The sequence below is a fragment of the Ptychodera flava genome (genome assembly GCF_041260155.1).
Source record: "Ptychodera flava strain L36383 chromosome 23 unlocalized genomic scaffold, AS_Pfla_20210202 Scaffold_24__1_contigs__length_23054250_pilon, whole genome shotgun sequence".
Taxonomy (NCBI): Eukaryota; Metazoa; Hemichordata; class Enteropneusta; family Ptychoderidae; genus Ptychodera; species Ptychodera flava.
This window is the reverse complement of record NW_027248278.1, coordinates 2,404,009-2,455,311: the sequence shown is the minus strand read 5'-3', so window position 1 is coordinate 2,455,311 and position 51,303 is coordinate 2,404,009. Positions and strand designations below refer to the sequence as shown.

The window sequence follows — 51,303 nt, the reverse complement described above, 5'->3', positions numbered from 1 at the left end:
TCAGTTACCATTTAATTTTCGCAGATATTCATTGCTATCTATAAATTTTGCTTATGGCAGAATAGGCGAAACAAAGAAAAGATTTTTGTTAATTCTGCCATTTTCCAAAGCTTGCCATACTATTTGAAAAAAGGGTACAAATGGAGTGGATTCCTGTCCCATCCTGAAGTAGGTTGCACCATGTTGTATTTGTAAAGATGGAAAGATTGCATGTGCACCATTTTTGGTGTTTATCATAATTGAATGGCAGTACTGTGGCCATATTTGGGAAGAGAACCGGTTGCCTTACAGAAATCTATCCATGTAATTCAACTCAACGGATAATTATACTTGAATAAACATCGCAGAGTCAGAACATTTCCATGAACTAACTTTAATATAATAATAAAATCAAAAAATATTCTGAAAAGTTGTGCAAAATTTGCATCAACTTAATGAGTGTTTGATATAACCTACTAATCTATGAACTGCTAGACAAACTTTTGAACTGTTAATCAAGTGTCAAACAGAAATCGAAGCACAATCTGGAAACCTTTTTGAAAATAACACAACTTGCGAGTTTTTTCCTTAGGTAAAAAAAAAAACACAACTGAATTAACTATATTATCAAACAACATGTGCACTTATTACACGTAACTCTCTTGACAATTGGGTTTGGAAAAAATACAAGATTTATCCACTAAACGAGTGGTAACCTACACATGAATGAAACTATTGAACACGTTCATCAAACATTCATTATCTATACAAGTTGAATAGTTGTTTCAATGGAAATTGTCAGTGAAACATGGTTAATTTGCCATTCTATATGAACAATGAGAGGAAGTGAAAAACACAACATAATTGGCTCTTAAGGTTATTTTTATGACAATTAGCAAAATGTCACCACAACAGATTACACTGCATTTTTACAATTGGTAGACTTGCTTTGTTAAACACTGCAGGATTATCGATTAATATACTGTCAGGAAATGGCCGAGTTAGCACTAATTTGGTGTATCCAGACGCAGATTCTGAAGTGATTGCATGCATGCATATGCAAGCTGTTGTAAAACGAGTCATTGACAATGACATAGTCCCCACTTGTAATAGGAGTATTAGTCTTGATGGGGCAGGGAAATGTGGTCATTAAGAAGTATCACTGAAGTGTACATGTTGAGATCTATGGGCACATAGGTCTATGTTGTTGTTCCCAATTTGAAACATCAGGCATGTCTAAGTTCTGGTTCTAAATTGGGAAAAAAACATCGGACTTCTAGCTGTATTGGCCAGCCAAGAAATACATATGTGCATAATAAATGAGGTACAAGATGTGACATCTTAGGGTCTAATATCTTATCAAAATTGAAGGGTATAGAACTTGTGGTTACTGAGTTATGCATATATATGTATAATCAAGGTCAAAGGTCATCAACACTGGACAAAATGCTTGATATGCGCTTAGCATATTTACGTATATTGACGTATATGGAACACAATACTAATTGCATATGCAGCGTATATTTTTGTATATGGAACATTCCAATACGTTGATATGCGTAGCGTATTTCTATGAAGATCATGAGTATACGTAATGCAGATCTTTGAACACTAAGTGTACACTGTACTTTTGCATTTTATTAGCATACGTACTGTATACTTAATGTATTTGACACATGTACAGAATCAGTATATGTGTATATATTGTTGTATATCAAGCATTTTGCCCAGTGCAAGGTCACGTGGTATTTCGAAAAAAAACATTGTATGGCTAATTAATCCCTATATGCCAAAAATCAGACCTCTAACTCTATTGGCTCGCTCAAAATTAGATATGCGCATAATTAAAGAGGTACAATATGTTGTGTCATAAGGTGTCCCATCATACCAAATATGAAGGGTGTAGCACTTGTGGTTACTAAGTTGTGGACAAATATGTATATTTGAGGTCAAAGGTCATTGAGGTCACGTGACATTTTGTCAAAATAATTGTATTGCTAAGTTATTCCTATATACCAAAAATCAGACCTCTAGCTCTATTGGCTCGCTCAAAATTAGATATGCGCATAATTAATGAGGTACAATATGTGGCGTCATAAGGTGTCCCATCATACCAAATATGAAAGGTTTAGTACTTGTGGTTACTGAGTTATGGACAATAATGTATATTTGAGGTCAAAGGTCACCAAGGTCACATGATATTTTGTCAAAATGTCTGAGATATCTGCGTGAACCGATGGACTCACTGATGGACTCACGGACGGATATGACCCAATCTATAAGCCCCCTGGACTTTATCCGTTGGGACAAAAAACTGTGTCACTGCATCCTTTAGGCAATATGAATACGATGAGAAACTAAATTTTTATTTTTCTTGACCTTATACATGGGAGTCTATGGAGAACTGCCTTATACATGGGATTCTATGGAGGTGTAAACTAAAAAGTCCTCTAACACGGCCAAATTTGATCGCATTGTGAAACAGATCGATGTGCATCTGTATGGGGTTGAATACTATTCTTGTGCAAAGTTTGAAAAAATTGACCAGGGCATGTCTGAGATATCTGCGTGAACGGATGGACGGACAGACGGACGGACATGACCAAACCCATAACTCCCCAGGACTTCGTCTGTGGGCACCAAAAACAACGCAACAGTTACTACAGCTACACCAGCGGTAGGTTCATATCCAGAGGTCTGCAGCCGTCGCTTGAAAACAATCTCATAAACTCTGCCATATTAGCAGCTGTGTATGGGCAGCTGAGTGCTTGACTTCCCGGAGAAGGCGAGCTGTCACGTTCAAGCTCAGGATTATTTGTCGATCAAATTTCAGTAAATTTACCTTACCTAGATGAAATCTTGTCTACAGGCTGAAATTTTGCCGAAGTTTGACAAAATTACATCGATTTTCAGGTTCATATCCGACATTTTTGAGTTTTGAGTGCAGACAGAAATAAGTTTTGAGGCAACATGTCTGCGACCCCATGTTGACCCCAAGTGAAAATGTGTTCGCGATCAAATCTTCCTACATTTTTTTTCAGAATTTTCGACAAAATCATTGCTTCTTACATCTTTTGTAAAATATAAAATATTAAAATAAAAATGCGATGTGCCATGTCTCCAGATTTCTAAAATATCGTTCGTTGACCGTTCGACAGAGTACTCATTTCGCAAACTTGTGACGCAGTTGAAATTCAATACTGACCGCCAAATAATCTTAATGAGACGAGATCATTCTAGACATCCTCCAAATTATCCAACCATTCGCATTGGAGTTCAGCTCGCTTAGAGTATCATAACATTCTTCGGCCTTCTTTTAGATCGACCCTAATTCTCCCATTTAGGAATAAATACACAAGCTACCTTGACAAACTTCGTTCACCATCCAGGACCAAACGCACTACAAATCTGTCTTGACATCATCATCTCCTTACATGGTAATCGGCATACCGTATTTTTTAGCAAAGGAGAAACAGAATACGTCGGAGTATTCGGTTTCAAACGTATTACATTGTGTGATGGTGTCAAAAATAGGTAATGTTACTGCAGTGGTATAAATTACAAAACACAAAAGTTCAAATCAGTTTATTTTGGACTGGCTTTACCCAACATTTCATATTGTTTCTTATGCCAGATTTGACCACGTGCTCACTGGCGACCCCTTTACATGCAAATTTTGTGTCAAATGGTGTGTTCTCCCGGAAAAACAAACGTACGATTTCTAAATGAATGAGGCGAAATTTGCCCTCTTGACTCGAAACCACCTCAATGGGGTGTACCTAGCTATTTTGAACGAGCTTTCGAATCTGCAGCTCTATTTCGAAATGATGGTCTGGTTTTCTCAGCTCAAGGATAAGTGTTCTCCATGGCTGTGGGCATTACTATTCTCAACTGGGGGTACAGTTTCCAGTCGTAATGTTTTTCATTGTGTCCGGGATATAAAACCTTTCCTTTTCACACTTTCACTTTGATTAACACTAGTCCACATCTTGTCAGTGATTAAACATGTTTCAAGTTTAAATGTTAAATTCTGGTCTCGAGCCCTCCTGTTCGACCAAACTGAAATTACCCCTCCCACTTTGGCTCGTCCAGTGGGTGTAGCAAGGGTCGTGCCATCGCCTAGGAAACGGAGGGTGAATTAATTGTTGCATTTCGATGCACATTTTGATTATATTCAGAAGATTTTGTGGCAAAAACTCAGATAGAGAAGCATTAATATTCACATCTCACTTATTCAAGACTCGCTGAGAGCAGCACTTCCATTCAGTTAACATCGTTACGCCATTTATTATGCCAGGAAAGATGAAGCCAAGACATTTTGCCCTCCTGGTCTAAGCCAGAATGGTTATACCTTACAGAGTTTTTTCCCACGGAATGAAAACAAATGTACTTTGGCTGAGGCCCAAGTACATAATAATAATAATAATAATAATAATAATAATAATAATAATAATAATAATAATAATAATAATAATAATAATAATAATAATAATAATAATAATAATAATAATAATAATAATAATAATAATAATAATAATAATAATAATAATAATAATAATAATAATAATAATAATAATAATAATAATAATAATAATAATAATAATAATAATAATAATAAATAATAATAATAATAGTAAAGTAGTTCTATATATTCTTAATGCAATAGCCGTTTTTTTTTTAACAAACTTAAGTGTTAATGATTGCAAGGAATAATCCATAACAAAAGGCATGTTTCCAAAAATAATTTTCTTCCAAACTGGACATAAAAGTGTTTTTATACCTAAAAATAAATAATTTTTGGTAATTTTAAGAAAATGACCTTGAAATGACCTTCACAGTTGTCAGAAAAAATGCCAACAATGTTTTTTGAAAATCTTGGCCATTAAGTAAATCAATGAGCTAGGTTGGCAAAAATCTCCACTCAAAACACAAGTAATGACAATTGACCCCGCACTATATACCAAAAATCAGACCTCTAGCTCTATTGGCTGGCTCAGAATTAGATATGCGCATAATTAATGACGTACAGGATGTGGTGTCATAAGGTCTCCCATCATACCAAATATGAAGGGTGTAGCACTTGTGGTTACTTAGTTATGGACATATACGTATATTCAAGATCAAAGGTCATCGAGGTCACATGATATTTTGTAAAAAAAAGTGTATTGCTAAGTTGTCCCTATATACCAAAAATCAGACCTCTAGCTCTATTAGCTGGCTCAGAATTAGATATGCGCATAATTAATGAGGTACAGATGTGGTGTCATAAGGTCTCCCATCATGCCAAATATGAAGGGTGTAGCACTTGTGTTTACTGAGTAATGGACATATATGTATATTTGGGGTCAAAAGTCATCGAGGTCACATGACATTTTGTCAAAAAAAATTGTATCCCATAGTTATCGCTATATACCTAAAATAAGACCTCAAGCTCTGTTTGCTTGCCCAGAATGCGATATGTGCATGATTAATGAGGTACAGGATGTGGTGTCATAAGGTGTCCCATCATACCAAATATGAATGGTGTACCAGTTGTGGTTACTGAGTAATGGACATATATGTATATTTGGGGTCAAAGGTCATCGAGGTCACATAACATTTTGTCAAAAAAAATTGTATTGCTAAGTTGCCCCTATACCAAAAATCAGACCTCTAGCTCTATTGGCTGGCTCAGAATTAGATATGCGCATAATTAATAAGGTACAGGTTGTGGTGTTATATGGTCTTCCATCATATCAAATATGAAGGCTGTAGCAGTTGTGGTTACTTAGTTATGGACATATACGCATACTGGAGGTTAAAGGTCATCGAGGTCACATGACATTTTGTCAAAAAAAATTGTATCCCATAGTTATCGCTATATACCTAAAATCAGACCTCAAGCTCTGTTTGCTTGCCCAGAATGAGATATGTGCATGATTAATGGGTACAGGATGTGGCGTCATAAGGTGTCCCATCATACCAAATAAGAATGGTGTACCACTTGTGGTTACTGAGTAATGGACATATATGTATATTTGGGGTCAAAGGTCATCGAGGTCATAACATTTTGTCAAAAAAATTGTATTGCTATGTTATCCTTCTATACCAAAAAGCAGACCTCTAGCTCTTTTGGGTGGCTCAGAATTAGATATGCGCATAATTAATGAAGTACAGGATGTGGTGTCATAATTTCTCCCATCATACCCAATATGAAGGCTCTAAGGTCAAAGGTTATTGAGGTCACGTGGTATTTTGTCAAAAAATTTGCATACCATAGTTATCTCTGTATATTAAAAATCAGACCTCTGGCACCATTACTGAGCCCAAAACTAGGTATTTGCATAATTAATAAGGTACAAGAAGTGGCTTGTCATTTGACATTTTGTCAAAAACCTTTGCTTCCATAGTTATCCCTATGTACCAAATATCAGACGTCTAGCTCTGTGGCAAGCCTAATATTAGATATACATACTATATATGAGTTGCAGGACGATGCAAAGGTCAAGGGTCAATTGGAAGTCCGAAATTGTGGAGTGCAATTTTATTCCCTGCTGGTCTTTGTCCGATAGACGCCTGCTGTCTCGGACTTTAACATAAGCCAGAATAAGCCATTGCCATAGGTATAGGGGAGGTCAAAGGTCATACAAAAATCAGAAAAATAATACTTTAAAAATCTTCTTCTCAAAATTGGCAAATCGTGCGACCTTGATATTTGGCATGAAGGAGCAACACTATAAGGTCTAAAAAGTGACTTGAGCAGAATTTTGATTTATCATTGTTTATGCAAATGAAGTCAATTTGAAACATTATTTTTAAAATGGCCAAAAGGTCACATGACCCATTGTTATGGTAATGTGATCAATGAGAGTTGTATCTATATGCCAAATTTGAAGACTCTAGGTGCATTAGTGTTCGCATGGCAAGTGCTTGTAGGAGGTGTAAGAAAAATAATAATAATAATAGAATATAGCTGCAAGCAGCGATGACCGGGTTTTGACACAAGTGGCAGCATTAGAGCAAAAGAAAAATTAGATATGCACCTACCTAATGAATCATTGGCACATTTGTTAAAATGGTACTAAAAGTAATCCTTTCAACCTGGTAGTTTTGCATAAAACTTCTATCAAATACTTATGAGAGTGTACAAAGATCAGACGTGTAGCTCTATTGGCCAGCCAAGAAATACATACGCGCATAATGAACAGGGTATAAGATGTGACATTTTTAGGTCTAACATCCTATCAATTTTGAAGAATATAGCACTTGTGGTTACTGAGTTATGCATCTATATGTATATTCAAGGTCAAAGGTCATCGATATCACATGATATTTTGTCACAAAAATTGTATTGGTAAGCTATCCCTATATACCAAAAATCAGCCCATTTAGCTGTATTGGCTGGCTCAGAATTAGATATGCGCATAATTAATGAGGTACAGGATGTGGTGTCATAAGGTCTCCCATCATACCAAATATGAAGGGTGTAGCACTTGTGGTTACTTAGTTATGGACATATACGTATATTTAAGGTCAAAGGTCATCGAGGTCACATGACATTTTGTCTAAAAAATTGTATTGCTAAGTTATCCCAGACCTCTAGCTCTATTGGCTGGCTCAGAATTAGATATGCGCATAATTAATGAGGTACAGGATGTGGTGTCATAAGGTCTCCCATCATACCAAATATGAAGGGTGTAGCACTTGTGGTTACTGAGTTATGGACATAAACGTATATTCAAGGTCAAAGGTCATCGAGGTCACATGACATTTTGTCAAAAAAATTGTATTGCTAAGTTATCCCTATATACCAAAAATCAGACTTCTAGCTCTATAGGCTGGCTCAGAATTAGATATGCGCATAATTAATGAGGTACAGGATGTGGTGTCATAAGGTCTCCCATCATACCAAATATGAAGGGTGTAGCACTTGTGGTTACTTAGTTATGGACATATACGTATATTCAAGGTCAAAGGTCATCGAGGTCACATGACATTTTGTCAAAAATAATTGTATTGGTAAGTTATCCCTATATACCAAAAATCAGACCTCTAGCTCTATTAGCTGACTCAGAATTAGATATGCGCATAATAAATGAGTTGGGGATGCCAAGGTCGCAGGTCAAGTGCAATCCCAAAATGTGGGGTGCAATTTGGTCCCCTACTGGTCATTGTCCAATAGACGCTGGCTGTCTAGGACTTTAACATAGGCCAAATAAGCCATTGCCATTGCCTAGCTGCATAGGTATGGGGCAGGTCAAAGGTCACTGGAAAATATGAAAAATAATGCTTTAAAAATCTTCTTCTCAAAATTGGCAAGGCCTCTGACCTTGAATTTGGTCATGAAGGGGCATGGCTATATGGTCTACAAAATGACCTCGCGGAATTTTGATAGATGAATATTTATGCAAATGAGAGGCATTTAAAAGTTAAAATTTAAGATTGACGGCAGGTCATGTGACCTGTTGCCATGGTAACGAAATAAAAAAATATGGTCTTCGAGTTTAGCTATGTGCCAAATTGGAAGTCATTTGGCATAATGGTGTTCGAATGGCAAGCACGTAAAGGTGGCGGAATAATAATAATAATAATAATAATAATAATAATAATAATAATAAAAAAACAACGATTACAAGAGGGTTTCGAGACGAAAGTTTCGAAACCTAATAATAGAAAACAGAACGATTGCTATAGGGTTTCGCACCTAGGGTGTCGAAACCCTAATAAAAAACATACCGATTACAAGAGAGTTTCGAGACGAAATTCTCGAAACCCTTAATAAAGCTGCAAAGCAGCAATAAAGGGTTTCGAGAAAACTTGCGCATTGTCACATAGTGATTCCAGTAAACAAAAGACAAGCAGCTTTTTTGGGTAGGTTTAGAATGGGATATGTGCATCACATGTTCAATTACAGGTATAATTGCATAATTAATAAGTTATGGACAAATATGTATATTTGAGGTCAGAGGTCATTAAGGTCGCGTGACATTTTCTGAAAAAAATTATATCCCATAGTTATCCCTATATACTAAAAATCAGACCTCTTGCTCTATTGGCAAGCCCAGAATTTGATATGTGCATAATTAATCAAGTACAGGATATGTCGTCACAAAGTGTCAAAGAAAGGAGCGCAGGGAGTGTCTTCTAAATTTTCTAAATATTGGACAAGGATTTAATTATTGTAAGATAGAGACCTAGAGGTCGAGAAAAGTATCTTATCTAATCTATAATCAATGTGAACAACAAATGGGATTCAACTGTTAATCTCTTTCACAGTCCCCTCGATCACTTCTTTCTCGGATCTTTTTTCATACGCCCTCAATGGACTTCATAGTGATCGTGCTTCAAAGAATTGAGAGTGGGATGTCAAAGATTCAAAAGTTCAAACAAAGCTTGACAACGTCGTGGATTTTAGATATCATTTCTAAATATTGAACGACAATTAAATTATTCAAAGACAAAACCCTCGTAAAACATATTACTGTCGTTAAATTCTATCGGTCAACACCTACCTGTCTAACCAACATCTACATAGTTCCTATCTACCCAACTATCCTACAAACTGTCCTACCATAACAAAAAGGCAATTTGTTGTCCTTTTGAGTGATTTATACAAAACAGAATCTAATTGAGTAGTTTGTATCAAAACATAAGCTAATTCAGCCATTGTACATTACAAAATCTAATTGAGTGATTTGTGCAAGGAAAACTCCAACTGATCGACTTGTAAAAGACAAACTCTAATTTTGATTGATTTGTGCGAGAAAAATTCCATTTGAGCGATTTGTACAAGACAAACTCCAATTGAGCAATTTATGCAAAACTAAGTCAAATTCAGCAATTTTTACAAGAAAAACTCTTATTGATTGATTTTTGCAAGAGACACTCCGATTGAGTTATTTCTTCAACACAAACTACTTTTGAATGATTGATAAAAAACATGATCTAATTGAGTGGTTTGTATCCAAACCCTAAAGCTGATTGAGCGAGTTGCATAAAACAAACTCCAATTTAGTGATTTATTCAGGAAAAAGTCCAAATTGATAGACATCTACAAGACTAACTCCAATTAAGTGATTTATGCAAGGCTAACTCAAATTCAGCAATTTTTACAAGAAAAACACTAATTGAGTGACGTGTACAAGACTAACTCTAATTGAGTGATTTGTGCAAAAGACACTCAGATAGAGTTACTTGTACAACAGAAACTCCTTTTGGGTGATTTGTAAAAACAGAATCTAATTGAGTGGTTTGTATCAAAACGAAAGCTGATCGATTTGTACAAAACAAACTCTTACTGAGGAAACTCCAATTGTGCGATTTATGCAAGAAAAACTCAAATTGAGCGATTTATACAAGACAAACTCTAATTGAGTGATTTGTGCAAGAAAAACTCCGGTTGAATGATTTGTTCAAGACAAACTCCAATTCAGTGATTTATGCACCACTTACTCAAATTCAGCAATTTTTAAAGACAAACTCCAATTGAGTGATTTGTACAAGACTAACTTCAATTGAATGATTTGTGCGGGAAAAACTCCAATTGAGCGATTTGTACAACACAAACTCCAATTGAGTGATTTATGCTACACAAATCAAATTCATCAATGTTAAGAAAAAAAACTGAGACTAACTAAATAAGACTAACTCTAATTGAGTGATTTGTGCAAGAGACACTCCGATTGAGTTATTTGTACAACAGAAACTCCTTTTCAATGATTTGTGCAAAACAGAATGTAATTGAGTGGTTTCTATCGAAAAGAAAGCTGATCGAGCGATTTGTACAAAACAAACTTTAATTTAGTGATTTGCACAAGAAAAACTCAAATTGAGCGATTTATATAAGAAAAACTCAAATTGAGTGATTTGTACAAGAAAAACTCTAATTGAGTGATTTGTACAAGACAAATTCTAATTCTTGTGATTTGTGCAAGAAAAACACAAATTTAGCGATTCGTACAGGAAAAACCTTATTGAGTGATTTATGAAAGAAAAACTCTAATTGAGTGATTTGTGCAAGACTTAGTCAAATTTAGCAATATTTACAAGACAAACTCTAATTGAGTGATTCGTACAAGACTAACTCCAATTGAATGATTTGTGCAGGAAAAACTCCAATTGAGCGATTTGTGACAAGACAAGCATCAATTCAGTGATTTATGCAAGATTTACTGAAATTCATTAATTTTTACGAAAACAACTCTAATTGAGTGAATTTTGCAAGAGACACTCTTATTTCATTATTTGTACAACAGAAAGTCCTTTGAGTGATTTGTGCAAAACAGAATCTGAATGGGTTGTATCAAAACAAAAGCTAATCGAGCGATTTGTACAAAACAAACTCTAATTGAGTGATTCATGCAAGAAAAATACAAATTTAGCGATTCGTACAGGAAAAACCCTTATTAAGTGATTTATGCAAGAAAAACTCAGATTGAGCGATTTGTACAAGAAAAACTCTAATTGAGTGATTTGTGCAAGACAAACTCAAATTCAGCAATATTTACATGACAAACTCTAATTAAGTGATTCGTACAAGACTAACTCCAATTGAATGATTTGTGCAGGGAAAACTCCAATTGAGCGATTTGTGCAAGACAGGCATCAATTCAGTGATTTATGCAAGATTTACTGAAATTCATTAATTTTTACAAAAACAACTCTAATTGAGTGAATTTTGCAAGAGACACTCTGATTTGATTATTTGTACAACAGAAAGTCCTTTCGAGTGATTTTTACAAAACAGAATCTAACAGTGGTTTGTATCAAAACAAAAGCTAATCGAGCGCTTTGTACAAAACAAAATCTAATTGAGTGATTCATGCAAGAAAAACTCCGATTGAGCGATGTGTATAATAGAAACTCTAATTGAGTGATTTGTTCAAGACTAAGTCAAATTCAGCAATATTTACAAGACAAACTCTAATTGAGTGATTCGTACAAGACTAACTCCATTGAATGATTTGTGCAGGAAAAACTCCAATTGAGCGATTTGTGCAAGACAAGCATTAATTCAGTGATTTATGCAAGATTTACTGAAATTCATTAATTTTTACAAAAACAACTCTAATTGAGTCTATTTTGCAAGAGACACTCTGATTTGATTATTTGTACAACAGAAAGTCCTTAAGAGTGATTTGTACAAAACAGAATCTAACTGAGTGGTTTAATTGAGTGATTTATCCAAGAAAAACTCCGATTTAGCGATTTGTACAAAACAAACTTGAGTGATTTGTACAAGACTAACTCCAATTGAATTATTAGTGCAGGAAAAACTCCAATTTAGCAACTTGTACAAGACAAACTACAATTGAGTGATTTATGCAAGACTAACTCAAATCAGCAATTTTTACAAGACAAACTCTAATTGAGTGATTTGTACAAGACTAACTTCAATTGAATTATTTGTGCAGGAAAAACTCCAATTGAGCGACTTGTACAAGACAAAGTACAATTGAGTGATTTATGCTCCACTAACTCAAATTCATCACAATGTTTACGAAAAAAAACGAAAATTAAGTGAGTTTTGCATGAGACATTCCGATTGAGTTATTTGTACAACAGCTACTCCTTTTTAGTGACTTGTGCAAAACAGAATCTGAGTGGGTTGTATCAAAACAAAAGCTAATCGAGCGATTTGTACAATACAAACTCTAATTGAGTGATTCATGCAAGAAAAACACAAATTAGCGATTCGTACAGGAAAAACCCTTATTGAGTGATTTATGCAAGAAAAACTCCGATTGAGCGATTTGTACAAGAAAAACTCTTATTGATTGATTTTTGCAAGAGACACTCCGATTGAGTTATTTCTTCAACACAAATACTTTTGAATGATTGATAAAAAACATGATCTAATTGAGTGGTTTGTATCCAAACCCGAAAGCTGATTGAGCGAGTTGCATAAAACAAACTCCAATTTAGTGATTTATTCAGGAAAAAGTCCAAATTGATAGACATCTACAAGACTAACTCCAATTAAGTGATTTATGCAAGGCTAACTCAAATTCAGCAATTTTTACAAGAAAAACACTAATTGAGTGACGTGTACAAGACTAACTTTAATTGAGTGATTTGTGCAAAAGACACTCAGATAGAGTTATTTGTACAACAGAAACTCCTTTTGGGTGATTTGTAAAAACAGAATCTAATTGAGTGGTTTGTATCAAAACGAAAGCTGATCGATTTGTACAAAACAAACTCTTACTGAGTGATTTGCGCAAGGAAACTGCAATTGTGTGATTTATGCAAGAAAAACTCAAATTGAGCGATTTATACAAGACAAACTCTAATTGTGTGATTTATGCAAGTAAAACTCAAATTGAGCGACTTGTACAAGACAAACTCTAATTGAGTGATTTGTGCAAGAAAAACTCCGGTTGAACGATTTGTTCAAGACAAACTCCAATTCAGTGATTTATGCACCACTTACTCAAATTCAGCAATTTTTAAAGACAAACTCCAATTGAGTGATTTGTACAACACAAACTCCAATTGAGTGATTTATGCTACACAAATCAAATTCATCAATGTTAAAGAAAAAAAACTGAGACTAACTAAATAAGATTAACTCTAATTGAGTGATTTGTGCAAGAGACACTCCGATTGAGTTATTTGTACAACAGAAACTCCTTTTCAATGATTTGTGCAAAACAGAATGTAATTGAGTGGTTTCTATCGAAAAGAAAGCTGATCGAGCGATTTGTACAAAACAAACTTTAATTTAGTGATTTGCACAAGAAAAACTCAAATTGAGCGATTTGTACAAGACAAACTCCAATTGAGCGATTTATGCATGAATAACTCCAATTGAGCGATTTGTACAAGACAAACTCTAATTGAGTGATTTGTGCAAGAAAAACTCCAATTGAGAAATTTATGCAAGACTAACTCAAATTCAGCAATATTTACGAGACAAACTCTAATTGAGTGATTCGTACAAGACTAACTCCAATTGAATGATTTGTGCAGAAAAAACTCCAATTTAGCGATTTGTACAAGACAAGCATCAATTCAGTGATTTATGCAAGATTTACTGAAATTCTTTAATTTTTACCAAAACAACTCTGAGTGAATTTTGCAAGAGACGCTCTGACTTGATTATTTGTACACACAAAGTCCTTTTGAGTGATTTGTACAAAACAGAATCTGAATGGGTTGTATCAAAACAAAAGCTAATCGAGCGATTTGTACAAAATAAACTCTAATTGAGTGATTCATGCAAGAAAAACACAAATTTAGCGATTCGTACAGGAAAAACCCTTATTGAGTGATTTATGCAAGAAAAATTCCTATTGAGCGATTTGTAAAAGAAAAACTCTAATTGAGTGATTTGTGCAAAACAGAATTTGAGTGGGTTGTATCAAAACAAAAGCTAATCGAGCGATTTGTACAAACAAACTCTAATTGAGTGATTCATGCAAGAAAAACACAAATTTAGCGATTCGTACAGGAAAAACCCTTATTGAGTGATTTATGAAAGAAAAACTCTAATTGAGTGATTTGTGCAAGACAAACTCCAATTGAGCGATTTGTACAAGACAAACTCTAATTGAGTGATTTATGCAAGAAAAACTCCAATTGAGCGATTTGTACAAGACAAACTCCAATTGAGCGATTTGTACAAGACAAGCATCAATTCAGTGATTTATGCAAGATTTACTGAAATTCATTAATTTTTACGAAAACAATTCCAATTGAGTGAATTTTGCAAGAGACACTCTGATTTGATTATTTGTACGACAGAAAGTCCTTTTGAGTGATTTGTGCAAAACAGAATCTGAGCCGGTTGTATCAAAACAAAGCTAATCGAGCGATTTGTACAAAACAAACTCTGAGTGATTCATGCAAGAAAAATACAAATTTAGCGATTCGTACAGGAAAAACCCTTATTAAGTGATTTATGCAAGAAAAACACCGATTGAGCGATTTGTACAAGCGAAACTCTAATTGAGTGATTTGTGCAAGACTAACTCAAATTCAGCAATATTTACATGACAAACTCTTATTAAGTGATTCGTACAAGACTAACTCCAATTGAATGATTTGTGCAGGAAAAACTCCAATTGAGCGATTTGTGCAAGACAAGCATCAATTCAGTGATTTATGCAAGATTTACTGAAATTCATTAATTTTTACAAAAACAACTCTAATTGAGTCTATTTTGCAAGAGACACTCTGATTTGATTATTTGTACAACAGAAAGTCCTTAAGAGTGATTTGTACAAAACAGAATCTAACTGAGTGGTTTAATTGAGTGATTTATCCAAGAAAAACTCCGATTTAGCGATTTGTACAAAACAAACTCTAATTGAGTGATTTGTACAAGACTAACTCTAATTGAATGATTTGAGCAGGAAAAACTCCAATTGAGCGATTTGTACAAGACAAACTACAATTGAGTGATTTATGCAAGACTAACTCAAATTCAGCAATTTTTACAAGACAAACTCTAATTGAGTGATTTGTACAAGACTAACTTCAATTGAATTATTTGTGCAGGGAAAACTCCAATTGAGCGACTTGTACAAGTACAATTGAGTGATTTATGCTCCACTAACTCAAATTCATCCCAATGTTTACGAAAAAAACGAAAATTAAGTGATTTTTGCATGTGACACTCCGATTGAGTTATTTGTACAACAGTTACTCCTTTTTAGTGACTTGTGCAAAACATAATCTGAGTGGGTTGTATCAAAACAAAAGCTTATCGAGCGATTTGTACAAAATAAACTCTAATTGAGTGATTCGTACAAGATTAACTCCAATTGAAGATTTGTGCAGGAAAAACTCTAATTGACTGATTTGTACCAAGACAAGCTACAATTGAGTGATTCATGCAAGAAAAACTCAAATTGAGCGATTTAAAGCCCCAGTATTTGTAACTTTTAACAATTTTTTTCATATTTTTGATTAAAAATGACATCCTCAGTATGTGAAAGTAGACTATGATTAATACTGAATTGCATGGTTTGCATGCCCAGCCCGCCTCACGATTAACAGTAAAAGGAGTGAAAAATGACTTCTTGTCCGGACCAGAAGTCAGCTTTGTTGACACACGAAACGAAACGTAATCACACCACCGCGCATGCTCAACCACATCTACGCAAGTTTTACTGTGGCATCCGTAGAAACCATCCGCTCTTCGAAAAGGTCTGGTCCATCGAAACTGGAGACGGCTAAAAAACGCGCGAAAGTTGGGTGAAATACCGGAAAGACATAAATATGTAAGTGTTTACAGATTGTTCCGACTATAATGAGCCGTGCAAACAAACGTCTTGAACAGCTAAACTAACGACGGAGGCTGTCGATTGTAAGCTTCATGCAAGGCACTGCACGTTGTGACCGATGGTACGGAGATCAAGTTTGCTGAATGAATTGAGAGAGAAAAACATATATGAATAAAAATTCAGCACTTCACCATTGTAATCATTGAACTAGTCGTTTCTTCCATTATGGAGTATAATGAAAATTTCGTTGAAAATAAATGAGGGGACTGATTCTGCTCCGTCTACTCAAACGACGTTTTGTGTGTACGGCCAGGCTACGCTGCAGGCAACACAGCCTATCAACTTCGCATATCGTTGCCGTACGGCGTAATTGAAAACGCTCAGAAAGGAAAAATTATATCTTGAACGTAGTACAAAAGTCTTACTTATTAAATTTAAAAGAATTTCAAAATAATATCGAACGAAACGGGTATCTAATCCTCACAAGGACTACAGTAGTACAACAAGTATCGGCTAGCTGCGATGCGATGGAAGTTCAAACACAAGAGAGATCCCGGCCCGGCCTCACTTAGCTCACTGCAAAGTCGTCCCCTGCGCACCAGGCCCGACAGCAAACTAACCTCTTGGTTTGATTCTGTTGTTTATATTTTTGTATAAAATTCATGATACATATCTGACTTTCACAACTGTACAATTTGCTCAGGCTGTAGTCTACAGACGATCGGAGGGAGCTAAGGCAAGCCCCAAATTTGCATTGACAATGCCCATAGACGCAGCTCGATGAGAAACTCATTCACATAAACCTAAATGAAGTGATCAATACAAAACTTTTAAACATCACTGGTTCTGAAAATTTATGATCAACGGTTCTGACCAACGGAATTTACACTGCGACGTTGTTTTTTTGTGTGTTTGGCCAGCTACTAGACCTGTAGGGCTGTATTACATGGAGGTAGTAGACTGTACAAGTGCAGCGGGGCCGGGCCGAGATTGGTGTGGGGCCTGCAGCAAGGTAAAATTGACAGCGTCCATTGCATAATGCCCGCGTGTTATCCTTTGTCGTTTGGGAGGAAATTTACCGCTGTATTCAGAATGCCTTTTTACCAGTATAAAAGCTCATTAACTGATGCATCAAGAGCCAAGAGTCTGTAAATTTCTCGGCAGTAGCTCCATTGTTTTTTTCTAAATTTTCGCTGAGATACAGCAGTGCGTATACTGTTCCCGATCGTTCTGACTCAAGCGTTCACAGCTTTTTAGGGAGTCGTCATTATGTACGACCTGGGGGTCGGAGGAATTACATTAAAAACTCCGAAATTTGACTCGCACCCCTGCCAACCATGATGACTTTGAGTAACCCCCTCTCTAACAGAAAGTTTGGCTTACTTGAGCCATGTAATAATATGTAGATATAAAAGCTCACCTAATAAGCAGTCTCCGACCATATCGTATTGTTAAATTTGGATGGGTAGCATGTCATTATGGTATGGTTAAATGTCCAAATGGTTGTTGAACTCAAGTCAAATAAAATATACATTTCTATGATAATATAAAGGATGAATTCACAACAGTCCAGTTTTGTCCTAGATCCTGTGCACTTATAGTGATATCTGTCGAGAACATTTCTCCATGACCCAGCCTCTCCTTCAAACCCTGGTAACGACTGCAGAAAACTACTGTGTGACATCATCATCACCACTGTTGATCCTCATCTTTAATGTCGCTGGTGCCATTGCGTACATGAACAACGATATCATTCTCATCGTCACTATCTTCTCTTTTAAAATAAGCTAGTAGTAGCACCTACTGGTAGTTTTTTGCCTTGCTTCATCTAGTTGATATTTATTTGTACTGTTAGAGTATTTATTTTCTTTTATTCAATATGTATCAGAGTAAAATATATATAATCAACTAATCATTATGTCGTCGAGGACAGAGTAAGACAAAGAAAAAAACATTTTGAGCACCCCTTTATAACTTTCAATTTTTGAATGACCCCCAGGTCGTAAATACTGACGGTTCCCTTACTTGGCACTTGCTGCCAAAGGCCATTCGACAGCCTACCATACATTGCCAAACTATGTTGCTTCGATTTCGCAATCACCTTGCCGCTAAAGCGACAATCAGCTGAAATTTATTACTTCAAGTTACTCAATTTTGATAGCTATTTGCCTACAGAAGTGAGCCAAGTGTATATAGTGTCGTCTTGATTTTACATCGGTACCCGGAGTTCTTAGTGACCAACTGCAGGGTGCGCATCGGTGCACTGCCGACTGCAGTTTGAATAATCCGTATAACGCACACGGTACCAGAATAGAATGTTAGCCTCCTCTGCCAAAGTTCTGTATCCTCTGAAACACAGTAGCAGTACGTATTTGAACGGAGAAGAACAAAATAAAACATTCGCATGTCATTTAGCCGGCGACCATGGGCGATTACCTGGCATGGCAAGGCCCCAGGAATGTTGCAGGCTCGATGATGTCATCAGTATCGGCGTTCTCGATCACGTGCACAGCCTACAAATTGTCAACAAACCCGCGCGGCAATCCAACTCGATCGGGCAATATTTAGCGTTTGCATGTCACTACAGGAGCACAAATTTGGCTTATTTCTTTACTGAACAACATTTCACGATGGATGTAAGAGAATAATATGTAATTTATAACAAAAAAAAGGTTAAAAGTTACAAATACTGGGGCTTTAAACAAAACAAACTCTAATTGAGTGATTTGTGCAAGACTAACTCAAATTCAGCAATACAAGACAAACTCTAATTGAGTGATTCGTACAAGACTAATTCCAATTGAATGATTTGTGCAAGAAAAACTCAAATTGAGTGATTTATACAAGACTAACTCAAATTCAGCAATATTTACAAGACAAACTCTAATTGAGTGATTCGTACAAGACTAACTCCAATTGAATGATTTGTGCAGGAAAAACTCCAATTGAGCGATTTGTGCAAGACAAGCATCAATTCAGTGATTTATGCAAGATTTACTGAAATTCATTAATTTTTACAAAAACAACTCTAATTGAGTCTAATTTGCAAGAGACACTCTGATTTGATTATTTGTACAACAGAAAGTCCTTAAGAGTGATTTGTACAAAACAGAATCTAACTGAGTGGTTTAATTGAGTGATTTATCCAAGAAAAACTCCGATTTAGCGATTTGTACAAAACAAACTCTAATTGAGTGATTTGTACAAGACTAACTCCAATTGAATTATTAGTGCAGGAAAAACTCCAATTTAGCAACTTGTACAAGACAAACTACAATTGAGTGATTTATGCAAGACTAACTCAAATTCAGCAATTTTTACAAGACAAACTCTAATTGAGTGATTTGTACAAGACTAACTTCAATTGAATTATTTGTGCAGGAAAAACTCCAATTGAGCGACTTGTACAAGACAAAGTACAATTGAGTGATTTATGCTGCACTAACTCAAATTCATCACAATGTTTACGAAAAAAAACGCTTTGGTTTGTTTGTTTTGGAGTGTCAGGCTGGACAACTTCCTGGGCTCTGATTACTAGGCCCATCTCACAAGGAACTTCTCGTCCTAGTAGATTATTAACATGATCTCCCTCAATGACGTAGACCTTGGTATGATATATTTTCCCCTTGTGCTTTATATCGGCAATGTACCATCCTTTACAGTTCAGCTTACTTCCTGGGCTGATAAGATTGGTATCTGGGGGTTTCAAAATTGCGCACTTCAGAATGCGTTTGTGTGCTTTCTCAGAGATAACCGTGATGTCGGCTCCCGTATCAATCTTGAAGTTAATTACTTTTCCGTTAATCTTCAAATTTACCTGCCAGTCACCCAGTCTTTTTCCCGCGCTGGAAACTTCTCCGAGAAAAAGTGAATGTTTTACTGACCCAAGTTCATCACTACTTTCGGTGGTAGTGACCTCTTTGACACCTTTACTTCTGCAGACAGCTGCAAAGTGTCCGGTTTTGTTGCATTTATTACACTGCTTCCCTTTGGGCGGGCAATCACCCATCTCATGTTTGCGGCCACACCTAGTGCAGGCACCTTTGGAATTTTCCTCCCTTTTACTTCTATGGGGGTTTTTACCAGACCGAAATTTACCTTTGCCTTTCTGTGCAACTTCATCTAAAGCCTGGGCTTTTCCTTGTGCTGCTACTTGATGGGTCACTGTTTAAGAATACATTGCCATGTCTACAGCTTTTTCTACCGTTATGTTGGGTTTACACTGTAATTTCCGTGACAGTTCTTTATCCTGAATGCCAAAGATTAACTGATCTCTGATGTGCTCATCCCTGTCACCGTACTCACATTTGTTGACTATGTGGTAAAGATCTCTCACATATGCCTCCATGGTTTCCCCTGCCTTTTGTACGCGACGGCGGAAACGTGCCCTTTCATGGACGACACTGTTTCTGGTAACAAAGTGCTCATCAAATTTCTTCAAGACTTTCTCATAGTCGTTTGCGTCTGCTTCTGCATCGAATTTGAATCGCGTGAGTATTTTCTCTGCCTCAGCTGCCATATGATAGATAAGAGAATTTACCTGGATTTCTCCGTCTTCTTTGTTGAGCTTTGTTATTATGAGCCGGTATCTTGAAAAGCGCTGCTTCCATTCTTGCCACTCTGGGGGCTTGAGGCTGAAGTTTTCAGGAGACTTGATGTTCAATTGTGCTGCCATCTTCGTCTTCCTTTTCTCTTGATGTTCAGTAGTTTACCGCTGCCACCATGTCATGAAATACAACGAGGCTCAATGTCGTTTTCAATACATTTATTACTAGCTCTACGAAAGCTATATACACAACTCAATTGACTGTCGACTAACTACTAACGTGTCGCTGTCTCATGAAGTCTTATGTAAAGTAATCTGACACTGATACTGATTAGCATTGTCGTCATGGTAACTCTCAGTAACTCAAGACAGAGACTGAAATGCCTGTCAACAGCATCCTTTTCTGTCTGTGTCCATGGAACCTTGCTTGTAGTCCTTCTTTGTTTTGCTGCAAAAAAGAAAAAAAAGGGAAAACCTAAATTAATTTCCTCAAAAGTTTCTGACATGTCAATGAACTGTACCAAGGTATTTTGTATACTATGTGTTATGACCGTTCACATATTTGAAAGAGTAGTGATTGTTGGAACTATACCTGACTTTCTTTTCATAAATACCACAATTCATTCACAATGTTTACATGCAAATGAGTCACAATATACACAGAATTTAAAAGTTAACAAATACATCATGACAAAATGTAACTTGCATCTCTGTATGTTTTTTTATGGTTCCTGTACAACCTTTACGCGTAGTTCAGACTACCACGACTCTTCAAAGAAGTATTGACAGAGGCAAAAATACTATGTAATTGCCTGAATATGGGGACTTTTAAGCCCCAAAAGTATAGTCATATAATCATACAAACATATGTTTTAGTGAAACAAAAATACCTTTGGATGCATCTCCTTTGACTTTCTTAACAGTTCTTTTGCACATACCACCAACTTCTGAAAAGAAGCATATAATTTTAATTGAAATGTTAAAAAATGTAGGAAGAAAGCTATTCATCATTCTTGTATTCTTGCATTCTTTGAACAACCAACAAATACAATAAAACCCTTCATTGCAAGGTGACAAAAACAATACTGATGGAGGGTGACAGGATTGCATTTGAAGAAGAAAATAACTCACATCCACTATACCAGAAAGAATACAGGAAAATAAATTTCAAATATTACCAGGTGGGGAGCAGGATGGATGACATTTGCTACGTATTCTTGGTTATAGAAATTAGTTTACCCTTGTAAACTTCAATGTTCCACCTACCAGCCGAAGGCCAGAAGCCCTGGAAAATCAGCTAAAAATATCACTTTTTACAACTCACTGTCACTTGAAATTTTAGTGATTTCAGGAGCATTGTCAGCAGTGTTCAAGGACAATTTGTGTTCATGTCATAAAAGCCATTTTCCTGGGGGATGAAATAGTTATAATTTATAATTAACAAGTCAATGACAATGACATAGTCCCCACTTGGTTTGATGGGGCAGGGAAATGTGGTCATTAAGAAGTATCACTGGAGTGTATATGTTGAGATCTATGGGCACATGGGTCTATGTCGTTGTTCCCAATTTGAAACACATGAGGCATGTCTATGTTATGGTTCTAAATCAGGAAAAAAGCTGTATTGGCCAGCCAAGAAATACATATGCGCATAATAAATGAGGTACAAGATGTGACATCTTAAGGTCAATATCCTATCAAACTTGAAGAGTATAGAACTTGTGGTTACTGAGTTATGCATACATATGTACAATCGAGGTCAAAGGTCATCGAGGTCACATGACATTTTGAAAAAAAAATTGTATTGCTAATTAATCCCTATCTGCCAGAAAATCAGATCTCTAGCTCTATTCGCATACCCAGAAAAGATATGTGCATAATTAATGAGGTGAAGCGTGCGTTGTCATAAGGTCTCCCATCCTACTAAATATAAAGGATATAGCACTTGTGGTTACCTATTTATTGACATAAACGTATGAGTTGGCTTGGAATACCAGTATCAGTCCAACCAAGGTATAGCAACACCAGCGGGTCTGGAGACTTGGACTTGAATAGGTCATAATCGAGTTTGTTAAATAAACAAGTCTCTCTCAGTCTCTGGTTGTACATTGACTCCTTTTATTTCTAAAGCCGACGTTTTGAACCCACACGGGGGTCCTTCTTCAGGGCACTAAACAAATGAAAGAAAACATATTCAAGCGTAAATGCAAAGATAACAAAGCTATTTGTGAAAGCCGTACAGAAGTGGTAAAAATGAACACACAGTATAGTTGTTGCTAAATTAATGGATACAATATGCAATATAATAGTTGCAAAAAATAAAAGAAGATGAACTGATAAGGAAATACACTATTTACAGTGGTGAAACTTACATTGTAGGAGCGTAGAGCCGGTAGTGTGTGGCTCAGACTCTAGGTGGAACAGAGTGTGAATGAGAGGGCTCCCTAGTAGCTAATACAATGGTGAAAATGGATACGGAGTTAGAGGGTCACCAGTCTTTTTTGTTAATACCATAAGGGTGGAGGGTGTTAAGTTTGGATATGATTTTTAGTTCGAGTGATTTTCTTATTTTATCTTGTTTCGAGTAAACTTTGCAAATACCGATGAAAGTGAAATGATTGATGGCTGTGATCTGGGCTATTGAAATGTTGGGCGATTAGGGTGGGTTTATTTGAACGTATGCTGTACTGGTGTTCATAGATTCTTTTCCGGAGTTCGCGTTTTGTTTCTCCAACATACAGAAGGTGACATTTGGAGCATTGCATTGTGTAGATGACATTCCGGGTGCTGCATGATAATTGGCCAGTTATTTTGTATGAGTTACCGGTGGTGTGGTTGATGATGACATCATGGTCCTGAATTAACATAAATTTGCATTAATTGCATTGTGTGCATGGCTGGCATTTTCCTGGGGTGGGGTGTTAATAGTGGTGTGCAATTTTGATCTCACAAGTGTTTTTCTGAGATTAGGCGGTTGGCCATAAGCTACAACGGGAACAGTTGGGAAGGCTTCTTTTGTTATTTTGTTTGACTGAATGATGGGCCAATGTTTTCTTATGATGTTCGATATTTTTGGTAGCGCTGGGTTGTAAGTGGTGATGAATGGTATGCGATTTGGGCCGGTTTTTGTAGGCTTGGAACATGTGATGAGATCTGGGCGTTTTATGTTTTGGTTGATTAGAGGGGCGTTGTAATTTCTGTTGAGGAGGTGTTTTTTCAGGTTTATGAGTTCGGAATCATAAAGATGATCTGTGGAACAAATTCTCCTGTATCTTAGGGCCTGGCTCCAGGAGATAGAACGAAAGATATGGTGTGGATGGCAGGAGGTAGTTAGAAGATACATATGTTTATATTTTAGGTAAAAGGTCATCGAGGTCACATGACATTTTGTGAAAAAAATTCTATCCTATAGTTTTCCCTATATACCAAAAATCAGACCTCCAGCTCTATAGGCTCGCTCAAAATTAGACATGTGCATAATTAATAAGGTACAATATGTGGGTCATAAAGTGTCCCATCATACCATAGATGAAGAGTGTAGCACTTGTGGTTACTGAGTTATGGACAAATATGTATATTTGAGGTCAAAGGTCACCAAGGTCATGTGACATTCTGTCAAAAAAATTGTCTTGCTAAGTTATCCCTGTATACCAAAAGTCAGACCTCCAGCTCTATTGGCTTGCTCAAAATTAGATATGTGCATAATTAATGAGGTACAATATGTGGCGTCATAAGGTGGTCCCATCATACCATACATGAAGGGTGTTGCACTTGTTGTTACTGAGTTATGGACAAATATGTATATTTGAGGTCAAAGGTCACCGAGGTCACGTGACATTTTGTCATGGACACACAAATGGACGAACGAACAGACATGACCCAATCTATAAGCCCCCTGGACTTCATCTGTGGGGACTAAAAACTGTGTCACTGCATCCTTTTTGCAATATGAATACGATGAGAAACTAAATTTTTATTTTTCTTGGCCTTATACATGGGAGTCTATGGAGTTGCCTTATACATGGGAGTCTATGGAGTTGCCTTATACATGGGAGTCTATGGGAGGTGTTAACTAAAAAGTCCTCTAACACGGCCAAATTTGATCGCATTGTGAAACAAATCGACGTGCACCTGTATGGGGTAGGGTACTATCCTTGTGCAAAGTTTGAAAGAAATTGACCAGGGAATGTATGAGATATCTGCGTGAACGGACGCGCGCACGCATGGACAGACGGACGGACGGATGGATGGACGGACATGACCCAATCTATAAGTCCCCACGGACGACTAAAAATCGTACCGAAATGGATGCTATGACAAAGATCTGTGCCCTTGTACCCAATTTTAAAGAACTCGGTTCAGACATGCCTAAGTTATGGCTTAAAGAGGAAAGTCCAGCGCCGTGGGCGCACAATAGGCAACGTCGTAGTGACGTCGGTTGATGGTAAACACTGGGCGGGATGGTTAAACACTTGCTTAGTCGTTGGCTTATCAGAGAAACATAAACTATCTTTTACACCAGGAACTACCGATTATCACCTCTGCCTGAATATTACGGAAGTGTGTAGGGTTCACACAATTCGAGACTACATTATAACTAGGGTGGAGTAGGCCTACTGGTCGAGGGGCTGTGGCCTGGTCGACAGCCTGAGACCTTCCTTGACTGTGATTTCTTCGCTACTAAGGTGACTGTATGCCGTACATTGTGAGTTCGAATCCAATCAAAATTTACTGAATTCAAATCACAGTCGTTTTGCGGTTCGATAGAAAGCGATGCGATGACCGCTGTGGTGTGCAATAGAAATACATGTATAGGAAGTTATGAAACAGAAGGCCGCTCATGTATCGCCGAGTTCGGAGACGAATTTCCATCATACAATTTGCTCAATAAACAGCAACGATGCATGACTTTCAATACATTTCTGAATTTCTGCTAACCTTTTTGCGTCTAAGTAGATGTGTGCATATTCCGTTGCGATTTCAAATGGGACGCGGTTTTCAACCCCCTGGTTTCAACCCCGGCTTTCATCAACACGGAACGGACACTTTCTCACAACAGCAGCGGGTGATTTGAATGTGAAGGCGCTGTGATTGAAGCCAGTAGTTGAAATGGACAGAGTATTACGAGTTTCGGAAGGAAGATAGAAAACGAAGGTCTTGACTTAGTTCAGGAGAGAATTTCCTCGGGCACTGTATTGAGTTTAAATCTAGCCCTGAACATCTCGTGTTCGGTACAAGCGCGCAAACTAGACATATAAAAAATAAGGGGAAAGTCTAGCAAATAGATGATAGTCTCTAAGGACGGTAGTAGATTGTGATCGTAAGCAATCGTAAGTTAGAACCTTCTACTGTTTGTAGCTTTATGGCTTTTTTGGTTGGCAGTGATGTAGATAATAGCCGGTCACTGGTACTTCGCACGGCCGGTTACACGCAGCTTGCAACGGGAAAAAAAACTTGTGAATTTGAAAAACAAATCTTCACCCATTCGTAAGCTTATTTTCCGTGTAATTTTGCATTTCGAACAAATCAGAGGAAAGGGTGAAGAAATTTTGAGTAAAACTGATTTAAAACGTTACGACCCCCAGTTTAGAGTTTGGTATGCATGACCCTAAGTATAGTGAGCGCAGATTGCATATCCGGTTACCTCGGATAGGTAACCTCGGAAAACATCGACGACCGTTCGTAATATGCAAATGACATGTGACTGAGACGTTGTGGAAAAGTTGCCGTAGTTCCATAGATGAGCCTGCATATTTGCATACTATACATACGCTGCTTGCTGTTCCGATATGTAAGCCAGAATCTTCAACAAAAGGAAAGTACTAGTAATCTGTGACAATGGTCAGCCAAATATTTTGAAATACATTGGTAAAGAAAGTAAATGACGCTGATGAGTCCCCCAGGACAGCTGTGCAGGGCCGTGGTCGTCGTCGATGAGTACTCGAGTATGGATGATCATGGATGATCGATCTACAACGCAATAGTGGCAACGATGTAATCGACACTGAAATTTCAATTCCACTCAGCTCAACTGAATTGAATCAACTGATATAAACATGACCAAACTTGTCACAATGCTAAAGGTACTTCCTCAAAATGTGAGCCAAAAGATTCAGTTTCGATGCCTGAAGGAAAAAATGAAATTGTGATTGCCTTCAAAACGACGTGTGAAGACTCTCAATGTTCATAACTTTTTACAGGAACACATACAAAACGTTTTTTTTCAAGACCACCAATCACTCCAAAAAGAAAATGCCGTTTCTTGCGTGTTCATTACATGTGTCGTATCGTTTACGTTGTATGTGGTTGTGTATGCGTGTGTTTAGGTACGTACATAACGGTGATTTTAGTGATAAGTCAGTACGCTTTGTTTGTTGTGCTCGGCAGGGATCAAGATCGCCTAGGCCGCAATTTGAACTTGAGTAATCATGATTGGCAGCATACATTAACATTTAGAACAGAGGTCAAATGGACATTCTGGACCCACACTTTGTGAAAATATGCGTTCTCTGTATTAAATAACAGTGTTTTTCAACGTTTTTTCGACATAAAGGCAGTCGCTATACATTCACAGGTGTCATGTATGAGATTGGACGGAAATTAACGCCGTTCACCCGTCGAATTTCTGGAAATCTCGGAGCAAATCGAGTGCGTCTTACCCGTAGCGTGGCTTTTTCACATCTGCATAGTCTTACCATAATCCCCCTTTTGTAGGGGACTTTCCTCTTTAAAACACGAAAAAATTGTAACAAAACAACTGCCTGGCGGCCATCTTGGATCATATTACAACAAAAATCAATATGCATATGTATGACATCGATCAATGCCCTTGTACCAAATTTGAAAGCAATCAGTTGAGACATGCCTCAGTTATGGCTGAAAACACAAAAAAATCGTAACAAAATGACTGTCTGGCGGCCATCTTGGATCGTATCACAAAGCCATTCGACGTGCATCTGTATGGGGTAGGGTACTATCCTTGTGCAAAGTTTGAAAGAAATTGATCGAGGCATGTCTGAGATATCTGCGTGAACGGACGGACGGACGGACGCACGCACGGACATGACCCTATCTATAAGTCCCCCCGGACTTTGTCCGAGGGGACTAAAAATGATGATGCGGTAATGTAAATCTGTAAATGAACAACTGTTATACAACTGAGGAGGTAAAAAGGGCAATTTATTTATCAATAATGATTAATAATGACAATGATGACCATATTTTACAATAGAAACAGAGACCCTCAAAGTTTTTTGACTACATGTGTATGCAAAGTAAGAACCTTGATATAGGATATGAAAATTTGTAGGTTTAGAAGCTCACATCTGGATTTAACCAGACGATTGCTTTTGGAGCAAGTTTAGAGGGCTGATCGTATTTTAAACCACTCAGGGCTACGTTCTTATTGCATGGATAGACCAAAAAGCAGTACATATCATACCTCTGGCTGCTTATGTACGTTCACATTGACGCCTACAGAAATGCAACCGTCGCATGTCGGCCTACTAAAATTTGAATTGTAACTGGGAAGTTTTTTTGTGAAAAATATCAGGCCATTGCCTTCGGAAACAACTGAAATCCACATCATTATCCTTCTCTTGATTCTTGGTGCACTTATTCAAAACCGAAGCCTGTACAGCAAAGTTTAACCTTGTGATCCCTTTTTCATTTGTTCACCGGCCATTTTGAATTGAACTGATGACGGCCGACAGGTTTAGTATGCAGGTTTTCATTGGCGAATATAAAGGTCATCTAATAGGAGTCAGCAATTCAGGTAGCCAATAGAATCGTCCGTTGCAATTCCGAATTTTATTCAGGCAGTATATCTAGACTGCGCTGCACGGCGATAGTGGTAGTCGCTCGTGTGCAAAACTTTGTTTCACATAAAAAGCCATTGAATAGTTTTACACAGCTTGTGATACATGTCCAATTCATTTTAGAAGGTAAAAAATATTTTAGTGATGAAAGAATTAAAATTTTCCAAAAAAGGAACCGGCAAAATCGTGAGAGTAACCGGTCAACTTCACCGGCTGCCGGCTCTTAATGAAACCCCTGGTTGTATCGGGCACCACAGAGCGAAAAGATACAACTGAATTGCTCAAGTACAGAGACTTGCCCAAGTTCGGAAAATTACTTTCATAGAGACCATCATATCGATACGTACTTGAAGTAGTCTGGTTCTGATTGGTGGTTGGGAAAAGGATAGTGGACAACAGCTAAAATCTGTCCACTCCATCCTGTTGAGGGCAAACTATGCCTTCGTACGTAATCAGTCTCATCCAAATAAACACCACGTCTTGGGAGGAGATGAGCCAATTATTTCTCAAGCCTCAGAATTAAACTGAGACGAAGTAGGAGTGACCAATTGAGAGAGATGTCTCTAAACAACGTCTCTGTTTCAGTTGAGCATGAGTCAAAATTTCTAGAACCGGGTGTAGTCTGACTGATTGACAATTACGAATTTAACCCACAAGCTCAGGTGCAACCCTTCTAATACTTGTATTTATGGTGCTGTGGCTAGACTGTACAGGAGAATGTTGTATTTGTAAATGTTTCCATTTACACGGAAGTAGAAGTACCAATGGTAGTCCTCGTGTTACACCATGTGGAAACAAGCCAATTACCAGGTCTAGCAAACACTAAGATCGAGCAAGTTTTTCCATTTGAATGGTTCAACTTGCAAGAACCTGTTTAGTGTTGTTAGGTTAGAACCAATACCATCCCCCATCTTTTGGAACAAACAAGCGACTGAAGAGCTCCGTTATGATATTGGCATACTGTAATACAAGGCAGCTATTAAATGGAAGGTTCACAAAGGGGGATTTTTACATATATACTAGTTTTTGGGTCGGTTATCAAAGGGAAACCATTTTCGCTATTCATAACACTCCCGATTTTGAACAAAAACGGCCAAAATAGTACCGGAAGTTGCAGTTTATGGCTTCATCAACTCCACGGCTTTTGCATCATGGGTAAAATGGCACCAAACACGGCACTTGCATCAGAGATGGACAGGTACCATTATCCGTTTGGCACTTTTTTACCCATGATGCAAAATCCATGAAGTTGATGAAGCCCAGGTACCATTTTTGGCCATTTTTTCTACACCAGGAGGGTTATGAATGGCGAAAATGGTGTCCCTTTGATAACCGACCCCAAAGTTAGCACATATGTAAAAATCACCCTTAGTGAACCTTTCCTTTAAGGATAAATTTGTACAACAAATATCAAATGATCTGACCAGTTTTTTTAACAAGAGAATTATTTTTACACTGCATTCAAATCACAAACATGCAGTTTTAATGATTTAAATAAATCTTACCAGAGTCAACCTTAGAACATAGCAAATATCAAAGGAATTGCACAGGCAATTTTGAACAAAATACGGTAACAGTGTAATTTCATTGACTTATTTAGGAAAAAACTGCCCTAAAAAATAAATTTGCAAAAATAAAACCATTCTTTTACTTGGTTTGACTCACTTCACTCATGGAGATGTCCATATTAACTTTTACAGCAGTCAAACAGGCTCTTCTTGAGACAAGACCAATTTTTGACCAATACTGGCAAAAAGTGCCCCCCAAAATACAAATATATATAAAATTTCAACACAATTTTCATAAATCTATCTAAGGACACCCCTAAGGACCTGCATATCAAATTTGAAAGCAACTGGACCAGCGGTTTCAGAGGAGAAGACTTTTTGACAAAATACAGCACAAATTACCCAAAAATACAAATTTCGATACAATTTGAACAAATCTGACTCAGGTCATCCCTAGGAACCTGCATATCGAATTTGAAAGCAATCGAACCAGCGGGTTTCAGAGAAGAAGACTTTTTGACCAAAAACAGCAAAAATTGCCCAAAAAATACAAATATGCAAATTTCGAAACAATTTGAACAAATCTGACTCAGGTCACCCCAAGGGACCTGCATACCAAATTTCAAAGCATTTGGACAAGCTGTTTCAGAGAAGAAGGCAATTGTTGACGGTCGACGGAAGACGGACAGTCAGCCTATCTCTTGAGCTCCATGTCGCTGACAGCGGAGCTAAAAATAAATAGTTGTAAAACCTGGGTCCAGATTTACAGACCTTATTACATTCTTTACAAATAATCCTTGCACAGCTTCAGCTACCATCAATGTGGGAGGGCCGTGCTTTGACTGAGCTTTAGAAGAGAGAGAGAAACGTGGTGGCATTCATGCAAACTTGGGTTTGTACCCATTTTCACTCTACTATGTGTTTGGATTCAGGAATGATCTGTCCCGCTATGTTGTGAACGCTCTATTCTCGAGCCTCCCAACAGCAGAGCTAACAGCTGGTTTCTGACCTCTGATCACGTCAACTGTCTCGTCCTGGGGGCAATGTGATTGTGGGTTAAGTTGAGCAGTCTGTGGGTAATTCCACGCCAGAGCTTAAACGTGCTCAGTTGGAACCTGGCTAGAAAATTTCCTTGTGATACGCCTGCGGTGACCTGATCGAGGAAAATTATTAAGTGGTTCACCCATTTGTTGGGTAGTAGCTGTTGTTGTGTTAGGGTATATTGCCCTGGAGCCATGGAAATTGTAAGGCTTCCTGAGGCTTGAGGTCCGTTGTCAGGAAAGTCATCACCTGGTAATGTGGTGGCGCCATTGTCCCACCGGACATACTAGTTTTTTGCGCAGGGACAGACTCGCTATTTTGTAATAATGAGTGCTGTTTGGCACAAAGCCTTTAACTTGAAGTCAAGGAAATGCACTCACATTTCCAAAATGACGACAAGTAGAGTCCGAGGACTCAAGAGGCGGAATACTTTGTGTGGGAATGGACTTGATTCTCAGTAACAATAAGGGACCGTTTGGCCGTCCTGAAGCTTTTTTGAATTGAAGTCGAGGGAGACTCAATCTGTTCATCTGCTATGGAAACAGTGTTCAAGTCAGTCGCAGCCTTGTGTGGTGGGTTCTGCACAACTTTTCGCCCACTTTGGGTTTTTAAAAAGTGGACAGACAAACTGATGATTGCATGTCAAATGATGGCGAAAAGAAAACAATGCTTATGTACATGGTATAGATAAAAATATTTCTATGTGCCAACCAAGTTTGTTATATGATAAGCTTTGCGTCAGTATCAGCTGAGCTAAAAATGGGAGACTGCCTAAACAGCAGTTATTACTAGTAAGATAAAACTTACGTACAGCAAAGTCCTCATTTACACGAAGAATCAGTTGGGGATGTCTATTATGGGGTTCACACACATACATTTAAGCCACTTCTGAACCGGCTCAGGTCTAAACAGTGGCCTAAAAAGTCATGTGTGAACGGTCTAGAGTGGTTCTAAACCAGATTAATTAACGCCGGTATTGGTGACCAAGCCTGAGCCAGATTAACTCCCGTCGACAAAGTGTGTGTGAACGCACTTGAGGCGTTTCAGAGCCGGGCTAGACGTACAGCAATAAATATCACAACTGAATGAGCCAATCATAATACTAAACAAGAAATATTTAAACAAATCAGAAAAACAAGAATTGCAAAAGCAAATAAGGTCTGCAACTTAGGTACTGGAGGTCATCTTTAGGAACATGCATATCAACTTCTATAGCAATGGGACAAGCAGATCCTACATACATAAGCAAATGTCAACAAAAAATTAGCCAGAGAAGCTTGACAAAAAGAAAAGGTGGGAGAGTGGGGAAAAATAAAGAGTGGGAAAAAATGTACAAGGGATCTTCTATCCCCTACCCCCTCCGGAATATCAAATGTTCCACCTCTTGTTTGACCATGTTTACATAAGACCAGCTGGTAGGAAATGTATTTACAACTTTGGGGATGTTTTAATTAATGCTATGAGTTCTATCATTCGAATGTAAACAGCACTTAAATCAGTTACAGATAGTGAAATACCTTCCACTGGGGGGGGGGGGGTTACAACATATGAAATTATCCTGGATCAAAATTTATCATCAGTTCTTGTGTGTCTTACATGCAAAAGTTGCAAGAATTGGTTCGCAATGAAAAAATTTACCTCAGCTTTGTTTCCTGGATCAAATTGTACTACAAATTGATATTAAACATGACAAAATTATGTTCACAGCCTTCAAAAACTCTCTCACAACATATCCTGGGTTGGTGTAGGTCATTTAAGGTCACAAAACAAAATTACCTAAAATATAAAAATTTGGGGGTTTCCCAACACTTTGAGCAGATAATTTATCTAATAACATCCCTCGGGACTTTTGTTCCAAATTCCAAAGCTATCAGACAAAAAAAATGACAAAATTGTCTTAAAAATACAAATTTGTATATTTCAGGACAATTTCCACATATCTAACTATTGTCATCCTGAGAAACATGTATACCAACTTTCAAAGCAATCAGATGAGTGATTTCAGAGAAAAACATTTTTTGACTAAAAACTGAAAAAATTACCCTAATCAAAGTGAGACTTGAGTGGACACCGTGGGTCACCAGTATGTATTAGGGAGATGGTGCAGTGGCAAAGAATGTGAAATTTTCAGAAGAGTTACTTTCAGAATGTGCTTAGGAATACAATTCAGAATAACATTCAGACACTCACTATGTGAGATAATATTCTGTATATTCCAGAAGAGTCCTTTCAGAATGTGCTTTGGAATACAATTCAGAATAATATTCAGACACTCACTATGTGAGATAATATTCTGTATAGAAGTAACAAGTCATTGACATTGACATAGTCCCAACTTGTAATAGGAGTATTAGTCTTGATGGGGCAGGGAAATGAGGTCATTAAGAAGTATCACTGGAGTGTATATGTTCAGATCTATGAAGTTATGCATATATATGCATATTCAAGGTCAAAGGTCATCAAGGTCACATGACATTTTGAAAAAAAAACCCATTGTATTGCTAATTAATCCATATATGCCAAAATTCAGACCTCTAGCTCTATTGGCTTGCCCACAATTATATATGGGCATAATTAACAAGGTAAAGCATGTGTTGTCATAAGGTCTCCCATCCTACTAAATATAAAGGACATAGCACTTGTGGTTACTTATTTATTGACATAATCGTGTATTTTACGTAAAAGGTTATCGAGGTCACATGACATTTTGTCAAAAAATTTCTATCCTATAGTCTGTCCCTATATACTAAAAATCATACATTTACCTCTATTGGCTTGCTCAAAATTAGATATGCACATAATTAATGAGGTACAATATGTGGCGTCATAAGGTGTCCCATCATACCAAATATGAAGGGTGTAGCACTTGTGGTTCCTGAGTTATGGACAAATATGTATATTTGAGGTCAAAGGTCATTGAGGTCACATTACATTTTTTCAAAATAATTGTATTGCTAAGTTATCCCTACATACCAAAAATCAGACCTCTAGCTCTATTGGCTCGCTCAAAATTAGATATGCACATAATTAATAAGGAACAATATGTGGCGTCATAAGGTGTCCCATCATACCATATATGAAGGGTGTAGCACTTGTGGTTACTGAGTTATGGACAAATATGTATATTTGAGGTCAAAGGTCACCAAGGTCACGTGACATTTTGTCAAAAAAATTGTATTGCTAAGTTATCCCTATATACCAAAAATCAGACCTCTAGCTCTATTCGCTCACTCAAAATTAGATATGTGCATAATTAATGAGGTACAATATGTGGCGTCATAAGGTGTCCCATCATACCAAATATGAAGGGTGTAGCATTTGTGGTTACTGAGTTTTGGACAAATATGTATATTTGAGGTCAAAGGTCATTGAGGTCACATTACATTTTTTCAAAATAATTGTATTGCTAAGTTATCCCTATATACCAAAAATCAGACCTCTAGCTCTTTTGGCTCGCTCAAAATTACATATGCGCATAATTAATGAGGTACAATATGTGGCGTCATAAGGTGTCCCATCATACCAAATATGAAGAGTGTAGCACTTGTGGTTACTGAATTATGCACAAATATGTATATTTGAGGTCAAAGGTCATTGAGATCACTTGACATTTTGTCAAAAAAATTGTATTGCTAAGTTATCCCCAAATACCAAAAATCAGACCTCTGGCTCTATTGGCTCGCTCAAAATTAGATATGCACATAATTAATGAGGTACAATATGTGGCGTCATAAGGTGTCCCATCATACCAAATATGAAGGGTGTAGCATTAGTGATTACTGAGTTATGGACAAATATGTATATTTGAGGTTAAAGGTCACCAAGGTCACGTGACATTTTGTCAAAAAAATTGTATTGCTAAGTTATCCATATATACCAAAAATCAGACCTCTAGCTCTATTGGCTCGCTCAAAATTAGATATGCACATAATTAATGAGGTACAATATGTGGCGTCATAGGGTGTCCCATCATACCATATATGAAAGGTTTACCACTTGTGGTTACTGAGTTATGGACAAATATGTATATTCGAGGTCAAGGGTCACCAAGGTCACATGACATTTTGTCAAAGTGTCTGAGATATCTGCGTGAACGGATGGACTCACGGACTGACATGACCCAATCTATGAGCCCCCTGGACTTTATCTGTGGGGACTAAAAACTGTGTCACTGCATCCTTTTTGCAATATGAATACGATGAGAAAACTAAATTTTTATTTATCTTGGCCTTATACATGGGAGCCTATGTACTGCCTTATACATGGGAGTCTATGGACTGCCTTATACATGGGAGTCTATGGACTTCCTTATACATGGGAGTCTATGGACTGCCTTATACATGGGAGTCTATGGACTGCCTTATACATGGGAGTCTATGGACTGCCTTATACATGGGAGTCTATGGACTGCCTTATACATGGGAGTCTATGGACTGCCTTATACATGGGAGTCTATGGTCTGCCTTAAACATGGGAGTCTATGGACTGCCTTATACATGGGAGTCTATGGTCTGCCTTATACATGGGAGTCTATGGTCTGCCTTATACATGGGAGTCTATGGAGGTGAAAACTAAAAAGTCCTCTACCACTGCCAAATTTGATTGCATTGTGAAACAAATCGACGTGCATCTGTATGAGGTATGGTACTATCCTTGTACTAAGTTTGAACGAAATCGCTCCAGGCGTCTCTGAGATATCTGCGTGAACGGACGGACGGACGGACGCACAGACGGACGCACGGACGCACAGACATGACCAAACCTATAAGTCCCCCCGGACGGTGTCCGTGGGGACTAACAAACCTCAAGTGACAGTGTGGATGTCAGAGTGTATTTCCTGCAGACTATCATGAGGCAGTTAGCTAAAAGTATACCTGTTGGTTTGTGGCGCGACCCTACACAGGTGAGGCCACCTTCATTGTATCGTATTAAAGCAAAGGCTCTAAAATCAACCAGGGATAGATATCAAAGGTCCCACTGAATGTAGTACCATTTCTCAGAGATAGAGCACAATGGTTTTTAGGAAGTTGTTATTTTTGGTAAACATGTTTCAGCTATTTGAGATCATTCATAGTCATCGCCATCAGTACCGATGTGAGACCCGGCCCTGGCTCTGCGAGTGTGTCGATCGCGTGTCAGATCTACACAATGCGCTAGATCACATGACCGGAGTTTGGTAGGTTTTAAGTAAGTTTTTTGTCAACGCAAGAACGTATCATTTTGTTCCCTTGAATAGAAGCCCGGAATAGAACATATCAGAAAATTTGTACCGACTTTATTTACAGGGTTTGAAATTGTCTCACTTTTTCGAAAATCATGACATTCATGGTATAAGCCTTGCCTGATGTCAGGATTTGAAATCCCAAGGTATGTCATTCGAATCGACAGCTCTCTGGGAATTGTCACATGACTACTGTATATGGAAGGCTAGTAATAAAAATATAAAAAAAAAACATGGAAAGCAGGAAATAGATAGAATCTGTATATTTATTGAAAATGAATATCGACCTGCAATAAAATCTGAAGTAGGCCATGAAGGTACTGGTACCTCAACAATACGATATGTGTGTCTCGTCTTGTCAATAATTAGAAACCAGCATTGCCAACACTGTTTCCGGTAAACGTACTTGTATTTCCTAGAATGATGTAAAACAAACCTGGCCTATGTGGCGCAAAGCCCGTGCCACCAGAAATACCTGCAGCAAGAAAATCATGTACGGGTGCAAGAAAAACGAATAAATTTTTCAAATTCAACCTTTGCTCTCGGTAGTTTGACATCACACTACTCTTGTCAAGTAAAAAAAATTCCAACGATTAAGTCTAATTCAAAGAGCTAGAGGGGAAAGACCACAAACTCAATATGTGACACTAAGACGCTATGGGCTAGGCAAAGTCTGTTTATTTTGACCGATTGATGACGGAGACCACGAACCCTGTCCAGGCCCAGGTACAGGATTGTATTGCAGGCCACAAGCGAGAAGAGTTGATATTACACATACATATGATGTTGGATATATACCATGAGACATATATCTCAATGAATATAGCAGTATCGTCCAGTACGTACCGTCTACGTTTTCAGAGCTAACGCTATACTATCATACCATGGATGTAAAAAATATTTTTACATCCATGATCATACTATCGACAGGCTAGTTTGATATACTGTAATTTTCCAAGCTAGATCGCATTTTTGCAAGTTGGTTCCCGAGCTTTTCGAACTGAAAGATATTTTGTGGTCGCACGCAGAGATACATCTAATCAAAATTTTCGAAATCTCTTAGTCTAGCATTATCAGACTTTTCAAGCTAGATGATAATTCATTACAAATGTCACTGCTTCCAGACAATGGCTGGTATGAAAAGATCGATACCGTCGAATAGAATCAACTGTAACGCCTAGGTTTTGAAGTTAGGCGATAAATTCACAACTTTGACTAGCTCAGTCATCTCACGATTCAAAGGTGCTTTCAGAATCGATGGAAATTTTCATGTTTGGTAAAGGTTATAGAAATCGCCATGCACAGGCCAAACATCAACTGATTGACAATGAACTTTGACATTTAAAAATCTGCCAGGGTACGCATTTTTCTGCTGCTATAATCTCTCGCTCTCATTTACACCTGTATGGATTTACGCCCTATTGTTTCTTCTCTGATGCCAATCATGTCTTGTAACTTCCTGTCTAATCGTCTGTGAGAATGTAAACATGGATTCTGTCACATAAAACGAATAAGCATCTATGACATACATATAATTGACTGGTCTCCAGCAAGAGGAAAGATTCGACGAACTCAGAAGAGATATATATAAATATATCATGACGCGCATGTTGGGGCAAACGTTAAATATGATACACTGGTTCGATCGTTGTGATGAATGCGGGGATACTAATTTGGTCTCCTGGAAATCAGACGTCGCTCAAAAATTCATTTTTGACGAGCGACACTGCCGTAATAAAATATCGTCAAACACGGTCCCTCCACAAAAGAGGGACCGTGCGTCAAACTTAAAAACTATACGTCACTAAATCATTTGTGCAACATTTTAGGTAATCTCTTTCGTGAAGTCTTCACGTCAACTGTGGTATACGATGGTCTCGGATATTATGACAGTTCATTTTGAGATATTAGACATCATGGCATCGGCTGAATTTGGTGTAACTTTGCCATGAGCAATGCTACTATCGATCTTTCATATTTTAATACCATATAATTGTATCGTTATTTTTGCTATCGACACTAAACCATATATTCTCGCTTTGTGAATGTCCCGTGTTCATGATAAATGAAATGCGTAATTAGTTTCACACTTTGAACAAGTAAGGACAAAGATGGATATAATTAAATTCTATTGCTTTTTGGCTGCGTGACAGGTACCACAATTATTTCATTTAATTTTTGTGAGTATCACTCACTATTTTGTCAAATGTCAAAACTAGTACAAGTAATTATTTAAAATTGTCAATATATAACACTATACTATAGACAGTACAGTGTGGTAACTTCTACGTCAAGCCTGACGATACTTTATTACAAGTTTTGCTGGTTGAAATTAGCTATATTATAGGGAGCACCGTCAATTCTTTTCAAACTACACAACATTTTTGTTCATAGTGGTAGTTTCCCACCGAAAAATACTCCAGTACTATCAATAACATCGTCCAGTATTGTTTGGGTTTACGAAATTAAAGTGGATGCTTTGGCTGACTCTCAACAAGATGACACGTGTATCATACTTCAGATCTCTTCTTACCTCCATTGTCCAAATTTGTCGGATGTTATCGATAGCCACAGTGGATAGAGGGACTGTGTGATAGCAGAGCTAATGTTGTCTAGCTATTCAAGCTAAAATACATTTTTATAACTTTTGGCTCACTCGGTGATTTTATGATTCAAGGGTGCTTTCAGAATCATAGCTAGAAATTTTTAAGCTTCGGAAAATATTCGTCAAGCAGAGGCCAAACAACGGCCAATTGCAAGTGAACTTTGACATTTTAAAAACCTGCCAGGGTATGTACACGGTTTTCTACAGCGGCTATAATCTCTCACTGTCATTTACACCTGTATGGATCTAATCCCTATTGTTTCTTCTCCGACACCGATCATGTCTCGTAACGGCCTGTCCGATCGTCCGTGAGAATGTAAACATGGATTTTGTCACATCACGGTTAGGAAACTCACAGGATTGCTTTCAGAGGAGAATAACTATGATACCATAAAAAGAAAAGGCATGCATGATATTTAATTTTACTCGTCCCATACAAGCTAAAAGCTGCAACGAACACCAACAACTATGATGTAGGGTCTCTCGGAAATAAGACGTCGCTCGAAAGTTATTATTTGTTGAGCGACATTGTCGGCAAAAGCTAATGTTGTCATAAAATACACTTTGACTAAATAACCTAGAAATTATCAGCTAGACGTATCGTCACACATTTCTTTCTTTTTGTCTTTGGTATCATATACATTCAACAGCATTGGATAGTTTGGATGACATTGTCAGAAATCTCGGCAAGTCAAATTGTGAACTCAACCTGACAACAAACGATATTATCAATAGTCTCTGATATTTTTCCTGTTCATATTCGAGATAAAGGACGTCGCCATGGCACCGGGTGAATTGCATGTAACTTTTGCATAGGTGTCGCTACTAGTCGATCCGTGGTAGTTTTGACTACACGATAGTGTCGTTAATTTCTATTTTCGATTCTAGACGATGTATATCTTGCATTGCATGTTTGGGTGTTGAGCTTTCATGATAACAACTATGGGTTTAATAAGAGGCGACATAAAAAGTTCAAAGTCTGATCAAAAACTGGAATCTTTAAGTTTCGCGCATCCTCCATCCACCTCCCACCCAAACCCCATGAAACATAATTGTTGTATGTTGATCACAGCTTCCTAATATTTCCTTACAGTGATACTCAGGACTGGTGATATTGCAACATTATTCAAATGAAAACATCAGTTAAGTTCGAAAAATGTCCCGGTCTGTCACTGTAAATATAACATCAATATCGAAGTATCAAAGGGTCTCTATTGACTTTGCCGCGAAAGGAGCGAAAATGTGTAATTACTCAGGGTTTTCACAAGCTGTAGAATATCTCTCAGGGGATAGTGTCAAAGTACAGGGGGAGATGTTTGGTGGAAAACGTGCAAAAGGTTTGAGGGGAGAGCAAGAGATGTCCCCTCTCCCATAGAAAATTTTGAAAAATCGCTGTCTGCACTGGTACAATCTCAGAGAAGTTTTGTTTTGCATTAAGTAAGACCGTTTGAAAATGACATTCGACAATGATATTTTATCAATGACAATGATAATCTTATTTGATTTTTTTATTTTTTCATGATCAGTGGCTGAGGCACAATTATTCAACAATGCAACAATTTACAATACATCTATACGCATTAAGGTGCGAAATTGTGTTTCTACCGTTTCTAGAAAGTTTAGCTAGAAGTTTAGAAAGCTAAATTAGAATTGTCTAAATCTAAATCTAAACTTTGAAGTCTAGCAAGAAACGATAATCATCGCTTTCTAAATAGCGTTCTAAGTTTAGAAAAAAGCTGAAGTTTGGAAAGTCGGGCCTTGAGTGGAAACATTTTTCCAAAGATAATCGGATAAAAATGATAATTATCGCTTCTAAATAGCGTTCTAAGTTTAGACAGACAAGACGTGGTTCAGATTATCTTTGTTCCACGATGATCGCGTCCATTGTAGTGCAATTTAATGCTAACAGCCTTATCAATGCCTCATTAGCATTAACTTGAATCACTACTTTATCAGCACAAATTGACGCGATCGTTATGGAACACACCTTGGTCATTAGCTGAAGCAGTATGGTTCCTTTTTTGTCTATTGGACAAGTCACATTTGAGCTTTGGATGTTAAAACTGATTCCGGGGGGAAATAGATAGTATTTTCCAGGCTCTGCAAGAAAGCTCCTACATGCTCACACTTTTTAATTTAAAACACTCCGGAATATATATACAGATGACTACAGAAACTGTGAATCAACCTTTTTTCCGACATAATCTTGAAAATGTTTGCGGGACTTCACCTCAAGCACTGCACATTTCACTGTGAGCACGCAGCTGGGAGATGGCAGCCTGGCTGGCAACACTTTTGATAAGGCCAATGCATTAATTTGCATCACTTATAGGAAGTACTATCTCGTCGGTCTATTGGACAAGTCACTTTTTTTGGCTTTTAAACTTACTTCTGGGGAAAACTGATAGTATTTTCCGGGTTCTACAAGACTGCTCCTACAAACTCACACTTTTTTCCCTCGAAACACTTGGGAATATACAGATGACAATAGAAATGGTGTACCAACGTTCTTATCCAATATATCCATGGACACTTTTTTCCACTGAAACTCCGACTTCAGCTAATTTCTAAACTTAGAACGCTATTTAGAAAGCGATAATTTTCGTTTTTATCCGATATATCCTTGGAAAAAAATTTTCAACCTAAGGCCCGACTTTCTAAACTATATAGCTATTTTCTAAATTAAGAACGCTATTTATAAAGCGATAATTATTGTTTTTATCCAATATATCCTTGGAAAACCTTTTCCGCTCCAAGCCCGACTTTCTAATCTATAGCTAACTTCTAAACTTAAAACGCTATTTAAAAAGCGATAATTATTGTTTTTATCCGATATATCCTTGGAAAAAAAATTCAACCTCAGTACCGATTTTCTAAACTACAGCTAATTTCTAAACTTAGAACGCTATTTAGAAAGCGATAATTATCGTTTTTATCCGATTATCCTTGAAAAACTTTTTCCATTCAAACTCCAACTTTCTAAACTACAGCTAATTTCTAAACTTAGAACGCTATTTAGAAAGCGATAATTATCGTTTTTATCTAATATACCGGTATCCTTGGAAAAAAATTTTTAACCCCAGACCCGACTTTCTAATCTACAGCTAATTTCTAAACTTAGAACGATATTTAGAAATCGATAATTATTGTTTTTATCCGATAAATCCTTGGAAAACTTTTTCCACTCCAAGCCCGACTTTCTAAACTACAGCTAATTTCTAAACTTAGAACGCTATTTAGAAAGCGATAATTATCGTTTTTATCTAATATACCGGTATCCTTGGAAAAAAATTTTTAACCCCAGACCCGACTTTCTAATCTACAGCTAATTTCTAAACTTAGAACGATATTTAGAAATCGATAATTATTGTTTTTATCCGATAAATCCTTGGAAAACTTTTTCCACTCCAAGCCCGACTTTCTAAACTACAGCTAATTTCTAAACTTAGAACGCTATTTAGAAAGCGATAATTATCGTTTTTATCCGATATATCCTTGGAAAAAGTTTTTCATCAGAGGCCCGACTTTCTAAACTACAGCTAATTTCTAAACTTCGAACGCTATTTAGAAAGCGATAATTATCGGGGTTTTGTGCCGTGTATATCGTTTTTAGCTAGTTTAGCCCCCATAGGGAATACACGTAGTTCAGAAATGGTTTGAGGAAAAGACAAAATTCCGTACCTAACTCACTATACGGCTGGTAAAAGAATTAGATCTCGGATATACCAAAGATTGTGACCATTAATTCATTAATTCTCCCGTTGGTTTCATATCTCGTGTCTAAAACCGGTATCGAATATATTTATGGTCACCCATTCATTCAGTATCTTTCAACATATCAAACAATATATATCGTATCTCGTATCAAACAAAATTCATGAAAAAATGGGCGACTTTGTCCCTTGATTGCTTTCTTTCCCCCCGATTTCCTTCTCATGCCAATATCGAACAATTAAAGATAGCTGGCTCATGGCTCATACAGTGCGACCGATTACTGAAAGTATGCGAACTCTACGAAAGGTCAAACCATTTTCAATGACGCAAAAAAAACCCCACTGTATATGAAACTTTAAATATTGGGATTTTTGGGTATGAGAGTCTCATTGGCAAGAGAGTATCCGACCTATACACATCATAACACAAACCGGTATATGCATGATCACTTTCTAGCAGTCTATGCGTGTATGTCCAGCGTAACGGACTTGGGTCATTTTAAAATCTTATATTACCGTAAAAGCAACAAACCGTCAACATTTTTCCCTTTCAATCATTATTTGTTTGCAACTTTGAAATTTTACAGCCAGAGAAACGACCTCGCCAGCTTTGCAATTTCTCTGGCCAACACCTGATTATTATTAGGCAATGTATTATTATAGGACACTTACTTTTAACCAAACCAAAGTAGGATATCTTGATATCCTTTTCTGTCGGATAGAAAAGTTTTTTTTAGTTGGGTTACCCCAAAAACAAAAAAAAAACAAACAAAACAAAACAAACAAAACTTAAAGCATCCGACATCGAGCTTTTGACGTTGTTTCCTAGTTCCGCACTTTGAATTTTGCTTTGGTGGATGTAAAACTTTACTGTACTGCAATAATTGAAAGTATATTGATGGTATCATTCGTTTTTATGTGTTTAAATATGGCTTTCTAAATAGAAGCTTACAGTTTGTGTAATATAAATAATGAATACACGACTATACAATATAACAATGTCATACAGTCTCAAATAGTGTCCGATATTTTTATTAGGCGACATAGACATACCATGTCATAGGTGACATGAGTCTGTAATGACATACCGGTAAACTTATCGATACTTTATATCGTACCCGTATCGACATTATCGGTAGCATCGTATGTTTCACAGTCGTTATTGATCTTTAGTCCAATACAGCAGACGATACCAGATAGTATCAGATATGCCTACTATCGAATTTTATTTTGTTCACATGTCAGAAGCGACATGTGTATCTAGCGAAATCAAATCGATATGTTATAAGTGTTATTGATGGTGTCGATATTTTCTTAATTTAGCACTTCTTAATTTTTACATGCCTTTCACAAAATCACAGAGTAATATCATAGACAGAGTGGCAACAGCTATTGTTTAAGGCGTGAAGCGGTTACGTAAGCAATCCATGTTTGCCTCGCCTCACGAAGCTCTTGGCTCTCTTTTCCGAAGAGTGCCGACCATGCATCCTTCGGTAATTTTCGGATTTTCACCAATTGTTAAGCGAAAGTATGTTCGACAAAGCTTGTGTTTGTTGTTGTCGTGTGGTGCTGATCGGAATTGATGTGCTGGCGAAAACGGGAGTGTTTTGAGCTTCAGGAAAGTGGGTTTTACCGTTTTAAAAATTCCTCTCATATTTTTATGAATATATAATGAGTGTGTTTGAACCAAATTTGAAAGTCTTTTATCTATACTGTCTGGTTTTACTCAATGGTTTACGGTCAGTCATACCGTCTTTTACACGTGCGCCAAGAAAGGACATGTTTATGAAACTGCTGGCGTGTTATGTTTTGATTGGCGTGAGGCAGTGTTTCTGGCCTGAGAGCTCACAAAGTAACTATGGTTGCTACGCGACTGGCAGTACGATGCCATCTCGTCGTATGTTTCGCATAATCTCGTGTAATTATCAACCACAAACCAAGCCTCCAAAAGGTTTAACACCTTTAAGCTCATTTTAATATGAAAAGCCAATAGTCTACCGAGACGACCATGGAACAAAAGGCATGCAAGTGTTGCCACTCTGCCTATGATATTACTCTGTGACAAAAGTAATATTTCTTTTCAAGGCGACACGCGTCGTACATCAATTAGCCGATCGCGACCTTTCACAGGTAGCTTGTAACTGCGACCTCGTTGATTTTTTACATGATCCCAATATTCACTTTGTTTTAGTTTATGATGTACGGCATAGAATACTCGGTGACGAATTTGTCGATGTCGGGACGGCAGTGTTCGCGCTAGCGCTCGCCACACTCGCAAAATGCGAATAAAACTCTCATTTGGCGAAATTTTTTTGAAAGTCATTAGCCACGATATTGCGAATTGAATTTTCGCCCTTAAAATTGTTTGGATATCGTCGGATCAATCACTCAACTACGATCGCCTCTGCACTATTACTTCCAGGTGCTGGAAGCGACCCAAATACTCCGTTCACCAGAATAGGAATATAGGCATGAGCAAATCCATGACCCCGAACTCATGGGCTAGCAGTTTTTACCGCCGGACTAGCTTAATGTACTAAGGAGCTGAGGAAGTCAATCGGGTGCAAACGTTTCGACATGTAGAAACGCATTGCCTGCAGCAAACAAACACGAAGACAGGCGTTTCCGAGCCCATGTAACTGACATAAAATTCCTCAGCCAAGTTCAATTTCAAAAAATGTGCAATTCTTGGATGAAGAAGACGAATTTCTAAATCTTGGAAAAAAGACGAACAATCTATACTATTTGACATCAAGCTCATACGTAAAAATTCAACTGATGAGGGTCTAGTATGAACTATGCAGTACGCAAAAACACAGACCTTTCAAAGATGAAAATAAACAATATAGCAATGAAATTTGTTGTAGTCATGAACGAAATTCCTCAAATAAAAGATTATTCATTTGGATCGTGCTGTGACAGATGAAATTTCTCTTGTCAAGAAAGAAAATAATCGTCTATCGCGACGTTGAGATAGCCGGACTGGCATAGCAGCTATGGTGGATATGACATCAAAAAGGATTCTTCTATTAGGGAAGAGGGACCGAGGATTAAAAATACCCCAAATAAGTTTGGTTTTACTGACAGTTCCGTAACTTCAACTTCCATTCTTTATTATTTTATTATTCTCTATTGCTTTCTTTCATCAGTAAGGTAATCTTATCAAATGTAATGGGTTTGTAAACGTTCATAATATTTGTTCACCCCTTTCAACAAATAGTCCGCTCATCATGACCGTCCATGCTTTTTAATACAACACATGCTTATAGGAGTCAACCACTATCGCACATCGGACACTTCGATCGCATAACATGCTATATTGTGGGGGTTTTGTTGCTATTGCTGTTGTTGTAATTTCATTTTTTTCCGCAATTATTACTTGGGTATCGAGGAGCAGAATACTTCCAATGCATAGGGTTATTGTCTTCACAGAGAAATTCACATGGAGCTCCCGAGGTTGTAGGAAAGCAAAAAAGTATAACATAGTCATATCATGTATAAACGGTCATGCTCTACGCTAATATCTTCAAAGACAAGGAGAAAAAAGTCCGTGGTATTTTGCTATAGTTTTTGGTACACAAGTTTTGTAAATTTAGGGAAAAGTCTTTATGTCAGACGCAAGTTTTCCCCCGCATTTTGCAGCTGGAGAGCAGGCAGTGAAACCACAAGTCGTAGGCAGGCCAGTTGAAACAGGCTGGGCTTGCAATTTTTTTGTCTTCAAGCCCGGGTACTTGTGAGTTAGTGACTCAAAAATGATTTGCCCATGAAGTGTGTTTAGAAATGTTCCAGTGATGTCCAACATTGTTTACTTTGAATAACAGAGTCATATCAGTTGTACATCTTTGTGTTTTGAGTAAAATATTTGTGTGGCTAATCAATGTTTGCTGTGGTTAATGTTTTTTGCATGAATTAGCCACACAAGCAGACCGTGGCTAACTTGAAAAAAATCCTAGCGCGAACACTGGGGACCTACATGTAAAAATAATCGTCTAATAGGTGCCCATTCTTTGAAGCAGTCTCTTTTTACCTCCATGCATGCACATATGAAAGATGTCTCTTGTAAAATTACGTAATCGCGTCCTCGCTATTTTATATCGGCGTTGTTATTCTCCTATTATATTCACTTCGCCGACTTCAAATCGTAATAATTTTTTGTGATAGAATGATATAGGGTTCAACAGTAATATTACGCCCCGTACACATTTAGTACGCTGGATTTTAAACCCCACTAAGAAAATAAATTTGTCCAGCGACGCACATGCACAAATTTCAGCCTTGAGACAGGAAAGTGGACATCCGCGTGATCCCGGCAAACGAAACTGGCATGGAATGGCTATGACTTCAATGGTCCTGAAATCCTTCATAACCACCTATCACATGATATGAAAAATACCAGCATAGTACATATCTACATGTATGCATAGACTTTAAAGTCTATGATGTATGAAATTGAGAATGGAACGACTATCTGGAATGTTATCATCGTTTGATTTTCTCGCTATCCTGATATATTAATCATGTTATTGTTTTGGTTTTTGTATGAATTTATTTCTTTTTCTTATTCTTACTTTGAAACACTTTTTTGGTTTCTTTTGAGTAACTTCCTCATTTGTTTTTGTAAAGATTTTTCCCTTCAGAGGGAAGTTGTGTGTCTAGTAATAAAGTACTGTTAAATTGGCATCTTTACAGAGGACGGTGTGAGGGTAATAGAACCAAACTCATGATCGGTGACAGAATTTTGCTTATTTTACAACTTTTACCATGGGTTTTTTAATTTGTTTGTGTTGAACTGGTCGGTTAGTCGTCCCGGAGCCTGTGAACAGTAGGTGCAGGCTTGTCAAACACTTACTAGTGTCAACAGATTAGTCAATTATTATTATAATAGGCAGGTTGCAAGATGGTTGTTCCCACCACAGACATGAATAATTGTTTTCTCGTTGTCTGTGTTCACACCGTAGACAGTAGCCCCCTCTGCTGCCTGTGTCTACACGGCACAGATCTGTGATGGATAGACTCTACACACAGTGCAGACTGTATGACTGTATAGGGGCACAGTTTAATTAATACTGTCAAACTAAAGTCCGAGGTTGACCACAGACCCAAGAGTTTTCTCAAGTCTTTGAATAGACACAGAATAAAACACAGTACAACAATAGAGTAAACATCTATAATAGGAAATATGAATTTTATTTTAGTTAGCTGATTCTAATATAGCCCTAAAACATATGTGGTCAGCGTTATCGCTTTTTACCTCCGTGGCTGAATCATGTACACACACGTGCACACACACATACACACCTGCACAGACAACCACACAAGCTCCCTAACCCGTGGTCGTAAAACTTCCTCGGATTCTCCCGCCAAAGTCAACCCCGAACAGAGAAAATCGACCCCTCTATAGACTAGTTCAAAAGACTTCACTCACAACCAATCAAAATGCAACATTCTAAAACAAAGCATAATCGCATACAAAAGAAACAAAACACATTAGTGAAGGCAAGACTTGACAAACAACCAAACGATAATGATGCTTTAACAGCGTCTTGACCAAATTTACAATGACCCTTGTTAAAGCCTAAACAAATGGGTCTCCCAGATTTAGTATCATTGGCGCTGGTGTACGGTTTGTTGTTTTTACATCATTGTTGGTAAACCTACTGTAATTGTTGCGCTTATCAACTCTTTGGAATTTTTCTATCAATGAAATGGTTGACAAATGCGGAATATCACTACCCCATCTAAACTTGTACTCCTGTTGATATTGGCGATATTCCTGATCATACAATAGGACTGACGTCCATGTATACCGGTTTGCCAATTTACAGATCTTACGTGAGTATGCCATGTAATTGAAAACATCTTCCCCTTGAAGTGAACCATTTTCATTTTTTTATACATGATTGCAAAATTTGCTGCTGTCCATTGAGTAGGTGTCACAGATTCCAATGGAGGTCTCTTTTTTCCTGACTGAACAACAACTGTTTGGCCATCATCCCCTACACTAAGAACCTGTTGGTCCTTTACTTTGACAAAGTCACTGGGTGACAAAAAATCAACAATATCATCATATTTCTCACCTTTAAAGTGGGTGTCCATGTATACCTGGGGCTCTAAATCAGCCCTTGCGTGGTTTACAGAAGCAAGTGGAGGTTGATTATTTGGAGAGTTCGGAAGAAGTAAAGTGTTCAGGATTGTTTGTAATGGTGCTGAGTCTTGTGTGGTTTCGGCTGCAGTTGTTGGTTGGTTGGACGGCAGAAGTGATTGCAGATGTTTGATGTAGTCTCCCAAAGCTGTGGACGCGGCCATCTTGGATTTCGAGTCACTGTTGAGGGGGCTGACATTTGATGTTGTATGTGCACTGGTTACTGTGGTCCCCTCAGCACTAGGACATTGGTCTGGCTGCTGTGTCATCTCTCGGCTGCTGGTTGTTGCTCAGGGAGGTCTTGGGCCTTTGTCATTGTCTGGATATGATCACTATTCTGATTCATGTTACGGATTGCTGCAAGCAGGAATCTTCGTTGAGACAGAGGTTCAACTTGCATTTCAACAACATCTTCCTTCTCTATTAGCTGGAATGATGGTAGATCAGTGAAGCCAGCTGCTGCTAGTTTGGACAATGTATATGATGTTATCTTATTGTCCGATGCCCACTGTTGGACCTCAATGGGAATGTCAGGTCCCATTTCTGTTATTAATGTTCTTTGGCTTGCTGGAGTCAGGTTCATAGAACATGTATTCTGAAACATGTCTTGCAACGTACCTGGTGTCTGGTAACTGTCAGAGTCCATCAACGGATGCTGAACTTGCAGGAAGAGTGAAAATCAGCTGCTGCTGTGCTGCTTGCAGGTTGAATTAAAGCTGGCTGCTACTGCTGCTTGCTAGAACGATCTTCTGTTGCTGCATGTAATAGCTGATTGACTATGTAATTCAAAACTCCCGCTTAAATACACTAGTCATTTATTTAGGCAAATGTGACCTATAACAATGTTTGGTTGATTTACTCTGTGATAGGCTAAGGAAGATATAATCTATGTAAATGTGACATTACATGGTTCTCTGAAATAAACATCATACACCAATAGAATACACAGGCAAATGTGACCTTTATGAATGTGTCTCTAATTGGCTAGTACAGGTAATCTATGTTAATGTGACATTTAAGTGGTTCTCTGAAAAAAAAAAAGATACCAATAAATTATGCAAGCAAATGTGACCTTTAGACTGACTGGTTGATCTAGCCTCTCATTGGCTAGTAATGAAAGTTATGTAAGCATACATGTTCTGAAGAATAAACAAGTGACTCCTGGAGGAGCTACACTAGAATTTGAAACACGTTAAAAATTAACTATGCCTTCGACTCAAGGCTGAGGTTTATACAGGGAGAAAACACGAACGACGCAGTAACAGCGTCTTCAACATATTTAAACATTCTAACGCCTTTAGAAGAGCACAGCAATCTTTACATCCACCAAAACCACATTAACTCAAGCGACTGATGGTCATATATCTTGACAAAAAGAAACAAGTTATAAGAATACAAATCTCAATCAATGCGAATAAACAACAATAATAATTAGATACATTAGTGAAGGAAAGACTTCACAAGAAAACGAACGAACACCAAGACGCGGTTACAGCGTCTTCAACACAGGCATGTCAAATCATCACAGAAGAGTATGACAATCACACATGAACCAAACAAAACACATGCAAATTTAAGTGACTGATCAAGGAACATCTCAGGGTCCGGAAAGTCATCATGTCCCAGACAGAACCGACCCGACTTCGTCTCGCCATGGCTCATTCCCAAAATTAATTGCCAAAACCACGGTCCCTTAAATCAAAAGTAACATTGGCGCACAGGGACCACAGTAGGCAGCGACATCGTCCAATTACTGAGCAACGAGGACACCGCGACATTGCACTTTTATATGATATCCGATATTTACGGCTACTAGACTCTACAATATCGAACTTAGATTGAACGATGAGGTGGTGAAATCTTAACTTGGCCAGAACGGTGAGGTTGTGAAATCTCCGATATATATCGGATATTTACTTGCGATTTGACAGACTCTAGTATCGTCTAGTATCGATGCTACATCAGTCCTTGGAAGTCGGGCTTGGCCAGTACTCTGAGGTTGTGAAATCTCCGATATATATCGGATATTTACTTGCGATTTGACAGACTCTAGTATCGTCTAGTATCGATGCTAGAGTCAGTCCTTGGAAGTCGGGCTTGGCCAGAACTCTGAGGTTGTGAAATCTCCGATATATATCGGATATTTACTTGCGATTTGACAGACTCTAGTATCGTCTAGTATCGATGCTAGAGTCAGTCCTTGGAAGTCGGGCTTGCCAGAACTCTGAGGTTGTGAAATCTCTGACATATATCGGATATTTACTTGCGATTTGACAGACTCTAGTATCGTCTAGTATCGATGCTAGAGTCAGTCCCTTGAAGTCGGACTTGGCCAGAACTCTGAGGTTGTGAAATCTCCGATATATATCGGATATTTACTTGCGATTTGACAGACTCTAGTATCGTCTAGTATCGATGCTAGAGTCAGTCCTTGGAAGTCGGGCTTGGCCAGAACGGTGAGGTTGTGAAATCTCCGATATATATCGGATATTTACTTGCGATTTGACAGACTCTAGTATCGTC

The 51,303-nt window shown here is 37.7% G+C and overlaps 1 long non-coding RNA gene across 1 annotated transcript; it reads right to left on the bottom strand.

Moving 5' to 3' along the window:
* Window positions 1-18,631: 18,631 nt before the first annotated feature.
* LOC139124642 (uncharacterized) lies at window positions 18,632-49,986 on the bottom strand. The gene is made up of 4 exons (XR_011549996.1): window positions 48,716-49,986; window positions 22,689-22,903; window positions 21,624-21,680; window positions 18,632-21,181 (listed from the first exon to the last, which is right to left on the bottom strand). It is a non-coding gene; the product is annotated as an uncharacterized lncRNA (long non-coding RNA).
* Between the last annotated feature and the right edge of the window lie 1,317 nt (window positions 49,987-51,303).